Here is a 72,089-nt window from a genome sequence, read left to right as displayed (position 1 = left end):
ACCATATTCTGTAACACTGTCACTGGGAATGGTGTAACACATTCTGTAACACTGTCATTGGGAGTGTTGTAATACATTCTGTAGCAATGTCACTGGGAGTGGTGTGATACATTCCGTAGCAATGTCACTGGGAGTGGTGTAATACATTCTGTATCACAGTCACTGGGTTTGGTGCAATACATTCTGTAACACTGTCACTGGGAATGGTGTCACACATTCTGTAACACTGTCACTGGGTGTGGTGTAACACATTCTGTAACACTGTCACTGGCAGTGGTGTAATACAATCTGTATCACACTCAATGTGAGTGGTGTAACACATTCTGTAACACCATCACTGGGAGTCATGTTACTCATTCTGTAACACTGTTACAGGGAGTGGTTTAATACATTCTGTAACACTGTCACTGGGAGTGATGTAATACATTCTGTAACACTGTCACTGGGCGTGGTGCAACACATTCTGTAACACTGTCACTGGGAGTGGTGTAGCACATTCCATATCACTGTCACTTGGAATGGTGTAACAAATTATGTAACACTGTCACTGGGAGTGATGTAATACATTCTGTAACACTGTCACTGGGAGTGATGTAATACATTTGGCAACACTGTGTAACAATGTCATTGGGCTTTGTGTAATACATTCTGTAACACTGTCACTGTGAGTGATGTAATACATTTTGCAATACAGTCACTGGGATTGGTGTAATACATTCTGTAACACCGTCCCTGGGAGTGGTGAAACACAATCTGTAGCACTGTCACTGGGATTGGTGTAATACTTTCTGTAACACTGTCACTGGGAGTGGTGTAACACATTCTGTAACACTGTTACTGGGAGTGGTGTAACACATTCTGTAACATGTCACTCGGAATGGTGTAACACATTCTGTACCACTGTCACTGGGAGAGTTGTAAAACATTCTGTACCACTGTCACTGGGATCATTGTAACACATTGTGTAAAACTGTCACTTGGATTGGTGTAATACATTCTGTAACTCTGTCACTTGGAATGGTGTAACACATTCTGTAAAACTGTCAATGGGAGTGGTGTAATACATTCTATAACACTGTCACTGGGAAAGTTGTAACACATTCTGTAAACTGTCATTTGGATTGTTGTAATACATTCTGTAACACTGTCACTTGGAATGGTGTAACACATTCTGTAACACTGTCAGTGGGAGTGGTGTAATACATTCTGTAACACTGTCACTGGGAGAGTAGTAACACATTCTGTAACACTGTGACTGGAAGTTGTGTACCAGATTCTGTAACACTGTCACTGGGAATGGTGTAACACATTCTGTAACACTGTCATTGGGAGTGTTGTAATACATTCTGTAGCAATGTCACTGGGAGTGGTGTGATACATTCTGTAGCAATGTCACTTGGAGTGGTGTAATACATTATGCATCACAGTCACTGGGTCTGGTGCAATACATTCTGTAACACTGTCACTGGGAATGGTGTCACACATTCTGTAACACTGTCACTGGGTGTGGTGTAACACATTCTGCAACACTGTCACTGGCAGTGGTGTAATACAATCTGTATCACTCTCAATGTGAGTGGTGTAACACATTCTGGAACACCATCACTGGGAGTCATGTTACACATTCTGTAACACTGTCACTGGGAGTGATGTAATATATTCTGTAACACTGAATCTGGGTGTGGTGTAACACCTTCTGTAACGCTGTCACTTGGAATGGTGTAACACATTCTGTAACACTGTCACTGTGAGTGATGTAATACATTCTGTAACACTGTCACTGGGAGTGATGTAATACATTCTGTAACACTGTCACTGGGAGTGGTGTAACACATTCTGTAACACTGTGACTTGGATTGGTGTAACACATTCTGTAACACTGTCACTGTGAGTGATGTAATACATTCTGTAACACTCTCACTGGGAGTGATGTAATACAGTCTGTATCACTGCCAATGGGAGTGATGTAATACATTCTGTAACACTCACTGGGAGAGGTGTAACACATTCTGTAACTCTGTCACTGGGAGTGGAGTAATATATTCTGTATCACTGTCACTGGTAGTGGTGTAATACATTCTGTAACATTGTCACTGGGAGTGGTGTAACACAATCTGTAACACTGTCACTTGGAATGGTGTAACACATTCTGTAACACTGTCACTGGGAGTGGTGTGACACATTCTATAACACTGTCACTTGGAATGGTGTAACACATTCTGTAACACTGTCACTGGAAGTGATGTAATACATTCTGTAACACTTTCACTGGGAGTGGTGTAACACATTCTGTAACAATGTCACTGGGGGTTTTGAAACACATTCTGTAACACTGTCACTGGGGGTGATGTAATACATTTTGTAAAATAGCCACTGGGAATGGTGTAATATATTCTGTAACACTTTCCCTGGGAGTGGTGAAACACAATCTGTAACACTTTCACTGACTGTGATGTAATTCATTCTGTAACACTGTCACTGGGAGTGATGTAATACATTCTGTAACACTGCCACTGGGAGTGATGTAATACATTCTGTAACACAGTCACTGGGAATAATGTAATACATTCTGTAACACTGTCACTGGGATTGATGTAACACATTCTGTAACACTGTCACTGGGATTGGTGTAACACATTCTGTAGCAATGTCACGGGGAGTGGTGTAATACATTCTGTATGACTGTCACTGGGTGTTGTGTAACATATTCTGTAACACTGTCACTGGGAGTGTTGTAATACTTTCTGTTACACTGTCACTGGGAGTGATGTAACACATTCTATAACACTATCACCGGGAGTGAAGTAATACCTTCTCGAACACTGTCACTGGGATTAATGTAACGCATTCTGTAACACTGTCACTGGGAGTGGTGTAATACATTCTGTAACACTGTCACTGGGAGTGATGTAACACATTCTGTAACACTATCACTGGGAGTGGTGTAATATATTCTGTAACTCTGTCACTGGGAGTGGTGTTATATATTCTGTATCACTGTCACTGGAATGGTGTAACACATTCTGTAACACTGTCACTCGGAGTGCTGTAACACATTCTGTAACACTGTCACTGGGAGTGCTGTAACACATTCTGTAACACTGTCACTGGGAGTGATGTAATACATTTTGTAATACAATCACTGGGAATGGTGTAACACATTCTGTAACACATTCACTGGGAATGGTGTAACACATTCTGTAACACATTCACTGGGAATGGTGTAATATATTCTGTTACACTGTCACTGGGAGTAATGTAATACATTCTGTAACACTGTCACTGGTAATGGTGTAATACATTCTGTAACAATGTCACTGGGATTGGTGTAATATATTCTGTAACACTGTCACTGGGAGTGGTGTAACATATTCTGTAACACGGTCACTTGGAATGGTGTAACACATTCTGTAACACTGTCACTGGGACTGGTGTAATACATTCTGTATAAATGTCACTGGGAGTGATGTAACACATTGTGTAACACTGTTATTGGGACTAGTGAGACACATTCTGTAACAGTGTCACTGGGAGTGGTGTGACACATTCTGCAACACTGTCTCTGGGAGTGCTGTATTACATTCTGTATCAATGTAACTGGAGTGGTGTAATACATTTTGTAACACTGTCACTGGGAGTGGTGTTAAACATTCTGTAACACTGTCACTGTGAGTGCTGTAACGCATTTTGTAACACTGTCACTGGGAGTGGTGTAACACATTTTGCAAAACTGCCTCTGGGAATGGTATAACACATTCTGTAACACTCTCACTGGGAGTGGTGTAATACATTCTGTAACACTGTTACTGGGAATGGTGTAACACATTCTGTAACACTGTCTCTGGGATCGGTGTAGTACATTTTGTAACAATGTCACTGCGAATGATGTAACACATTCCCTAACACTGTCACTGGGAGTGGTGCAATACATTATTTAACACTGTCCCTGGGAGTGGTGCAACACATTATGTAACAATATCTCTGGGAGTGGTGTAACATTCTGTAACACTGTCACTGGGAGTGGTGCAATACATTCTGTAACACTGTCACAGGGAATGGTGTAACACGTTCTGTAACACTGTCACTGGAAGTGGTGTAATGCATTCTTTAACACTGTCCCTGGGAGTGGTGCAACATATTCTGTAAAAATGTCTCTGGGAGTGGTGTAACATTCTGTAACACTGTCACTGGGAGTTGTGTATTACATTCTGTCACACTGCCACTGGGAGTGGTGTAACATTCTGTACCACAGTCACTGGGAGTGGTGTAACATAGTCTGCAACACTGCCACTGGGATGGATGTAACACATTCTGTTCCACTGTCACTGGGAGTGTTGTAACACATTCTGTAACACTGTCAATGAGAGTGGTGTAATACATTCTGCAACACTGTCACTTGGAATGGTGTACCACATTCTGTAACACTGTCACTGGGAGTGGTGTGACACATTCTGTAACACTGCCACTGGGACTGATGCAATACATTCTGTAACACTGTCACTGGGAGTGGAGTAATATATTCTGTAGCAATGTCACTGGAAGTGGTGTAACACAATCTGTATCACTGTCACTGGGAGTAATGTAACACATTCTGTAACAATGTCACTGGGAGTTGTGTAACACATTCTGTAACACTGTCACTGGGAGTGATGTAATACATTTTGTAATACAGTCACTGGGTTTGGTGTAACACATTCTGTAACACTTTCCCTGAGGTGGTGAAACTCAACCTATAACACTGTCACTGGGAGTGGTGTAACACATTCTGTAACACTGTCACTGGGAATGGTGTAACACATTCTGTACCACTGTTACTGGGAGTGTTGTAACATATTCTATAACACTGTTACTGGGAGTGTTGTAATACATTCAGTAACACTGTCACTGGGAATGGTGTAACACCTTCTGTACCACTGTCATTGGGAGTGTTGTAACACATTCTGTAACACTGTCACTTGGAATGGTATAACACATTCTGTAACAAAGTCACTGGGAGTGGTGTAATACATTCTGTAACACTGTCACTGTGAGTGTTGTAACACATTCTGTAACACTGTGACTGGAAGTTGTGTACCACATTCTGTAAAACTTCTCACTGGGAATGGTGTAACACTTTCTGTAACACTGTCATTGGGAGTTGTGTTAACATTCTGTCACAATATCACTGGGATTTGTCTAATACATTCTGCAGCAATTTCACTGGTAGTGGTGTAATACATTCTCTATCACCGTCACTGTGTTTGTTGCAATACATTCTGTAATACAGTCAGTGGGAATTGTGTCACACATTCTGTAACACTGTCACTGGGTGTGGTGTAACACAGTCTGTAACACGATCACTGGGAGTGATGTAATACATTCTGTAACACTGTCACTGGGAGTGGTGTAACACATTCTGCAACACTGTCACTTGGAATGGTGTAACACATTCTGTAACACTTTCACTGACTGTGATGTAATACATTCTGTAACACTGTCACTGGGAGTGAGGTAATACATTCTGTAACACTGTCACTGGGAGTGATGTAATATATTCTGTAACACAGTCACTGGGAGTGATGTAATACATTCTGTAACACTGTCACCGGGAGTGGTGTAACACATTCTATAACACTGTCACTTGGAATGGTGTAACACATTCTGTAAGACTGTCAATGGAAGTGATGAAATACATTCTGTAACACTGGCACTGGGATTGATGTAACACATTCTGTAACACTGTCACTTGGAATGGTGTAACACATTCTGTAACACTGTCACTGGGAGTGGTGTAATACATTCTGTAACACTGTCACTGGAAGTGGTGTATCACATTCTCTAACACATTCACTGGGAGTCGTGTAACACATTCTGCAACACTGTCACTGGGAGTGATGTAATACATTCTGTAACACTGTTACTGGGAATGGTGTAACACATTCTGTAACACTGTCTCTGGGATTGGTGTAGTACATTTTGTAACAATGTCACTGCGAATGCTGTAACACATTCCCTAACACTGTCACTGGGAGTGGTATAATACATTATTTAAAACTGTCCCTGGGAGTGGTGCAACATATTCTGTAACAATATCTCTGGGAGTGGTGTACCATTCTGTAAAACCGTCACTGGGAGTGGTGCAATACATTCTGTAACACTGTCACGGGGAATGGTGGAACACGTTCTGTAACACTGTCACTGGAAGTGGTGTAATGCATTCTTTAACACTGTCCCTGGGAGTGGTGCAACATATTCTGTAACAATATCTCTGGGAGTGGTGCAACATTCTGTAACACTGTCACTGGGAGTGGTGTATTACATTCTGTCACACTGTCACTGGGAGTGGTGTAACATTCTGTAACACAGTCACTGGGAGTGGTGTAACACATTCTGCAACACTGTCACTGGGATGGATGTAACACATTCTGTTCCACTGTCACTGGGAGTGTTGTAACACATTCTGTAACACTGTCACTGGGAGTGGTGTAATACATTCTGTAACACTGTCACTGGGAGTGGTGTGACACATTCTGTAACACTGTCACTGGGAGTGGTGCAACACATTCTGTAACACTGTCACTGGGAGTGGTGTAACAGATTCTGTAATACTGTCACTTGGAATGGTGTAACACATTCTGTAACACTGTCACTGGGAGTGAAGGAATACATTCTGTAGCACTGTCACTGGGAGTGATGTAATATATTCTGTAACACTGTCACTGGGAGTGGTGTAACACATTCTGTAACACTGTCACTTGGATTGGTATAACACATTCTGTAACAAAGTCACTGTGAGTGATGTAATACATTCTGTAACATTCTCACTGGGAGTGATGTAATACATTCTGTATCACTGTCAATGGGAGTGATGTAATACAATCTGTAACACTCACTGGGAGTGGTGTAACACATTCTGTAACTCTGTCACTGGGAGTGGAGTAATATATTCTGTAGCAATGTCACTGGAAGTGGTGTAATACATTCTGTATCACTGTCACTGGGAGTGGTGTAACACAATCTGTTGCACTGTCACTGGGATTAATGTAACACATTGTGTAACAATATCACTGGGAGTTGTGGAACACATTCTGTAGCACTGTCACTGGGAGTAATGTAATACATTTTGTAATACAGTCACTGGGATTGGTGTAACACATTCTGTAACACTTTCCCTGAGGTGGTGAAACACAATCTATAACACTGTCACTGGGACTGGTGTAATACTTTCTGTAACACTGTCTCTGGGAGTGGTGTAGTACTTTCTGTAACACTGTCCCTGGGATTGATGTAACACATTCTGTAACACTGTTACTGGGAGTGGTGTAACACATTCTGTAACACTGTCACTGGGAATGGTGTAACACATTCTGTACCACTGTTACTGGGAGTGTTGTAACATATTCTATAACACTGTTATTGGGAGTGTTTTAATACATTCAGTAACACTGTCACTGGGAATGGTGTAACACCTTCTGTACCACTGTCATTGGAATGTTGTAACACATTCTGTAACACTGTCACTTGGAATGGTGTAACACATTCTGTAACAAAGTCACTGGTAGTGGTGTAATACATTCTGTATCACCGTCACTGGGTTTATTGTAATACGTTCTGTAACACAGTCAGTGGGAATGGTGTCACACATTCTGTAACGCTGTCACTGGGAGTGGAGTAATATATTCTGTAGCAATGTCACTGGAAGTGGTATAACACATTCTGTAACAATGTCACTGGGAGTTGTGTAACACATTCTGTAACACTATCACTGGGAGTGATGTAATACATTTTGTAATACAGTCACTGGGTTTGGTGTAACACATTCTGTAACACTTTCCCTGAGGTGGTGAAACTCAACCTATAACACTGTCACTGGGAGTGTTGTAATACATTCAGTAACACTGTCACTGGGAATGGTGTAACACATTCTGTACCACTGTCATTGGGAGTGTTGTAACACATTCTGTAACACTGTCACTTGGAATGGTATAACACATTCTGTAACAAAGTCACTGGGAGTGGTGTAACACATTCTGTAACACTGTGACTGGGAATGGTGTAACACATTCTGTAAAACTGTCACTGGGAATGGTGTAACACTTTCTGTAACACTGTCATTGGGAGTTGTGTTAACATTCTGTCACAATATCACTGGGATTTGTCTAATACATTCTGCAGCAATTTCACTGGTAGTGGTGTAATACATTCTCTATCACCGTCACTGTGTTTGTTGCAATACATTCTGTAATACAGTCAGTGGGAATTGTGTCACACATTCTGTAACACTGTCACTGGGTGTGGTGTAACACAGTCTGTAACACGATCACTGGGAGTCGTGTCACACATTCTGTAACACTGTTACTGGGAGCGATGTAATACATTCTGTAACAATGTCGGGAGTGGGGTAACACATTCTGTAACACTGTCACTGGGAGTGATGTAATACATTATTTAAAACTGTCCCTGGGAGTGGTGCAACATATTCTGTAACAATATCTCTGGGAGTGATGTAACATTCTGTAAAACCGTCACTGGGAGTGGTGCAATACATTCTGTAACACTGTCACGGGGAATGGTGGAACACGTTCTGTAACACTGTCACTGGAAGTGGTGTAATGCATTCTTTAACACTGTCCCTGGGAGTGGTGCAACATATTCTGTAACAATATCTCTGGGAGTGGTGCAACATTCTGTAACACTGTCACTGGGAGTGGTGTATTACATTCTGTCACACTGTCACTGGGAGTGGTGTAACACATTCTGCAACACTGTCACTGGGATGGATGTAACACATTCTGTTCCACTGTCACTGGGAGTGTTGTAACACATTCTGTAACACTGTCACTTGGAATGGTGTACCACATTCTGTAACACTGTCACTGGGAGTGGTGTGACACATTCTGTAACACTGTCACTGGGAGTGGTGCAACACATTCTGTAACACTGTCACTGGGAGTGGTGTAACAGATTCTGTAATACTGTCACTTGGAATGGTGTAACACATTCTGTAACACTGTCACTGGGAGTGAAGGAATACATTCTGTAGCACTGTCACTGGGAGTGATGTAATATATTCTGTAACACTGTCACTGGGAGTGGTGTAACACATTCTGTAACACTGTCACTTGGATTGGTATAACACATTCTGTAACACTGTCACTGGGAGTGGTGTAACAGATTCTGTAATACTGTCACTTGGAATGGTGTAACACATTCTGTAACATTCTCACTGGGAGTGATGTAATACATTCTGTATCACTGTCAATGGGAGTGATGTAATACAATCTGTAACACTCACTGGGAGTGGTGTAACACATTCTGTAACTCTGTCACTGGGAGTGGAGTAATATATTCTGTAGCAATGTCACTGGAAGCGGTGTAATACATTCTGTATCACTGTCACTGGGAGTGGTGTAACACAATCTGTTGCACTGTCACTGGGATTAATGTAACACATTGTGTAACAATATCACTGGGAGTTGTGGAACACATTCTGTAGCACTGTCACTGGGAGTAATGTAATACATTTTGTAATACAGTCACTGGGATTGGTGTAACACATTCTGTAACACTTTCCCTGAGGTGGTGAAACACAATCTATAACACTGTCACTGGGACTGGTGTAATACTTTCTGTAACACTGTCTCTGGGAGTGGTGTAATACTTTCTGTAACACTGTCCCTGGGATTGATGTAACACATTCTGTAACACTGTTACTGGGAGTGGTGTAACACATTCTGTAACACTGTCACTGGGAATGGTGTAACACATTCTGTACCACTGTTACTGGGAGTGTTGTAACATATTCTATAACACTGTTACTGGGAGTGTTGTAATACATTCAGTAACACTGTCACTGGGAATGGTGTAACACCTTCTGTACCACTGTCATTGGAATGGTGTAACACTTTCTGTAACACTGTCATTGGGAGTTGTGTTAACATTCTGTCACAATATCACTGGGATTTGTCTAATACATTCTGCAGCAATTTCACTGGTAGTGGTGTAATACATTCTCTATCACCGTCACTGTGTTTGTTGCAATACATTCTGTAATACAGTCAGTGGGAATTGTGTCACACATTCTGTAACACTGTCACTGGGTGTGGTGTAACACAGTCTGTAACACGATCACTGGGAGTCGTGTCACACATTCTGTAACACTGTTACTGGGAGCGATGTAATACATTCTGTAACAATGTCGGGAGTGGGGTAACACATTCTGTAACACTGTCACTGGGAGTGATGTAATACATTATTTAAAACTGTCCCTGGGAGTGGTGCAACATATTCTGTAACAATATCTCTGGGAGTGATGTAACATTCTGTAAAACCGTCACTGGGAGTGGTGCAATACATTCTGTAACACTGTCACGGGGAATGGTGGAACACGTTCTGTAACACTGTCACTGGAAGTGGTGTAATGCATTCTTTAACACTGTCCCTGGGAGTGGTGCAACATATTCTGTAACAATATCTCTGGGAGTGGTGCAACATTCTGTAACACTGTCACTGGGAGTGGTGTATTACATTCTGTCACACTGTCACTGGGAGTGGTGTAACACATTCTGCAACACTGTCACTGGGATGGATGTAACACATTCTGTTCCACTGTCACTGGGAGTGTTGTAACACATTCTGTAACACTGTCACTTGGAATGGTGTACCACATTCTGTAACACTGTCACTGGGAGTGGTGTGACACATTCTGTAACACTGTCACTGGGAGTGGTGCAACACATTCTGTAACACTGTCACTGGGAGTGGTGTAACAGATTCTGTAATACTGTCACTTGGAATGGTGTAACACATTCTGTAACACTGTCACTGGGAGTGAAGGAATACATTCTGTAGCACTGTCACTGGGAGTGATGTAATATATTCTGTAACACTGTCACTGGGAGTGGTGTAACACATTCTGTAACACTGTCACTTGGATTGGTATAACACATTCTGTAACACTGTCACTGGGAGTGGTGTAACAGATTCTGTAATACTGTCACTTGGAATGGTGTAACACATTCTGTAACATTCTCACTGGGAGTGATGTAATACATTCTGTATCACTGTCAATGGGAGTGATGTAATACAATCTGTAACACTCACTGGGAGTGGTGTAACACATTCTGTAACTCTGTCACTGGGAGTGGAGTAATATATTCTGTAGCAATGTCACTGGAAGCGGTGTAATACATTCTGTATCACTGTCACTGGGAGTGGTGTAACACAATCTGTTGCACTGTCACTGGGATTAATGTAACACATTGTGTAACAATATCACTGGGAGTTGTGGAACACATTCTGTAGCACTGTCACTGGGAGTAATGTAATACATTTTGTAATACAGTCACTGGGATTGGTGTAACACATTCTGTAACACTTTCCCTGAGGTGGTGAAACACAATCTATAACACTGTCACTGGGACTGGTGTAATACTTTCTGTAACACTGTCTCTGGGAGTGGTGTAATACTTTCTGTAACACTGTCCCTGGGATTGATGTAACACATTCTGTAACACTGTTACTGGGAGTGGTGTAACACATTCTGTAACACTGTCACTGGGAATGGTGTAACACATTCTGTACCACTGTTACTGGGAGTGTTGTAACATATTCTATAACACTGTTACTGGGAGTGTTGTAATACATTCAGTAACACTGTCACTGGGAATGGTGTAACACCTTCTGTACCACTGTCATTGGAATGTTGTAACACATTCTGTAACACTGTCACTTGGAATGGTGTAACACATTCTGTAACAAAGTCACTGGTAGTGGTGTAATACATTCTGTATCACCGTCACTGGGTTTATTGTAATACATTCTGTAACACAGTCAGTGGGAATGGTGTCACACATTCTGTAACGCTGTCACTGGGTGTGGTGTAACACAGTCTGTAACACGATCACTGGGAGTCATGTCACACATTCTGTAACACTGTTACTGGGAGTGGTGTAACACATTCTGTAACACTGTCACTTGGAATGGTGTAACACAATCTGTAACTCTTTCACTGACTGTGATGTAATACATTCTGTAACACTGTCACTGGGAGTGATGTAATACATTCTGTAACACTCTCACTGGGAGTGATGTAATATATTCTGTAACACAGTCACTGGGAGTGTTGTAATACATTCTGTAACACTGTCACCGGGAGTGGTGTAACACATTCTGTAACACTGTCACTTGGAATGGTGTAACACATTCTGTAACACTGTCACTGGGAGTGATGAAATACATTCTGTAACACTGTCACTGGGATTGATGTAACACATTCTGTAACAATGTCACTGGGTGTTGTGTAACATATTCTGCAACACTGTCACTGGGAGTGATGTAATACATTTTGTAATACTGTCACTGGGAGTGGTGTAATACATTCTGTAACACTTTCCCTGGGAGTGGTGAAACACAATCTGTAACATTTTCACTGGGAGTGGTGTAATACTTTCTGTAACACTGTCACTGGGAGTGGTGCAACATATTCTGCAACAATGTCTCTGGGAGTGGTGCAACATTCTGTAACACTGTCACTGGGAGTGATGTAATACTTTCTGTAACACTGTCACTGGGAGTGATGTAATACATTCTGTAACACTATCATCAGGAGTGAAGTAATACATTCTCTAACACTGTCACTGGGATTAATGTAATGCATTCTGTAACACTGTCACTGTGATTGGTGTAATACATTCTGTAACACTGTCACTGGGAGTGGCGCAACACATTCTGATACGTCAACACTAGGATTGGTGTAATACATTTTGTAATACTGTCACTGGTAGTGGTGTAATACATTCTGTAACACTTTCACTGGGAGTGGTGAAACACAGTCTGTAACACTCTCACTGTGTGTGGTGTAACACATTCTGTAACACTGTCACTAGGATTGGTGTAATACATTCTGTAACTCCATCACTGGGATTGGTGTAATACATTCTGTATCACTGTCACTGGGAATGGTGCAACACATTCTGTAACACTGTCACTGTGTGTGGTGTAACACATTCTGTAACACTGTCACTGGCAGTGGTGTAACACATTCTGTAGCACTCTCACTGAGATTGTTATAATACATTCTGTAACACTGTCACTGGGAATGGTGTAACACATTCTGTAATACATTCACTGGGAGAGGTGTAATACATTCTGTAACACTGTCACTGGAAGTGTTGTGACACATTCTGTAACACTGTCACTGGGAATTGTGTAACACCGTCAGTAACACTGTCACTTGGATTGATGTAATACATTCAGTAGCACTCTCACTGGGAGTGGTTAACACATTCTGTAACGCTGTCACTGGGAGTGTTGTAATACATTCTGTAACACTGTCACTGAGAGTGGTGTAACACATTCTGTAACACTGTCACTGGGAGTGGTGTAATACATTCTACAGCAGCAGATACAATTGATTTCATGCTGTAACACTATAAGCATAGAACCATATAATCATAGGAGCTATTGGGAGCAGCAGCGGTAGCAGAACAACCTGTGAGGGAACCAGCGAAAGCAGAGTGATGAAATAAAGCCCGAGGCTCGAGACACAGACTGAGCTATTGAGAACAGCAGCGGGAGTGGACTGACCTGTGAGGGAAATGACGATTTAAAAAAGAACACAAAGCAAGGAGTGATGTCACAGGAAAGCAGGGGAATGATTGTTTGGCCAGTATATCTCTCTTTTTCTTGGGCATTGTTTTAAATTAAGAACCGGGATTAAAATGTCATGGGGCCGAGCATTCACGGGGCCGTTTTGCTAGGGTTTCGGTAGTGGACCCAAGCGCAGGAAACCTATCCAAGGACTCGAGACTGGGTAGAACTCGAAAGATGCTTCCTTGAGACTCGAGAACATAGAAACAGGGTAACATTCGAAAGGAGATTCAGTTGAGACTCGAAAACACAGAGACATGGTAACACTCGAAAGGCGATTCAGTTGAGACTCAAAAACACAGAGCAACTCGAGAGAGCTGCTACCTGCAGGCAGGCGAACCCAGGACTGAGCAAAGAGGACAGGAAACAGGAAGCTTAAGTACAGGCAGCTTAAGTACAGGCCAGAGTGGTCACGTGACATAATTATTCAAATGAGACAGGAGACAAATACTTCTTTCGTGACCGGTGGGCGCCGCGGGGACTGGAGTGCATTGTTAATCGGGACAACCAAATTTTAATTTGATTGGGGGAGGGCCATTTAAAAGGGTAATTGGGTTTTTGTCACCTTATTTGTGAAATTGTTTCTTTTTTTGGGTCGAATTAAAAGAGAGGAGACAAATACTTTAACAACACACAGGTGAGGCCAGAGGCACAGAGGCAAAACAGGGACAACTTTATTAACTAGCCTGATTACTCTGATGAGATCAATTACTCGAGAAACAGGTGAGGAGAGGTGCCCAGAAGGCATGGCAGCAGTGCACCGAAGCCTGACCTCATTCTGTTCCAGCTCTGAGAGGAGCAGGTTGTGCTTTTGAGCTGCTCCTGCTGCTGCTGAGAGAGTGTGTTGCCTTGGCCTGGGTGTGGAAGGAGGGAGTGACCCCAGGCCACCACCACTACAACCAACATCATCTACAGAGGTGCCTGGAGAGGGAGGAGGAGAGGGCAGAGGAGGAGGCCAGCTTCCAGTTTTCACAGAGGCCTTTACATCACTGCCTCCAGCTTGGCCCCCAGCCTCGGAGAGGGAGAGAGGATACAACTAAACAGCTCCACTTGGAAGGAGGGGAGGAGCTGCAACTTGACTAACTGCAGGTGGGTGTCTCTGTGTACTCCTCGAAAGACTTTACATTCTAGGCGGGGGGGGCTTTTTCCAGCCTACCCAGGTGAAGACATCTTCTCCCCCTGCCCGAAGAACATCTTAAGACTTTATTACACCATCAGGGGGAGTGCACCCTGCCGACACCCACCCACCGAACAACACCCTGAGTGGGGACCCTGCCTTTTCGGCTCCCCCCTCCTTCCCGTCCCCCTCTTTCTCTCTCCTTGTCCTCTCTGCCTCTGCCTCTCCAAAAGGCATCTCTTTTTAGATTTACTAATTGCCAATTGAGCAGAGGGAGGAAAGGGCCCTCTCCCAATTAACATCATCAGGGGGAGAGGCTGCCCAGTTAATTTACACTCCCTCTGCTCAGGACTCTTTTCCCTGAGGCCTTTAAACACCTTCAGGCCTGTGACTTTTGGGGTGTGTGTAGCTCTTTTTTGAGATCCACCCCACCATGGCATCTACATCTGTGGCGGCGACGGGGCCGGCGAGAACTTATGCGGCAGTGGCGGCCAAAGCTGCGGCCGCTCCCACTTCCGCTGCTGCCCCGTCGCCGTTCCGCCTAATGACCACAAAACTCGGGGTGAAGAGCTACACCCACCCCAACATGACTATTGAGGCGTGCGTGAAGGCTATGGCCGGGGTTGTCGGCCCTCCGGCCATAGTGGCCGCCTCAAAAATGTACGGGAAGGCTGTCTTCTTCCTGGAGTCCGAGCGGGCGGTGGCCTTGGCCATCGCTCAGGGGCTCACCGTGGGCGGGACTTTCCTGCCGGTGGACCCGCTGGAGGCCACCGCGCAGAGGGTGGTTTTATCAAACGTCCCGCCCTTTATCACCTGTGAGCTCCTCCTCCCCCACCTACACCAACTCGGGGAGGTGAGGTCGGGGATTTCCCCGATCCCGCTCGGACTCCGGGAGAGCAGCCTTCGCCATGTCTTCTCCTTCCGGTGCCAGGCCTTTATCCAGCTGGCGCGGGAGGGGGAGACGGACGGGGCTTTCACGGTCCTCCACGGGGGGACCTCGTACCGCGTCTTCTGGACGACGGACGGCGTGCGGTGCCACGCCTGTAGGGAGGTGGGGCACGTGCGCAAAAACTGCCCCGCCTCCAAGGCCGCCAAGTCATCTGGCGTGGCCAAGGCAGGCGCCGTCGCCGCTCCTCCTTCCAGGTCTAGCCGCGCCCCCGCTCAATCGAACGCTACCGGGGCGCGGTCGTCGTCGGAGGCCAACGACATCCAGGCCTCCGGCGGGGGGGAGGAGGGAGGTCCGGTCAGAAAGAAGGCGCGGGAGAAGACGCGAAACCGTAGGGTGGGTCCCCCCGCGGAGGGCGTCCCCCATGACATGGAGCCCCTGACGCCAGAGAGCGTCGCCGCGATAATCGCGGAGTGCGGAGGGGGGGGGACCTCGTGCCCGAGCCTGTGGCCGTGACCGCCGAGGCGGTAATGCCAGAACCTGCGGCCGGGCTCGGGCCCGGGGGACCCAAAGAACTCGCTCCACCAGAGGGAGCAGGGGAGGCCCCTGAGGAAATGGAGGCCTCCCTTTACCCCTCCGCGCTCAAAAGAAGGCGCGACTCCCTGGACGAGGAGGAGGACCGGGAGGTGGAAGGTCCCTCCGGTCGGGGGGAGTCGTCGCCCGCCGCGGGTGCTGCGCCCCACCCCACCGCTAACACCATCGGCGAACGGCGGGGCTCGCCTGTCCCTGGGGAGGCTGAGGCAGAAGCGTCTGCCCAGCTCGTGCCTCCCGGGGAGGGGGACGAGACCCTACCCGTGGGGGGGGTCGCGGAACAACCCGCGGCGGTTGTAGAGCCATTGTTGGTGGCATTGCCCCTCGACGGGTCGGGCGGCCAGGGGACCGGGTCGGGCGAGTCGTCTGAGGACGAGCTCGCCCAGAACGACCCGGATTTTTCTCAGGTGCTGCTTGACCTAGTCGAGGTATGTATAAGTTTCACCCCGTCTGCTGGGTCGGAGGCCGGTGGTGTCGCAGAGGAGGGCCCTCGGTCTGTGTCTCCGGCGCCGGGCGACTTGGAGGAGGCCCGGTTTTCGTATTCTCCGGTCTCTCCGGCCTCTCCGGTCGTTCCAGCGCCTGGGGCGGAGGGGGTCTCCGAACCGCCGCCGTCTTCTGGCCCGGCCCCCCTAGAGGAGCCCAGGGAGAAATCCTCCGCTACCGATCCTGGGGGTGGGATCCGGGCGGAGGCGGGGCCGGCCGTCACGGCCGAGCCGCCCGATGCGCACTGCGTGGCGGAAGGTTTGGCCGACGGTGGCGACCCCCCGGAGGAGGACGGGGACTCGGTGGTAGGGGCGGAGGAGGATCTAGATGCCGTCGCCGAGGAGGCGATGGATGACCTCGCGCCCCTCGCCGGGACCCCCCTCGATCTCATTCCCGTCAGGGACCTCCGGGACTTTGTGGCCACGTGCCAGGGTCGCCGCACCACCCGGCGGGCCCTCGATAGATGGTCGGAGCTGGCGCTGCTCATCGGGTTGGCCCGCGTCACCTACAGGACTATGGGCGAGGACGCGGGCGCGGACCCGCTCGAGCTGCGTCGGTTCCGGCTGTTTCTCACTGGGCTGCTGAGGAAGTGGCGGTCGACTAGCGGCCGCCCTTCCTTACCCCGTTAGTCATAAGTAGGGGTTGGTTGTGCTTCTGAAATGAAGATAACCATAGCCAGCCTCAACGTCAACGGCAGCAGGGAAGCTAGCCGCAGGTTTAATAACTTTTCGGTCCTTCGGGACGGGAAGTATGCGGTGTGCTTCCTGCAAGAAACCCACATCGTTCCGGGAGACGAGGCCACGTGGCTCCTGGAGTGGCAAGGAGGGGTCAACATGAGTCACCTCTCCAGTGTTTCCAGTGGGGTGGCTATCTTGTTGGCCCCGCATTTTCAGCCGGAGATCTTGGGGGTCAAGGAGCTCGTGCCGGGCCGCTTGCTCCAGGTCACTGTTCGCCTGGGGGGCGTGCCGTTCCATCTAGTGAACGTGTACGCCCCTCAGGCTGGTGCGCAGCAAGCGCGCTTCTTTGAAGAAGTGTCCACTCTTTTGGGCTCCATCGACGCGGGCGAGTGCGTCATCCTCGGGGGGGATTTTAATTGTACCCTCGAGGCGAGGGACCGCACGGGTACCCAGCCGTGCCCGGCGGCGATGGGGAAGCTGAGGGACCTGGTCGGGTCCCTCGACTTGGTGGACGTCTGGCGTAATCTCCATCCCGACTCCAGCGCCTTCACTTTTGTGAGGTCTGGGGGAGGAGCGTCCAGGATCGACCGCCTCTACATTTCCCGGGCATACGTCTCCTTCGTTCCGACGGCTTCCGTGCGGCCGGTGCCGTGCACGGACCACCACCTGGTGTGGGCGGAGCTCGTGCCGCTGCGCGCCGGGGGGGGTCCGCGTACTGGCACTTTAACAACCTGCTGCTGGAGGACGCGCGGTTCCGGGATTCGTTCGGTCGGTTCTGGGCCGGCTGGAGAAGGAAGCAGGGGGGCTTCCCCTCCTTGAGGCTATGGTGGGATGTGGGCAAGGCTCACATCCATCTCTTCTGTCAGGAGTACGCGAAGGGGTCGACCAAGAGGCGGGAGGCCCGGGTCGGGCAGTTGGAGAAGGAGGTGCTCGACCTGGAGTCCCGTCTCGGTCAAGTCGCCGAGGACCCGGCCCTGCGGCTGGCGTACGAAGAGAAGAAGGGCGCGCTGAAGGACCTGCGGCTCGTCGGGTCCCGAGGCGCGTACGTGAGGTCGCGGATCCAGTTCCTGCGGGACCTGGACCGCGGCTCCCCCTTCTTCTACTCGCTGGAAAAAAGACGGGGGGTCCGTAAGCAGCTTTTGGAGCTGCTGGCCGACGACGGATCTCCGGTCTCGGATCCGGAGGGAATCCGCGCGGAGACCCGCGCCTATTACGGGGCTCTGTTCTCTCCGGATCCGTCCAGCGAGGAAGCGCGCAGAGTTTTGTGGGAGGACCTGCCGAAGGTCGGCCTGGAGGGCGCCAAAAAATTGGACGCTCCTCTGAGTTTGGAGGAGCTGTCCGGCGCCCTCCGCCAGCTCTCTAGGGGGAAGTCCCCGGGGCTGGACGGGCTGACCGTGGAGTTCCACAGGGCGTTCTGGGGCATCCTGGGGGGCGACTACGTGTGGGTCCTGGGGGAATGTTTGGCGACCGGGGAGATGCCCCTCTCGTGGCGCAGGGCGGTGATCGTCCTGCTGCCTAAGAGGGGTGATCTCCGCCTCCTTAAGAACTGGCGCCCGGTCTCCCTCCTCAGCACGGATTACAAAATCTTTGCCAGGGCCATGTCCGTTCGCCTTGGCACCGTGCTGGCCCACATGATCCATCCCGACCAGTCCTACACGGTCCCGGGCCGGACCATTCACGATAACATCCATCTGGTCCGGGACTTGGTCCACCATTCCCAGAGGGCTGGTCTGTCGGTCGCCTTCCTTTCCCTGGATCAGGAGAAGGCGTTCGACAGGGTGGATCACGAGTATCTTTTCGGGACTCTGCGCGCTTTCGGGTTCGGGACGCATTTTGTCGCCCGGATCCGACTTCTGTACGCTGCTGCAGAGTGTCTGATTAAAGTTAACGGGTCCTTGACGGCGCCCCTTCGCTTCGGGAGTGGGGTGCGTCAGGGATGCCCCATGTCCGGCCAGTTATACGCCATTTGCGTGGAGCCTTTCCTGCGCCTCTTGCGGAAGAGGTTGGCGGGATTGGCTCTGCAAGGGCCGGGCGTGGAGGTGGTCCTCTCGGCTTACGCCGATGACGTGCTCCTCGTGGTCACGGATCCCGTTGACTTGCGGAGGATGCGGGAATGCCAGCAGATTTACTCGGACGCATCCTCCGCCAGGATCAACTGGGGGAAATGTTCTGGACTCCTGGTGGGTCAGTGGCAGGTGGACTCTCTGCCGGAGGAGTTCAGGCCCTTCGCCTGGAGTACGACGCACCTCCTCTACTTGGGAGTCTACCTCAGCCCGGCCGAGGACGCCTGGCCGGCGAACTGGCACGAGCTGGAGGCCAAAGTCACCGCTCGCTTAGGACGCTGGACAGGATTGCTCCGAGTGTTGTCCTACAGGGGTCGGGCGTTGGTCATAAACCAACTGGTGGCCGCCATGTTGTGGTACCGGTTGGTTACTCTGATCCCCCCCCCTGCGTTTGTCGCCAGGATACAGAAGAAGCTCGTCGACTTCTTCTGGAACAACAGGAAGCACTGGGTCGCTGCCGCGGTTCTGAGTCTCCCGCTTAGGGAGGGCGGTCAGGCGTTGGTGTGCCTCCGCACCCAGGCTGCGACTTTCCGTCTTCGGACGCTGCAGAGATTCCTGCTCGTCGAGAATCCTCCAAGATGGTGTGCGCTGGCGACGTATTTTTTCCGCCAGCTGCACGGCCTCAATTACGACACGCAGCTCCTGTTTTTGGAGGTGAGCGGCAGGCGTGAGAGCCTGCGGGAGCTGCCTGTCTTTTACCAGGAACTACTATGGGTTTGGAATCACGTCGCCTCCAGGCGGAGCTCTCCCCCGTCAGGAGCGGCGGCTGTCCTCCGGGAGCCGCTGTTCAGGAATCCGCACCTCCACGTCCGCGAGTTCGGGTGGCTGGCGGAACGCAGGGCTGTGCCTGGCAGGGTGACTAGAGTCGGGGACCTACTCGATGGCGGAGGAGCGGGCTGGATGGCGCCAGAGGAGCTGGTGCGGCGCATGTCGTGGGACGACGTCCGGCTCGCGGTCGATGCCATCGGGGCGGTGAAAGCGATGCTGCCCCCCAGCGCCACAAGGTGCGTCGAGGCGGCTCGGGCACGTGGGGAGATCCCGTCCGAGCTTACTCCCGTTCGGATGGAATTCCTTATCGGCGCCTTGCCCCGAGACTCCCCTCGGGGATCGGCGCCTCACAACTTGAGCCGTCTCGAGGAAATACCCTCCGTGCTTTTTCACTCTGCGCGGAGGGGTTTCCTGTACGGGCTGCTCTTGCACACCTTCCACTTTGCCATCTTCGCCTGCCGTCCGGACACGCCGTGGCGTGCCGTTTTACCTCCGGACGGAGGCGGAGGTCCCCAATGGGGGGCTCTCTATGCGGGAGTCCTCCCTTGTTCTATCGGGGATTTGGCCTGGAGGGTGTTGCACAGAGCAGTTCCGTGCAATAGATTTTTAAGTAGGTTTACGGACTCCCAGACCGCCTGTTTGTTTTGCGGTCTGGAGGAGTCCGTCTTTCACGTTTACACGGGGTGTGAGAGGTTGCAGCCCCTCTTCCATTTTTTGAGGGGGCTGCTCCTCAAATTTTGGTTGCACTTCAGTCCCACGCTCCTGATCTACGGTCACCCCGTGCGGAGGGGAGCGGGCGGGTCGGAGGACCTCCTCGTGGGCCTGCTCCTGGGCCTGGCCAAGAAAGCCATCAATTGGTCCTGGCAGCGGGCGAGCGAGGGGGTCGTCCGACCGGATTGCCTCCCCCTCTTCCGTGGCCATGTTCGCGCCCGGGTGGCCCTAGAGATGGAGCACGCGGTGTCCGCCGGCACGCTCGAGCTTTTTCGTGACCGGTGGGCGCCGCGGGGACTGGAGTGCATAATTAATCTGGACGACCAAATTTTAATTTGATTGGTGGAGGGCTGGTTAAAAAGGTTATTGGGTATTTGTGAACTTGTTTTTTGTTTTCGGTCGAATGAAAAGAGAGGAGACAAATACTTTAACAACACACAGGTGAGGCCAGAGGCACAGAGGCAAAACAGGGACAACTTTATTAACTAGCCTGATTACTCTGATGAGATCAATTACTCGAGAAACAGGTGAGGAGAGGTGCCCAGAAGGCACGGCAGCAGTGCACCGAAGCCTGACCTCATTCTGTTCCAGCTCTGAGAGGAGCAGGTTGTGCTTTTGAGCTGCTCCTGCTGCTGCTGAGAGAGTGTGTTGCCTTGGCCTGGGTGTGGAAGGAGGGAGTGACCCCAGGCCACCACCACTACAACCAACATCATCTACAGAGGTGCCTGGAGAGGGAGGAGGAGAGGGCAGAAGAGGAGGCCAGCTCCCAGTTTTCACAGAGGCCTTTACATCACTGCCTCCAACTTGGCCCCCAGCCTGGGAGAGGGAGAGAGGATACAACTAAACAGCTCCACTTGGAAGGAGGGGAGGAGCTGCAACTTGACTAACTGCAGGTGGGTGTCTCTGTGTACTCCTCCAAAGACTTTACATTTTAGGCGGGGGGGGGAAAGAAGACGGGCCGAAAGCCTGGCCTGGGTTGGCTGGAGCCTGCCCAGGTGAAGCTTGTTCCCCTGCATTAAGAAGACCTGGTGTGGGCTGAGCCTGGGCTTTTTCCAGCCTGCCCAGGTGAAGACATCTTCTCCCCCTGCCCGAAGAACATCTAAAGACTTTGTTACACCATCGGGGGAGTACACCCTGCCGACACCCACCCACCGAACAACACCCTGAGTGGGGACCCTGCCTTTTCGGCTCCCCCCTCCTTCCCGTCCCCCTCTTTCTCTCTCCTTGTCCTCTCTGCCTCTGCCTCTCCAAAAGGCATCTCTTTTTAGATTTACTAATTGCCAATTGAGCAGAGGGAGGAAAGGGCCCTCTCCCAATTAACATCATCAGGGGGAGAGGCTGCCCAGTTAATTTACACTCCCTCTGCTCAGGACTCTTTTCCCTGAGGCCTTTAAACACCTTCAGGCCTGTGACTTTTGGGGTGTGTGTAGCTCTTTTAAATCCACCCCACCATGGCATCTACATCTGCGGCGGCGGCGGGGCCGGCGAGGACATACGCGGCGGTGGCGACGAAAGCCGCGGCCGCTCCCGCTTCCGCTGCTGCCCCGTCGCCGTTCCGCCTAATGACCACAAAACTCGGGGTGAAGAGCTACACCCACCCCAACATGACTATTGAGGCGTGCGTGAAGGCTATGGCCGGGGTTGTCGGCCCTCCGGCCATAGTGGCCGCCTCAAAAATGTACGGGAAGGCTGTCTTCTTCCTGGAGTCCGAGCGGGCGGTGGCCCTGGCCATCGCTCAGGGGCTCACCGTGGGCGGGACTTTCCTGCCGGTGGACCCGCTGGAGGCCACCGCGCAGAGGGTGGTTTTATCAAACGTCCCGCCCTTTATCACCTGTGAGCTCCTCCTCCCCCACCTACACCAACTCGGGGAGGTGAGGTCGGGGATTTCCCCGATCCCGCTCGGACTCCGGGAGAGCAGCCTTCGCCATGTCTTCTCCTTCCGGCGCCAGGCCTTTATCCAGCTGGCGCGGGAGGGGGAGACGGACGGGGCTTTCACGGTCCTCCACGGGGGGACCTCGTACCGCGTCTTCTGGACGACGGACGGCGTGCGGTGCCACGCCTGTAGGGAGGTGGGGCACGTGCGCAAAAACTGCCCCGCCTCCAAGGCCGCCAAGTCATCTGGCGTGGCCAAGGCTGGCGCCGCCGCCGCTCCTCCTTCCGGGTCTAGCCGCGCCCCCGCTCAATCCAATGCTACCGGGGCGCGGTCGTCGTCGGAGGTCGATGCCATCCTGGCCTCCGGCGGGGGGGAGGAGGGAGGTCCGGTCAGAAAGAAGGCGCGGGACAAGACGCGAAACCGTAGGGTGGGTCCCCCCGCGGAGGGCGTCCCCCATGACATGGAGCCCCTGACGCCAGAGAGCGTCGCCGCGATAATCGCGGAGTGCGGAGGTGGGGGGGGACCTCGTGCCCGAGCCTGTGGCCGCGACCGCCGAGGCGGTAATGCCAGAACCTGCGGCTGGGCTCGGGCCCGGGGGACCCAAAGAACTCGCTCCACCAGAGGGAGCAGGGGAGGCCCCTGAGGAAATGGAGGCCTCCCTTTACCCCTCCGCGCTCAAAAGAAGGCGCGACTCCCTGGACGAGGAGGAGGACCGGGAGGTGGAAGGTCCCTCCGGTCGGGGGGAGTCGTCGCCCGCCGCGGGCGCTGCGCCCCACCCCACCGCTAACACCATCGGCGAATGGCAGGGGTCGCCTGTCCCTGGGGAGGCTGAGGCAGAAGCGTCTGCCCATGTCGTGCCTCCCGGGGGGGGAGGGGGACGAGACACTGCCCGTGGGGGGGGTCGCGGAACAACCCGCGGCGGTTGTAGAGCCATTGTTGGTGGCATTGCCCCTCGACGGGTCGGGCGGCCAGGGGACCGGACTGGGTCGGGCGAGTCGTCTGAGGACGAGCTCGCCCAGAACGACCCGGATTTTTCTCAGGTGCTGCTCGACCTAGTCGAGGTATGTAAAAATTTCACCCCGTCTGCTGGGTCGGAGGCCGGTGGTGTCGCAGAGGAGGGCCCTCGGTCTGTGTCTCCGGCGCCGGGCGACTTGGAGGAGGCCCGGTTTTCGTACTCTCCGGTCGTTCCGGCGCCTGGGGCGGAGGGGGTCTCCGAACCGCCGCCGTCTTCTGGCCCGGCCCCCCTAGAGGAGCCCAGGGAGAAATCCTCCGCTACCGATCCTGGGGGTGGGATCCGGGCGGAGGCGGGGCCGGCCGTCACGGCTGAGCCGCCCGATGCGCACTGCGTGGCGGACGGTTTGGCCGACGGTGGCGACCCCCCGGAGGAGGACGGGGACTCGGTGGTAGGGGCGGAGGAGGATCTAGATGCCGTCGCCGAGGAGGCGATGGATGACCTCGCGCCCCTCGCCGGGACCCCCCTCGATCTCATTCCCGTCAGGGACCTCCGGGACTTTGTGGCCACGTGCCAGGGTCGCCGCACCACCTGGCGGGCCCTCGATAGATGGTCGGAGCTGGCGCTGCTCATCGGGTCGGCCCGCGTCGCCTACAGGACTATGGGCGAGGACGCGGGCGCGGACCCGCTCGAGCTGCGTCGGTTCCGGCTGTTTCTCACTGGGCTGCTGAGGAAGTGGCGGTCGACTAGCGGCCGCCCTTCCTTACCCCGTTAGTCATAAGTAGGGGTTGGTTGTGCTTCTGAAATGAAGATAACCATAGCCAGCCTCAACGTCAACGGCAGCAGGGAAGCTAGCCGCAGGTTTAATAACTTTTCGGTCCTTCGGGACGGGAAGTATGCGATGTGCTTCCTGCAAGAAACCCACACCGTTCCGGGAGACGAGGCCACGTGGCTCCTGGAGTGGCAAGGAGGGGTCAACATGAGTCACCTCTCCAGTGTTTCCAGTGGGGTGGCTATCTTGTTGGCCCCGCATTTTCAGCCGGAGATCTTGGGGGTCAAGGAGCTCGTGCCGGGCCGCTTGCTCCAGGTCACTGTTCGCCTGGGGGGCGTGCCGTTCCATCTAGTGAACGTGTATGCCCCTCAGGCCGGTGCGCAGCAAGTGCGCTTCTTTGAAGAAGTGTCCACTCTTTTGGGCTCCATCGACGCGGGCGAGTGCGTCATCCTCGGGGGGGATTTTAATTGTACCCTCGAGGCAAGGGACCGCACGGGTGCCCGGCGGCGATGGGGAAGTTGAGGGACCTGGTCGGGTCCCTCGACTTGGTGGACGTCTGGCGTAATCTCCATCCCGACTCCAGCGCCTTCACTTTTGTGAGGTCTGGGGGAGGAGCGTCCAGGATCGACCGCCTCTACATTTCCCGGGCATACGTCTCCTGCGTTCTGACGGCTTCCGTGCGGCTGGTGCCGTGCACGGACCACCACCTGGTGTGGGCGGAGCTCGTGCCGCTGCGCGCCGGTGGGGGGTCCGCGTACTGGCACTTTAACAACCTGCTGCTGGAGGACGCGCGGTTCCGGGATTCGTTCGGTCGGTTCTGGGCCGGCTGGAGAAAGAAGCAGGGGGGCTTCCCCTCCTTGAGGCTATGGTGGGATGTGGGCAAGGCTCACATCCGTCTCTTCTGTCAGGAGTATGCGAAGGGGTCGACCAAGAGGCGGGAGGCCCGGGTCGGGCAGTTGGAGAAGGAGGTGCTCGACCTGGAGTCCCGTCTCGGTCAAGTCGCCGAGGACCCGGCCCTGCGGCTGGCGTACGAAGAGAAGAAGGGTGCGCTGAAGGACCTGCGGCTCATCGGGTCCCGAGGCGCGTACGTGAGGTCGCGGATCCAGTTCCTGCGGGACCTGGACCGCGGCTCCCCCTTCTTCTACTCGCTGGAAAAAAGACGGGGGGTCCGTAAGCAGCTTTTGGAGCTGCTGGCCGACGACGGATCTCCGGTCTCGGATCCGGAGGGAATCCGCGCGGAGACCCCCGCCTATTACGGGGCTCTGTTCTCTCCGGATCTGTCCAGCGAGGAAGCGCGCAGAGTTTTGTGGGAGGACCTGCCGAAGGTCGGCCTGGAGGGCGCCGAAAAATTGGACGCTCATCTGAGTTTGGAGGAGCTGTCCGGCGCCCTCTGCCAGCTCTCTAGGGGGAAGTCCCCGGGGCTGGACGGGCTGACCGTGGAGTTCCACAGGGCGTTCTGGGGCGTCCTGGGGGGCGACTACGTGCGGGTCCTGGGGGAATGTTTGGCGACCGGGGAGATGCCCCTCTCGTGGCGCAGGGCGGTGATCGTCCTGCTGCCTAAGAGGGGTGATCTCCGCCTCCTTTAGAACTGGCGCCCGGTCTCCCTCCTCAGCACGGATTACAAAATCTTTGCCAATGGCCATGTCCGTTCGCCTTGGCACCGTGCTGGCCCACATGATCCATCCCGACCAGTCCTACACGGTCCCGGGCCGGACCATTCACGATAACATCCATCTGGTCCGGGACCTGGTCCACCATTCCCAGAGGGCTGGTCTGTCGGTCGCCTTCCTTTCCCTGGATCAGGAGAAGGTGTTCGACAGGGTGGATCACGAGTATCTTTTCGGGACTCTGCGCGCATTCGGGTTCGGGACGCATTTCGTCGCCCGGATCCGACTTCTGTACGCTGCCGCGGAGTGTCTGATTAAAGTTAACGGGTCCTTGACGGCGCCCCTTCGCTTCGGGAGGGGGGTGCATCAGGGATGCCCCATGTCCGGCCAGTTATATGCCATTTGCGTGGAGCCTTTCCTGCGCCTCTTGCGGAAGAGGTTGGCAGGATTGGCTCTGCAAGGGCCGGGCGTGGAGGTGGTCCTCTCGGCTTACGCCGATGACGTGCTCCTCATGGTCACGGATCCCGTTGACTTGCGGAGGATGCGGGAATGCCAGCAGATTTACCCGGACGCATCCTCCGCCAGGATCAACTGGGGGAAATGTTCTGGACTCCTGGTGGGTCAGTGGCAGGTGGACTCTCTGCCGGAGGAGTTCAGGCCCTTCGCCTGGAGTACGACGCACCTCCTCTACTTGGGAGTCTACCTCAGCCCGGCCGAGGACGCCTGGCCGGCGAACTGGCACGAGCTGGAGGCCAAAGTCACCGCTCGCTTAGGACGCTGGACAGGATTGCTCCGAGTGTTGTCCTACAGGGGTCGGGCGTTGGTCATAAACCAACTGGTGGCCGCCATGTTGTGGTACCGGTTGGTTACTCTGATCCCCCCTCTGCGTTTGTCGCCAAGATACAGAAGAAGCTCGTCGACTTCTTCTGGAACAACAGGATACACTGGGTCGCTGCTGCGGTTCTGAGTCTCCCGCATAGGGAGGGCGGTCAGGCGCTGGTGTGCCTTCGCACCCAGGCTGCGACTTTTCATCTTCAGACGCTGCAGAGATACCTGTACGTCGAGAATCCTCCCAGATGGTGTGCGCTGGCGACGTATTTCTTCCGCCAGCTGCACGGCCTCAATTACGACATGCAGCTCCTGTTTCTGGAAGTAACTCTGTCACTTGGAATGGTGTAACACATTCTGTAAAACTGTCAATGGGAGTGGTGTAATACATTCTATAACACTGTCACTGGGAAAGTTGTAACACATTCTGTAAACTGTCATTTGGATTGTTGTAATACATTCTGTAACACTGTCACTTGGAATGGTGTAACACATTCTGTAACACTGTCAGTGGGAGTGGTGTAATACATTCTGTAACACTGTCACTGGGAGAGTTGTAACACATTCTGTAACACTGTGACTGGAAGTTGTGTACCAGATTCTGTAACACTGTCACTGGGAATGGTGTAACACATTCTGTAACACTGTCATTGGGAGTGTTGTAATACATTCTGTAGCAATGTCACTTGGAGTGGTGTAATACATTATGCATCACAGTCACTGGGTCTGGTGCAATACATTCTGTAACACTGTCACTGGGAATGGTGTCACACATTCTGTAACACTGTCACTGGGTGTGGTGTAACACATTCTGCAACACTGTCACTGGCAGTGGTGTAATACAATCTGTATCACTCTCAATGTGAGTGGTGTAACATATTCTGGAACACCATCACTGGGAGTCATGTTACACATTCTGTAACACTGTCACTGGGAGTGATGTAATATATTCTGTAACACTGAATCTGGGTGTGGTGTAACACCTTCTGTAACGCTGTCACTTGGAATGGTGTAACACATTCTGTAACACTGTCACTGGGAGTGATGTAATACATTCTGTAACACTGTCACTGGGAGTGGTGTAACACATTCTGTAACACTCTCACTGGGAGTGATGTAATACAGTCTGTATCACTGCCAATGGGAGTGATGTAATACATTCTGTAACACTCACTGGGAGAGGTGTAACACATTCTGTAACACTCTCACTGGGAGTGGAGTAATATATTCTGTATCACTGTCACTGGTAGTGGTGTAATACATTCTGTAACATTGTCACTGGGAGTGGTGTAACACAATCTGTAACACTGTCACTTGGAATGGTGTAACACATTCTGTAACACTGTCACTGGGAGTGGTGTGACACATTCTATAACACTGTCACTTGGAATGGTGTAACACATTCTGTAACACTGTCACTGGAAGTGATGTAATACATTCTGTAACACTTTCACTGGGAGTGGTGTAACACATTCTGTAACAATGTCACTGGGGGTTTTGAAACACATTCTGTAACACTGTCACTGGGGGTGATGTAATACATTTTGTAAAATAGCCACTGGGAATGGTGTAATATATTCTGTAACACTTTCCCTGGGAGTGGTGAAACACAATCTGTAACACTTTCACTGACTGTGATGTAATTCATTCTGTAACACTGTCACTGGGAGTGATGTAATACATTCTGTAACACTGTCACTGGGAGTGATGTAATACATTCTGTAACACTGTCACTGGGATTGATGTAACACATTCTGTAACACTGTCACTGGGATTGGTGTAACACATTCTGTAGCAATGTCACTGGGAGTGGTGTAATACATTCTGTATGACTGTCACTGGGTGTTGTGTAACATATTCTGTAACACTGTCACTGGGAGTGTTGTAATACTTTCTGTTACACTGTCACTGGGAGTGATGTATCACATTCTATAACACTATCACCGGGAGTGAAGTAATACCTTCTCGAACACTGTCACTGGGATTAATGTAACGCATTCTGTAACACTGTCACTGGGAGTGGTGTAATACATTCTGTAACACTGTCACTGGGAGTGATGTAACACATTCTGTAACACTATCACTGGGAGTGGTGTAATACATTCTGTAACTCTGTCACTGGGAGTGGTGTTATATATTCTGTAACACTGTCACTGGGAGTGATGTAATACATTTTGTAATACAATCACTGGGAATGGTGTAACACATTCTGTAACACATTCACTGGGAATGGTGTAACACATTCTGTAACACATTCACTGGGAATGGTGTAATATATTCTGTTACACTGTCACTGGGAGTAATGTAATACATTCTGTAACACGGTCACTTGGAATGGTGTAACACATTCTGTATAAATGTCACTGGGAGTGATGTAACACATTGTGTAACACTGTTATTGGGACTAGTGAGACACATTCTGTAACAGTGTCACTGGGAGTGGTGTGACACATTCTGCAACACTGTCTCTGGGAGTGCTGTATTACATTCTGTATCAATGTTACTGGAGTGGTGTAATACATTTTGTAACACTGTCACTGGGAGTGGTGTTAAACATTCTGTAACACTGTCACTGTGAGTGCTGTAACGCATTTTGTAACACTGTCACTGGGAGTGGTGTAACACATTTTGCAAAACTGCCTCTGGGAATGGTATAACACATTCTGTAACACTCTCACTGGGAGTGGTGTAATACATTCTGTAACACTGTTACTGGGAATGGTGTAACACATTCTGTAACACTGTCTCTGGGATCGGTGTAGTACATTTTGTAACAATGTCACTGCGAATGATGTAACACATTCCCTAACACTGTCACTGGGAGTGGTGTTAAACATTCTGTAACACTGTCACTGTGAGTGCTGTAACGCATTTTGTAACACTGTCACTGGGAGTGGTGTAACACATTTTGCAAAACTGCCTCTGGGAATGGTATAACACATTCTGTAACACTCTCACTGGGAGTGGTGTAATACATTCTGTAACAATGTTACTGGGAATGGTGTAACACATTCTGTAACACTGTCTCTGGGATCGGTGTAGTACATTTTGTAACAATGTCACTGCGAATGATGTAACACATTCCCTAACACTGTCACTGGGAGTGGTGTAATACATTATTTAACACTGTCCCTGGGAGTGGTGCAACACATTATGTAACAATATCTCTGGGAGTGGTGTAACATTCTGTAACACTGTCACTGGGAGTGGTGCAATACATTCTGTAACACTGTCACAGGGAATGGTGTAACACGTTCTGTAACACTGTCACTGGAAGTGGTGTAATGCATTCTTTAACACTGTCCCTGGGAGTGGTGCAACATATTCTGTAAAAATGTCTCTGGGAGTGGTGTAACATTCTGTAACACTGTCACTGGGAGTGGTGTAACATTCTGTACCACAGTCACTGGGAGTGGTGTAACATAGTCTGCAACACTGCCACTGGGATGGATGTAACACATTCTGTTCCACTGTCACTGGGAGTGTTGTAACACATTCTGTAACACTGTCAATGAGAGTGGTGTAATACATTCTGCAACACTGTCACTGGGAGTGGAGTAATATATTCTGTAGCAATGTCACTGGAATGGTGTACCACATTCTGTAACACTGTCACTGGGAGTGGTGTGACACATTCTGTAACACTGCCACTGGGACTGATGCAATACATTCTGTAACACTGTCACTGGGAGTGGAGTAATATATTCTGTAGCAATGTCACTGGAAGTGGTGTAATACATTCTGTATCACTGTCACTGGGAGTGGTGTAACACAATCTGTTGCACTGTCACTGGGAGTAATGTAACACATTCTGTAACACTGTCACTGGGATTGGTGTAACACATTCTGTAGCAATGTCACTGGGAGTGGTGTAATACATTCTGTATGACTGTCACTGGGTGTTGTGTAACATTCTGTAACACTGTCACTGGGAGTGTTGTAATACTTTCTGTTACACTGTCACTGGGAGTGATGTAACACATTCTGTAACAATGTCACTGGGAGTTGTGTAACACATTCTGTAATACTGTCACTGGGAGTGATGTAATACATTTTGTAATACAGTCACTGGGTTTGGTGTAACACATTCTGTAACACTTTCCCTGAGGTGGTGAAACTCAACCTATAACACTGTCACTGGGAGTGGTGTAACACATTCTGTACCACTGTTACTGGGAGTGTTGTAACATATTCTATAACACTGTTACTTGGAGTGTTGTAATACATTCAGTAACACTGTCACTGGGAATGGTGTAACACCTTCTGTACCACTGTCACTGGGAGTGGTGTAATACATTCTGTAACACTGTCACTGTGAGTGTTGTAACACATTCTGTAACACTGTGACTGGAAGTTGTGTACCACATTCTGTAAAACTTCTCACTGGGAATGGTGTAACACTTTCTGTAACACTGTCATTGGGAGTTGTGTTAACATTCTGTCACAATATCACTGGGATTTGTCTAATACATTCTGCAGCAATTTCACTGGTAGTGGTGTAATACATTCTCTATCACCGTCACTGTGTTTGTTGCAATACATTCTGTAATACAGTCAGTGGGAATTGTGTCACACATTCTGTAACACTGTCACTGGGTGTGGTGTAACACAGTCTGTAACACGATCACTGGGAGCCGTGTCACACATTCTGTAACACTGTCACTGGGAGTGATGTAATACATTCTGTAACACTGTCACTGGGAGTGGTGTAACACATTCTGTAACACTTTCACTGACTGTGATGTAATACATTCTGTAACACTGTCACTGGGAGTGAGGTAATACATTCTGTAACACTGTCACTGGGAGTGATGTAATATATTCTGTAACACAGTCACTGGGAGTGATGTAATACATTCTGTAACACTGTCACCGGGAGTGGTGTAACACATTCTATAACACTGTCACTTGGAATGGTGTAACACATTCTGTAAGATTGTCAATGGAAGTGATGAAATACATTCTGTAACACTGGCACTGGGATTGATGTAACACATTCTGTAACACTGTCACTTGGAATGGTGTAACACATTCTGTAACACTGTCACTGGGAGTGGTGTAATACATTCTGTAACACTGTCACTGGAAGTGGTGTATCACATTCTCTAACACATTCACTGGGAGTCGTGTAACACATTCTGCAACACTGTCACTGGGAGTGATGTAATACATTCTGTAACACTGTTACTGGGAATGGTGTAACACATTCTGTAACACTGTCTCTGGGATTGGTGTAGTACATTTTGTAACAATGTCACTGCGAATGCTGTAACACATTCCCTAACACTGTCACTGGGAGTGGTATAATACATTATTTAAAACTGTCCCTGGGAGTGGTGCAACATATTCTGTAACAATATCTCTGGGAGTGGTGTAACATTCTGTAAAACCATCACTGGGAGTGGTGCAATACATTCTTGTGGTAAACCACTGTTTGTATTCCTGTTTGTCCTGTTTGTATTCCACTGTGTACATGCCTGGACATGCCTCGGCTGACTCCTCCCACAGGTCCTAGTATAAAGGTGACTGCTCCCCAGCCCTTAGTATCATGGACCGGTCGACCACGCGAGGCAGACCTCCATTCTGTTGTTAATAAAAGCCTTTAGTTACTCTTCTAACTCTCAGTCTTTTATGAGTAATTGATAGCGCATCAATTTTATTAACAACATTTTTATAATGGAGAAGATCCTCACACCAGCATGCCTGGACTTAGATCATCGGGAGGCGGACTCATCCACCAAGTTTACTCACTGGCTTAAGTGTTTCGAAAAATTCCTGACCGCCTCCGAAGCAATCAAATCGGACGAGGACAAACTGGATGTCCTGACCTCCAAAGTGAACCACCGAGTGTACTCGGTCATCCAAGACGCGACCTCGTATGCGGACGCTATCAAGCTCCTCAAGGACCAGTACACGCGCCCAGTGAACGAAGTGTACGCCAGGCACCTCCTGGGGAGTCGTAAACAACAACCTGGGGAATCGACCGTGGAATACCTTCAGGCACTGTCTGTGCTTGGCTGGGCCTGTGGTTGTAAGGATGTAAAGGCCGCCGTGTACACAGAGGAACTTATCCGGGACGCTTTTGTAGCGGGCCACAGATCCAATTACACCCGACAGCGACTGTTGGAGCAGAGTAACCTCGACCTCAACAAGGCCTCTGAACTCGCACTATCGTTGGATGCAGCCTACCAGGGCATGGATGCCTACTCCTCTGCACCGTGGACGCCGCGGGGAATGACAGCCTGGGACACGGTAGGACCGCCTCATAGCGCCGTGCCACCCCAGCCACACCCCAACAACGGCCCAACTACCGCAGCAGTGTCCCAAGGCCAGACAGCAGTGCCCCAAGGCCAGAAATGCTACTTCTGTGGCCAGGCAAAACACCCCAGAGCGCGCTGCCCGGCGAAAAACGCGATCTGCTCGGGCTGCGGGAAGAAGGGACACTACGCTAGTGTCTGCAGGGCCAAAGCCACCCCGAACCCCAGCAGCGCCGTGTGTGGGCCATGCGGGCCGCCATCTTGGACCTCCCCGGCCGTGTGCGAATCACCGGTACAGCAGCCATTTTGGACGCCTCCAGCCACATGGGGATCATGGACGCCGCCATCTTGGACGACAGCCGGGATGCAGCAGGCCCCCGACACCGCCTCATCTGATACCCGCAGCGACACACCGACCCCTACGCTGGCATCCGTTACACTGGACCAAGCGAGACCGCACCAACTGGCCAGTTCCACAATGGACATTAAGGTAAATGGTCACGATACAATCTGCCTTTTTGACTCTGGGAGCACGGAGAGCTTCATCCACCCCGACACGGTACGGCGTTGCTCTCTCCCAGTCCTGCCTGCGCAACAGCGGATTTCTATGGCCTCCGAGTCCCAGTCGGCGGACATCGGCGGCTACTGCGTGGTGACACTCGTAGTAGACGGGACCGTGTACGATCATTTTAAACTTCTGGTCCTGCCTGACCTCTGCGCTGCCGTCCTGCTGGGGTTAGATTTTCAGTGCCACCTTAAAAGTGTTACGATGGCGTACGGTGGACCCCTACCCCCACTCACAGTCCGCAGCCAGCAGCTTCCAAACTGCCCGCCGCGCACCAGGTGCAACCTCTCCACACTCAGAGTCACCCCCCCCCCCAACTGTTTGCTAACCTCACCCCCGACTGTAAGCCCATCGCCACAAAGAGCAGGCGATACAGTGCCGGGGACAGGGTTTTCATTAAAACCGAAGTGGAGCGGCTCCTGAAAGAAGGGATTATTGAGGGCAGCACCAGCCCCTGGCGAGCCCAGGTTGTGGTCGTTAAGACCGGCGAGAAGCAGCGCCTGGTCATCGACTACAGCCAGACAATAAATCGCTACACCCTGCTGGACGCCTACCCACTCCCCCGTATAGCTGATATGGTCAACCAGATCGCGCAGTACCGCGTCTTCTCGACCATTGACCTGAAATCAGCATACCACCAGCTCCCCATCCGCCCTGAGGACCGCCAGTACACTGCCTTTGAGGCAAACGGCGGCCTCTATCACTTCCTTAGGGTTCCCTTTGGCGTCACCAACGGGGTCTCCGTCTTCCAAAGGGAGATGGACCGGATGGTAGATCAAAATGCGTTGCAGGCCACTTTCCCATATCTGGACAATGTGACCATCTGCGGCCGTGACTTGCAGGACCATGACGCAAACCTCGAAAAATTCCTCCGCACCGCCCAACTCCTAAACCTGACATATAACAAGGAGAAGTGCATATTCCGCACAAACCGCCTCGCCATCCTTGGCTGTGTTGTGGAACACGGAGTCATCGGCCCTGACCCCGACCGGATGCATCCCCTTATGGAACTTCCACTGCCCCACTGCCTCAAGGCCCTGAAGAGGTGCCTAGGGTTTTTCTCCTATTACGCCCAGTGGGTCCCCTACTATGCAGACAAGGCCCGTCCGCTGATCAAGTCCACCTCTTTTCCCTTGACGGCAGAGGCCCGCTTAGCCTTCCACCGTATCAAGGAGGACATTGCCAAAGCCACCATGCACGCAGTGGACGAATCCATCCCCTTCCAGGTGGAAAGCGACGCGTCTGACTTTGCCCTGGCCGCTACCCTCAATCAGGCGGGGAGACCCGTGGCCTTCTTTTCACGAACCCTCCAAGGCCCGGAGACCAGACACTCCGCTGTTGAGAAGGAGGCCCAGGCGATTGTGGAGGCTGTGCGTCATTGGAGGCACTACCTGGCCGGAAAACGATTTACCCTGCTCACTGACCAGCATTCAGTTGCTTTTATGTTTAACAACAAGCAGAGGGGCAAAATCAAAAATGACAAGATCTTGAGGTGGAGAATCGAACTTTCCACCTACAACTACGAGATCTTGTACCGGCCCGGGAAGCTAAATGAACCCCCGGATGCGCTATCGCGTGGCACCTGCGCCAGCGCGCAGATCGATAGACTGCGGGCCCTCCACAATGACCTCTGCCACCCGGGGGTCACCAGGTTCTTCCACTTCATCAAGGCCCGCAACCTGCCTTACTCTATTGAGGAGGTCAGGACCATGACCAGGAACTGCCAAGTCTGCGCTGAGTGCAAACCGCACTTTTATAGACCAGACAGGGCCCACCTGATAAAAGCCACTCGCCCCTTCGAGCGCCTGAGCGTCGATTTTAAAGGGCCTCTCCCCTCCTCCGACCGCAATGTGTACTTCCTCAATATTATTGATGAGTACTCCCGTTTCCCGTTCGCCTTCCCCTGCCCGGACATGACCAGTGCCACGGTCATTAAATGTCTGAACAACCTCTTCACCCTGTTCGGCTTCCCCAGCTATATCCATAGCGACCGGGGCTCATCGTTTATGAGCGACGAACTCCGTCAGTACCTGCTAACTAGGGGTATTGCCACAAGCAGGACCACCAGTTACAACCCCCGGGGGAACGGACAGGTGGAAAGAGAAAATGCGACAGTTTGGAAGGCCGTCCTGCTAGCCTTAAAGTCTAGGGGCCTTCCAACCTCCCGCTGGCAGGATGTGCTCCCCGATGCGCTCCACTCTATTCGGTCACTGCTCTGCACTGCCACTAACGCCACCCCTCATGAGAAAATGTTTGTCTTCCCAAGGAAGTCCACATCGGGGACATCGCTACCGCCATGGCTGACGTCCCCAGGGCCGGTCCTACTGAGAAGACACGTGAGGACCCATAAAACGGACCCCCTGGTCGAGAGGGTTGACCTCCTCCACGCCAACCCCCAGTATGCTTACATCGCATACCCGGACGGGCGGGAGGACACAGTCTCCATAAGAGACCTTGCACCCTCGGGGGCCGCAGTAACCCACTACCCACTACCACCCCCCCCCCCACGATCCGATATCCAGCCCCAGCAGACGGCAGGCCTGGGCCCCGCGACCCGCTCGACATCTACGAGGACGACACGCCTGTGCCACAGCCTACGCTGGACTCGACGCCGGAAACTTCACTACCCCTGCCGTCGCCACGCAGATCACAGCGGCAGACAAGACCTCCGGAGAGACTCCAATACACTAACTTTTAATACACTTCACCCCGCCGGACTCAATTTTAAACAAGGGGTGAATGTGGTAAACCACTGTTTGTATTCCTGTTTGTCCTGTTTGTATTCCACTGTGTACATGCCTGGACATGCCTCGGCTGACTCCTCCCACAGGTCCTAGTATAAAGGTGACTGCTCCCCAGCCCTTAGTATCATGGACCGGTCGACCACGCGAGGCAGACCTCCATTCTGTTGTTAATAAAAGCCTTTAGTTACTCTTCTAACTCTCAGTCTTTTATGAGTAATTGATAGCGCATCAATTCTGTAACACTGTCACGGGGAATGGTGGAACACGTTCTGTAACACTGTCACTGGAAGTGGTGTAATGCATTCTTTAACACTGTCCCTGGGAGTGGTGCAACATATTCTGTAACACTGTCACTTGGAATGGTGTAACACATTCTGTAACACTTTCACTGGGTGTGGTGTAACACAGTCTGTAACACGATCACTGGGAGCCGTGTCACACATTCTGTAACACTGTCACTGGGAGTGATGTAATACATTCTGTAACACTGTCACTTGGAATGGTGTAACACATTCTGTAACACTTTCACTGACTGTGATGTAATACATTCTGTAACACTGTCACTGGGAGTGAGGTAATACATTCTGTAACACTGTCACTGGGAGTGATGTAATATATTCTGTAACACAGTCACTGGGAGTGATGTAATACATTCTGTAACACTGTCACCGGGAGTGGTGTAACACATTCTATAACACTGTCACTTGGAATGGTGTAACACATTCTGTAAGATTGTCAATGGAAGTGATGAAATACATTCTGTAACACTGGCACTGGGATTGATGTAACACATTCTGTAACACTGTCACTTGGAATGGTGTAACACATTCTGTAACACTGTCACTGGGAGTGGTGTAATACATTCTGTAACACTGTCACTGGAAGTGGTGTATCACATTCTCTAACACATTCACTGGGAGTCGTGTAACACATTCTGCAACACTGTCACTGGGAGTGATGTAATACATTCTGTAACACTGTTACTGGGAATGGTGTAACACATTCTGTAACACTGTCTCTGGGATTGGTGTAGTACATTTTGTAACAATGTCACTGCGAATGCTGTAACACATTCCCTAACACTGTCACTGGGAGTGGTATAATACATTATTTAAAACTGTCCCTGGGAGTGGTGCAACATATTCTGTAACAATATCTCTGGGAGTGGTGTAACATTCTGTAAAACCATCACTGGGAGTGGTGCAATACATTCTTGTGGTAAACCACTGTTTGTATTCCTGTTTGTCCTGTTTGTATTCCACTGTGTACATGCCTGGACATGCCTCGGCTGACTCCTCCCACAGGTCCTAGTATAAAGGTGACTGCTCCCCAGCCCTTAGTATCATGGACCGGTCGACCACGCGAGGCAGACCTCCATTCTGTTGTTAATAAAAGCCTTTAGTTACTCTTCTAACTCTCAGTCTTTTATGAGTAATTGATAGCGCATCAATTTTATTAACAACATTTTTATAATGGAGAAGATCCTCACACCAGCATGCCTGGACTTAGATCATCGGGAGGCGGACTCATCCACCAAGTTTACTCACTGGCTTAAGTGTTTCGAAAAATTCCTGACCGCCTCCGAAGCAATCAAATCGGACGAGGACAAACTGGATGTCCTGACCTCCAAAGTGAACCACCGAGTGTACTCGGTCATCCAAGACGCGACCTCGTATGCGGACGCTATCAAGCTCCTCAAGGACCAGTACACGCGCGTACGCCAGGCACCTCCTGGGGAGTCGTAAACAACAACCTGGGGAATCGACCGTGGAATACCTTCAGGCACTGTCTGTGCTTGGCTGGGCCTGTGGTTGTAAGGATGTAAAGGCCGCCGTGTACACAGAGGAACTTATCCGGGACGCTTTTGTAGCGGGCCACAGATCCAATTACACCCGACAGCGACTGTTGGAGCAGAGTAACCTCGACCTCAACAAGGCCTCTGAACTCGCACTATCGTTGGATGCAGCCTACCAGGGCATGGATGCCTACTCCTCTGCACCGTGGACGCCGCGGGGAATGACAGCCTGGGACACGGTAGGACCGCCTCATAGCGCCGTGCCACCCCAGCCACACCCCAACAACGGCCCAACTACCGCAGCAGTGTCCCAAGGCCAGACAGCAGTGCCCCAAGGCCAGAAATGCTACTTCTGTGGCCAGGCAAAACACCCCAGAGCGCGCTGCCCGGCGAAAAACGCGATCTGCTCGGGCTGCGGGAAGAAGGGACACTACGCTAGTGTCTGCAGGGCCAAAGCCACCCCGAACCCCAGCAGCGCCGTGTGTGGGCCATGCGGGCCGCCATCTTGGACCTCCCCGGCCGTGTGCGAATCACCGGTACAGCAGCCATTTTGGACGCCTCCAGCCACATGGGGATCATGGACGCCGCCATCTTGGACGACAGCCGGGACGCAGCAGGCCCCCGACACCGCCTCATCTGATACCCGCAGCGACACACCGACCCCTACGCTGGCATCCGTTACACTGGACCAAGCGAGACCGCACCAACTGGCCAGTTCCACAATGGACATTAAGGTAAATGGTCACGATACAATCTGCCTTTTTGACTCTGGGAGCACGGAGAGCTTCATCCACCCCGACACGGTGCGGCGTTGCTCTCTCCCAGTCCTGCCTGCGCAACAGCGGATTTCTATGGCCTCCGAGTCCCAGTCGGCGGACATCGGCGGCTACTGCGTGGTGACACTCGTAGTAGACGGGACCGTGTACGATCATTTTAAACTTCTGGTCCTGCCTGACCTCTGCGCTGCCGTCCTGCTGGGGTTAGATTTTCAGTGCCACCTTAAAAGTGTTACGATGGCGTACGGTGGACCCCTACCCCCACTCACAGTCCGCAGCCAGCAGCTTCCAAACTGCCCGCCGTGCACCAGGTGCAACCTCTCCACACTCAGAGTCACCCCCCCCCCCAACTGTTTGCTAACCTCACCCCCGACTGTAAGCCCATCGCCACAAAGAGCAGGCGATACAGTGCCGGGGACAGGGTTTTCATTAAAACCGAAGTGGAGCGGCTCCTGAAAGAAGGGATTATTGAGGGCAGCACCAGCCCCTGGCGAGCCCAGGTTGTGGTCGTTAAGACCGGCGAGAAGCAGCGCCTGGTCATCGACTACAGCCAGACAATAAATCGCTACACCCTGCTGGACGCCTACCCACTCCCCCGTATAGCTGATATGGTCAACCAGATCGCGCAGTACCGCGTCTTCTCGACCATTGACCTGAAATCAGCATACCACCAGCTCCCCATCCGCCCTGAGGACCGCCAGTACACTGCCTTTGAGGCAAACGGCGGCCTCTATCACTTCCTTAGGGTTCCCTTTGGCGTCACCAACGGGGTCTCCGTCTTCCAAAGGGAGATGGACCGGATGGTAGATCAAAATGCGTTGCAGGCCACTTTCCCATATCTGGACAATGTGACCATCTGCGGCCGTGACTTGCAGGACCATGACGCAAACCTCGAAAAATTCCTCCGCACCGCCCAACTCCTAAACCTGACATATAACAAGGAGAAGTGCATATTCCGCACAAACCGCCTCGCCATCCTTGGCTGTGTTGTGGAACACGGAGTCATCGGCCCCGACCCCGACCGGATGCATCCCCTTATGGAACTTCCACTGCCCCACTGCCTCAAGGCCCTGAAGAGGTGCCTAGGGTTTTTCTCCTATTACGCCCAGTGGGTCCCCTACTATGCAGACAAGGCCCGTCCGCTGATCAAGTCCACCTCTTTTCCCTTGACGGCAGAGGCCCGCTTAGCCTTCCACCGTATCAAGGAGGACATTGCCAAAGCCACCATGCACGCAGTGGACGAATCCATCCCCTTCCAGGTGGAAAGCGACGCGTCTGACTTTGCCCTGGCCGCTACCCTCAATCAGGCGGGGAGACCCGTGGCCTTCTTTTCACGAACCCTCCAAGGCCCGGAGACCAGACACTCCGCTGTTGAGAAGGAGGCCCAGGCGATTGTGGAGGCTGTGCGTCATTGGAGGCACTACCTGGCCGGAAAACGATTTACCCTGCTCACTGACCAGCGTTCAGTTGCTTTTATGTTTAACAACAAGCAGAGGGGCAAAATCAAAAATGACAAGATCTTGAGGTGGAGAATCGAACTTTCCACCTACAACTACGAGATCTTGTACCGGCCCGGGAAGCTAAATGAACCCCCGGATGCGCTATCGCGTGGCACCTGCGCCAGCGCGCAGATCGATAGACTGCGGGCCCTCCACAATGACCTCTGCCACCCGGGGGTCACCAGGTTCTTCCACTTCATCAAGGCCCGCAACCTGCCTTACTCTATTGAGGAGGTCAGGACCATGACCAGGAACTGCCAAGTCTGCGCTGAGTGCAAACCGCACTTTTATAGACCAGACAGGGCCCACCTGATAAAAGCCACTCGCCCCTTCGAGCGCCTGAGCGTCGATTTTAAAGGGCCTCTCCCCTCCTCCGACCGCAATGTGTACTTCCTCAATATTATTGATGAGTACTCCCGTTTCCCGTTCGCCTTCCCCTGCCCGGACATGACCAGTGCCACGGTCATTAAATGTCTGAACAACCTCTTCACCCTGTTCGGCTTCCCCAGCTATATCCATAGCGACCGGGGCTCATCGTTTATGAGCGACGAACTCCGTCAGTACCTGCTAACTAGGGGTATTGCCACAAGCAGGACCACCAGTTACAACCCCCGGGGGAACGGACAGGTGGAAAGAGAAAATGCGACAGTTTGGAAGGCCGTCCTGCTAGCCTTAAAGTCTAGGGGCCTTCCAACCTCCCGCTGGCAGGATGTGCTCCCCGATGCGCTCCACTCTATTCGGTCACTGCTCTGCACTGCCACTAACGCCACCCCTCATGAGAAAATGTTTGTCTTCCCAAGGAAGTCCACATCGGGGACATCGCTACCGCCATGGCTGACGTCCCCAGGGCCGGTCCTACTGAGAAGACACGTGAGGACCCATAAAACGGACCCCCTGGTCGAGAGGGTTGACCTCCTCCACGCCAACCCCCAGTATGCTTACATCGCATACCCGGACGGGCGGGAGGACACAGTCTCCATAAGAGACCTTGCACCCTCGGGGGCCGCAGTAACCCACTACCCACTACCACCCCCCCCCCCCACGATCCGATATCCAGCCCCAGCAGACGGCAGGCCTGGGCCCCGCGACCCGCTCGACATCTACGAGGACGACACGCCTGTGCCACAGCCTACGCTGGACTCGACGCCGGAAACTTCACTACCCCTGCCGTCGCCACGCAGATCACAGCGGCAGACAAGACCTCCGGAGAGACTCCAATACACTAACTTTTAATACACTTCACCCCGCCGGACTCAATTTTAAACAAGGGGTGAATGTGGTAAACCACTGTTTGTATTCCTGTTTGTCCTGTTTGTATTCCACTGTGTACATGCCTGGACATGCCTCGGCTGACTCCTCCCACAGGTCCTAGTATAAAGGTGACTGCTCCCCAGCCCTTAGTATCATGGACCGGTCGACCACGCGAGGCAGACCTCCATTCTGTTGTTAATAAAAGCCTTTAGTTACTCTTCTAACTCTCAGTCTTTTATGAGTAATTGATAGCGCATCAATTCTGTAACACTGTCACGGGGAATGGTGGAACACGTTCTGTAACACTGTCACTGGAAGTGGTGTAATGCATTCTTTAACACTGTCCCTGGGAGTGGTGCAACATATTCTGTAACAATATCTCTGGGAGTGGTGCAACATTCTGTAACACTGTCACTGGGAGTGGTGTATTACATTCTGTCACACTGTCACTGGGAGTGGTGTAACATTCTGTAACACAGTCACTGGGAGTGGTGTAACACATTCTGCAACACTGTCACTGGGATGGATGTAACACATTCTGTTCCACTGTCACTGGGAGTGTTGTAACACATTCTGTAACACTGTCACTTGGAATGGTGTACCACATTCTGTAACACTGTCACTGGGAGTGGTGCAACACATTCTGTAACACTGTCACTGGGAGTGGTGTAACAGATTCTGTAATACTGTCACTTGGAATGGTGTAACACATTCTGTAACACTGTCACTGGGAGTGAAGGAATACATTCTGTAGCACTGTCACTGGGAGTGATGTAATATATTCTGTAACACTGTCACTGGGAGTGGTGTAACACATTCTGTAACACTGTCACTTGGATTGGTATAACACATTCTGTAACAAAGTCACTGTGAGTGATGTAATACATTCTGTAACATTCTCACTGGGAGTGATGTAATACATTCTGTATCACTGTCAATGGGAGTGATGTAATACAATCTGTAACACTCACTGGGAGTGGTGTAACTCATTCTGTAACTCTGTCACTGGGAGTGGAGTAATATATTCTGTAGCAATGTCACTGGAAGTGGTGTAATACATTCTGTATCACTGTCACTGGGAGTGGTGTAACACAATCTGTTGCACTGTCACTGGGATTAATGTAACACATTGTGTAACAATATCACTGGGAGTTGTGGAACACATTCTGTAGCACTGTCACTGGGAGTAATGTAATACATTTTGTAATACAGTCACTGGGATTGGTGTAACACATTCTGTAACACTGTCTCTGGGAGTGGTGTAATACTTTCTGTAACACTGTCTCTGGGAGTGGTGTAATACTTTCTGTAACACTGTCCCTGGGATTGATGTAACACATTCTGTAACACTGTTACTGGGAGTGGTGTAACACATTCTGTAACACTGTCACTGGGAATGGTGTAACACATTCTGTACCACTGTTACTGGGAGTGTTGCAACATATTCTATAACACTGTTATTGGGAGTGTTTTAATACATTCAGTAACACTGTCACTGGGAATGGTGTAACACCTTCTGTACCACTGTCATTGGAATGTTGTAACACATTCTGTAACACTGTCACTTGGAATGGTGTAACACATTCTGTAACAAAGTCACTGGTAGTGGTGTAATACATTCTGTATCACCGTCACTGGGTTTATTGTAATACGTTCTGTAACACAGTCAGTGGGAATGGTGTCACACATTCTGTAATGCTGTCACTGGGAGTGGAGTAATATATTCTGTAGCAATGTCACTGGAAGTGGTGTAATACATTCTGTATCACTGTCACTGGGAGTGGTGTAACACAATCTGTTGCACTGTCACTGGGAGTAATGTAACACATTCTGTAACAATGTCACTGGGAGTTGTGTAACACATTCTGTAACACTGTCACTGGGAGTGATGTAATACATTTTGTAATAAAGTCACTGGGTTTGGTGTAACACATTTTGTAACACTTTCCCTGAGGTGGTGAAACTCAACCTATAACACTGTCACTGGGAGTGTTGTAATACATTCAGTAACACTGTCACTGGGAATGGTGTAACACATTCTGTACCACTGTCATTGGGAGTGTTGTAACACATTCTGTAACACTGTCACTTGGAATGGTATAACACATTCTGTAAAACTGTCACTGGGAATGGTGTAACACTTTCTGTAACACTGTCATTGGGAGTTGTGTTAACATTCTGTCACAATATCACTGGGATTTGTCTAATACATTCTGCAGCAATTTCACTGGTAGTGGTGTAATACATTCTCTATCACCGTCACTGTGTTTGTTGCAATACATTCTGTAATACAGTCAGTGGGAATTGTGTCACACATTCTGTAACACTGTCACTTGGAATGGTATAACACATTCTGTAACAAAGTCACTGGGAGTGGTGTGACACATTCTGTAACACTGTCACTGGGAGTGGTGTGACACATTCTGTAACACTGTCACTGGGAGTGGTGCAACACATTCTGTAACACTGTCACTGGGAGTGGTGTAACAGATTCTGTAATACTGTCACTTGGAATGGTGTAACAGATTCTGTAACACTGTCACTGGGAGTGAAGGAATACATTCTGTAGCACTGTCACTGGGAGTGATGTAATATATTCTGTAACACTGTCACTGGGAGTGGTGTAACACATTCTGTAACACTGTCACTTGGATTGGTATAACACATTCTGTAACACTGTCACTGGGAGTGGTGTAACAGATTCTGTAATACTGTCACTTGGAATGGTGTAACACATTCTGTAACATTCTCACTGGGAGTGATGTAATACATTCTGTATCACTGTCAATGGGAGTGATGTAATACAATCTGTAACACTCACTGGGAGTGGTGTAACACATTCTGTAACTCTGTCACTGGGAGTGGAGTAATATATTCTGTAGCAATGTCACTGGAAGTGGTGTAATACATTCTGTATCACTGTCACTGGGAGTTGTGGAACACATTCTGTAGCACTGTCACTGGGAGTAATGTAATACATTTTGTAATACAGTCACTGGGATTGGTGTAACACATTTTGTAACACTTTCCCTGAGGTGGTGAAACACAATCTATAACACTGTCACTGGGACTGGTGTAATACTTTCTGTAACACTGTCTCTGGGAGTGGTGTAATACGTTCTGTAACACTGTCCCTGGGATTGATGTCACACATTCTGTAACACTGTTACTGGGAGTGTTGTAATACATTCAGTAACACTGTCACTGGGAATGGTGTAACACCTTCTGTACCACTGTCATTGGAATGTTGTAACACATTCTGTAACACTGTCACTTGGAATGGTGTAACACATTCTGTAACAAAGTCACTGGTAGTGGTGTAATACATTCTGTATCACCGTCACTGGGTTTATTGTAATACATTCTGTAACACAGTCAGTGGGAATGGTGTCACACATTCTGTAATGCTGTCACTGGGTGTGGTGTAACACAGTCTGTAACACGATCACTGGGAGTCGTGTCACACATTCTGTAACACTGTTACTGGGAGTGATGTAATACATTCTGTAACACTCTCACTGGGAGTGATGTAATATATTCTGTAACACAGTCACTGGGAGTGTTGTAATACATTCTGTAACACTGTCACCGGGAGTGGTGTAACACATTCTGTAACACTGTCACTTGGAATGGTGTAACACATTCTGTAACACTGTCACTGGGAGTGATGAAATACATTCTGTAACACTGTCACTGGGATTGATGTAACACATTCTGTAACAATGTCACTGGGTGTTGTGTAACATATTCTGCAACACTGTCACTGGGAGTGATGTAATACATTTTGTAATACTGTCACTGGGAGTGGTGTAATACATTCTGTAACACTTTCACTGGGAGTGGTGAAACACAGCCTGTAACACTCTCACTGTGTGTGGTGTAACACATTCTGTAACACTGTCACTAGGATTGGTGTAATACATTCTGTAACTCCATCACTGGGATTGGTGTAATACATTCTGTATCACTGTCACTGGGAATGGTGCAACACATTCTGTATCACTGTCACTGTGTGTGGTGTAACACATTCTGTAACACTGTCACTGGCAGTGGTGTAACACATTCTGTAGCACTCTCACTGAGATTGTTATAATACATTCTGTAACACTGTCACTGGGAATGGTGTAACACATTCTGTAATACATTCACTGGGAGAGGTGTAATACATTCTGTAACACTGTCACTGGAAGTGTTGTGACACATTCTGTAACACTGTCACTGGGAATTGTGTAACACCGTCAGTAACACTGTCACTTGGATTGATGTAATACATTCAGTAGCACTCTCACTGGGAGTGGTTAACACATTCTGTAACGCTGTCACTGGGAGTGTTGTAATACATTCTGTAACACTGTCACTGAGAGTGGTGTAACACATTCTGTAACACTGTCACTGGGAGTGGTGTAATACATTCTACAGCAGCAGATACAATTGATTTCATGCTGTAACACTATAAGCATAGAACCATATAATCATAGGAGCTATTGGGAGCAGCAGCGGTAGCAGAACAACCTGTGAGGGAACCAGCGAAAGCAGAGTGATGAAATAAAGCCCGAGGCTCGAGACACAGACTGAGCTATTGAGAACAGCAGCGGGAGTGGACTGACCTGTGAGGGAAATGACGATTTAAAAAAGAACACAAAGCAAGGAGTGATGTCACAGGAAAGCAGGGGAATGATTGTTTGGCCAGTATATCTCTCTTTTTCTTGGGCATTGTTTTAAATTAAGAACCGGGATTAAAATGTCATGGGGCCGAGCATTCACGGGGCCGTTTTGCTAGGGTTTCGGTAGTGGACCCAAGCGCAGGAAACCTATCCAAGGACTCGAGACTGGGTAGAACTCGAAAGATGCTTCCTTGAGACTCGAGAACATAGAAACAGGGTAACACTCGAAAGGAGATTCAGTTGAGACTCGAAAACACAGAGACATGGTAACACTCGAAAGGCGATTCAGTTGAGACTCAAAAACACAGAGCAACTCGAGAGAGCTGCTACCTGCAGGCAGGCGAACCCAGGACTGAGCAAAGAGGACAGGAAACAGGAAGCTTAAGTACAGGCAGCTTAAGTACAGGCCAGAGTGGTCACGTGACATAATTATTCAAATGAGACAGGAGACAAATACTTCTTTCGTGACCGGTGGGCGCCGCGGGGACTGGAGTGCATTGTTAATCGGGACAACCAAATTTTAATTTGATTGGGGGAGGGCCATTTAAAAGGGTAATTGGGTTTTTGTCACCTTATTTGTGAAATTGTTTCTTTTTTTGGGTCGAATTAAAAGAGAGGAGACAAATACTTTAACAACACACAGGTGAGGCCAGAGGCACAGAGGCAAAACAGGGACAACTTTATTAACTAGCCTGATTACTCTGATGAGATCAATTACTCGAGAAACAGGTGAGGAGAGGTGCCCAGAAGGCATGGCAGCAGTGCACCGAAGCCTGACCTCATTCTGTTCCAGCTCTGAGAGGAGCAGGTTGTGCTTTTGAGCTGCTCCTGCTGCTGCTGAGAGAGTGTGTTGCCTTGGCCTGGGTGTGGAAGGAGGGAGTGACCCCAGGCCACCACCACTACAACCAACATCATCTACAGAGGTGCCTGGAGAGGGAGGAGGAGAGGGCAGAGGAGGAGGCCAGCTTCCAGTTTTCACAGAGGCCTTTACATCACTGCCTCCAGCTTGGCCCCCAGCCTCGGAGAGGGAGAGAGGATACAACTAAACAGCTCCACTTGGAAGGAGGGGAGGAGCTGCAACTTGACTAACTGCAGGTGGGTGTCTCTGTGTACTCCTCGAAAGACTTTACATTCTAGGCGGGGGGGGCTTTTTCCAGCCTACCCAGGTGAAGACATCTTCTCCCCCTGCCCGAAGAACATCTTAAGACTTTATTACACCATCAGGGGGAGTGCACCCTGCCGACACCCACCCACCGAACAACACCCTGAGTGGGGACCCTGCCTTTTCGGCTCCCCCCTCCTTCCCGTCCCCCTCTTTCTCTCTCCTTGTCCTCTCTGCCTCTGCCTCTCCAAAAGGCATCTCTTTTTAGATTTACTAATTGCCAATTGAGCAGAGGGAGGAAAGGGCCCTCTCCCAATTAACATCATCAGGGGGAGAGGCTGCCCAGTTAATTTACACTCCCTCTGCTCAGGACTCTTTTCCCTGAGGCCTTTAAACACCTTCAGGCCTGTGACTTTTGGGGTGTGTGTAGCTCTTTTTTGAGATCCACCCCACCATGGCATCTACATCTGCGGCGGCGACGGGGCCGGCGAGAACTTATGCGGCAGTGGCGGCCAAAGCTGCGGCCGCTCCCGCTTCCGCTGCTGCCCCGTCGCCGTTCCGCCTAATGACCACAAAACTCGGGGTGAAGAGCTACACCCACCCCAACATGACTATTGAGGCGTGCGTGAAGGCTATGGCCGGGGTTGTCGGCCCTCCGGCCATAGTGGCCGCCTCAAAAATGTACGGGAAGGCTGTCTTCTTCCTGGAGTCCGAGCGGGCGGTGGCCCTGGCCATCGCTCAGGGGCTCACCGTGGGCGGGACTTTCCTGCCGGTGGACCCGCTGGAGGCCACCGCGCAGAGGGTGGTTTTATCAAATGTCCCGCCCTTTATCACCTGTGAGCTCCTCCTCCCCCACCTACACCAACTCGGGGAGGTGAGGTCGGGGATTTCCCCGATCCCGCTCGGACTCCGGGAGGGCAGCCTTCGCCATGTCTTCTCCTTCCGGCGCCAGGCCTTTATCCAGCTGGCGCGGGAGGGGGAGACGGACGGGGCTTTCACGGTCCTCCACGGGGGGACCTCGTACCGCGTCTTCTGGACGATGGACGGCGTGCGGTGCCACGCCTGTAGGGAGGTGGGGCACGTGTGCAAAAACTGCCCCGACTCCAAAGCCGCCAAGTCATCTGGCGTGGCCAAGGCAGGCGCCGTCGCCGCTCCTCCTTCCAGGTCTAGCCGCGACCCCGCTCAATCGAACGCTACCGGGGCGCGGTCGTCGTCGGAGGCCAACGACATCCAGGCCTCCGGCGGGGGGGAGGAGGGAGGTCCGGTCAGAAAGAAGGCGCGGGAGAAGACGCGAAACCGTAGGGTGGGTCCCCCCGCGGAGGGCGTCCCCCATGACATGGAGCCCCTGATGCCAGAGAGCGTCGCCGCGATAATCGCGGAGTGCGGAGGGGGGGGGGACCTCATGCCCGAGCCTGTGGCCGTGACCGCCGAGGCGGTAATGCCAGAACCTGCGGCCGGGCTCGGGCCCGGGGGACCCAAAGAACTCGCTCCACCAGAGGGAGCAGGGGAGGCCCCTGAGGAAATGGAGGCCTCCCTTTACCCCTCCGCGCTCAAAAGAAGGCGCGACTCCCTGGACGAGGAGGAGGACCGGGAGGTGGAAGGTCCCTCCGGTCGGGGGGAGTCATCGCCCGCCGCGGGCGCTGCGCCCCACCCCACCGCTAACACCATCGGCGAACGGCGGGGCTCGCCTGTCCCTGGGGAGGCTGAGGCAGAAGCGTCTGCCCAGCTCGTGCCTCCCGGGGAGGGGGACGAGACCCTGCCCATGGGGGGGGTCGCGGAACAACCCGCGGCGGTTGTAGAGCCACTGTTGGTGGCATTGCCCCTCGACGGGTCAGGCGGCCAGGGGACCGGGTCGGGCGAGTCGTCTGAGGACGAGCTCGCCCAGAACGACCCGGATTTTTCTCAGGTGCTGCTTGACCTAGTCGAGGTATGTAAAAGTTTCACCCCGTCTGCTGGGTCGGAGGCCGGTGGTGTCGCAGAGGAGGGCCCTCGGTCTGTGTCTCCGGCGCCGGGCGACTTGGAGGAGGCCCGGTTTTCGTATTCTCCGGTCTCTCCGGCCTCTCAGGTCGTTCCGGCGCCTGGGGCGGAGGGGGTCTCCGAACCGCCGCCGTCTTCTGGCCCGGCCCCCCTAGAGGAGCCCAGGGAGAAATCCTCCGCTACCGATCCTGGGGGTGGGATCCGGGCGGAGGCGGGGCCGGCCGTCACGGCCGAGCCGCCCGATGCGCACTGCGTGGCGGAAGGTTTGGCCGACGGTGGCGACCCCCCGGAGGAGGACGGGGACTCGGTGGTAGGGGCGGAGGAGGATCTAGATGCCGTCGCCGAGGAGGCGATGGATGACCTCGCGCCCCTCGCCGGGACCCCCCTCGATCTCATTCCCGTCAGGGACCTCCGGGACTTTGTGGCCACGTGCCAGGGTCGCCGCACCACCCGGCGGGCCCTCGATAGATGGTCGGAGCTGGCGCTGCTCATCGGGTCAGCCCGCATCGACTATGGGCGAGGACGCGGGCGCGGACCCGCTCGAGCTGCGTCGGTTCCGGCTGTTTCTCACTGGGCTGCTGAGGAAGTGGCGGTCGACTAGCGGCCGCCCTTCCTTACCCCGTTAGTCATAAGTAGGGGTTGGTTGTGCTTCTGAAATGAAGATAACCATAGCCAGCCTCAACGTCAACGGCAGCAGGGAAGCTAGCCGCAGGTTTAATAACTTTTCGGTCCTTCGGGACGGGAAGTATGCGGTGTGCTTCCTGCAAGAAACCCACACCGTTCCGGGAGACGAGGCCACGTGGCTCCTGGAGTGGCAAGGAGGGGTCAACATGAGTCACCTCTCCAGTGTTTCCAGTGGGGTGGCTATCTTGTTGGCCCCGCATTTTCAGCCGGAGATCTTGGGGGTCAAGGAGCTCGTGCCGGGCCGCTTGCTCCAGGTCACTGTTCGCCTGGCGGGCGTGCCGTTCCATCTAGTGAACGTGTACGCCCCTCAGGCTGGTGCGCAGCAAGCGCGCTTCTTTGAAGAAGTGTCCACTCTTTTGGGCTCCATCGACGCGGGCGAGTGCGTCATCCTCGGGGGCGATTTTAATTGTACCCTCGAGGCGAGGGACCGCACGGGTACCCAGCCGTGCCCGGCGGCGATGGGGAAGCTGAGGGACCTGGTCGGGTCCCTCGACTTGGTGGACGTCTGGCGTAATCTCCATCCCGACTCCAGCGCCTTCACTTTTGTGAGGTCTGGGGGAGGAGCGTCCAGGATCGACCGCCTCTACATTTCCCGGGCGTACGTCTCCTGCGTTCCGGCGGCTTCCGTGCGGCCGGTGCCGTGCACGGACCACCACCTGGTGTGGGCGGAGCTCGTGCCGCCGCGCGCCGGAGGGGGGTCCGCGTACTGGCACTTTAACAACCTGCTGCTGGAGGACGCGTGGTTCCGGGATTCGTTCGGTCGGTTCTGGGCCGGCTGGAGAAGGAAGCAGGGGGGCTCCCCTCCTTGAGGCTATGGTGGGATGTGGGCAAGGCTCACATCCGTCTCTTCTGTCAGGAGTACGCGAAGGGGTCGACCAAGAGGCGGGAGGCCCGGGTCGGACAGTTGGAGAAGGAGGTGCTCGACCTGGAGTCCCGTCTCGGTCAAGTCGCCGAGGACCCGGCCCTGCGGCTGGCGTACGAAGAGAAGAAGGGCGCGCTGAAGGACCTGCGGCTCGTCGGGTCCCGAGGCGCGTACGTGAGGTCGCGGATCCAGTTCCTGCGGGACCTGGACCGCGGCTCCCCCTTCTTCTACTCGCTGGAAAAAAGACGGGGGGTCCGTAAGCAGCTTTTGGAGCTGCTGGCCAACGACGGATCTCCGGTCTCGGATCCGGAGGGAATCCGCGCGGAGACCCGCGCCTATTACGGGGCTCTGTTCTCTCCGGATCCGTCCAGCGAGGAAGCGCGCAGAGTTTTGTGGGAGGACCTGCCGAAGGTCGGCCTGGAGGGCGCCGAAAAATTGGACGCTCCTCTGAGTTTGGAGGAGCTGTCCGGCGCCCTCCGCCAGCTCTCTAGGGGGAAGTCCCCGGGGTGGACGGGCTGACCGTGGAGTTCCACAGGGCGTTCTGGGGCGTCCTGGGGGGCGACTACGTGCGGGTCCTGGGGGAATGTTTGGCGACCGGGGAGATGCCCCTCTCGTGGCGCAGGGCGGTGATCGTCCTGCTGCCTAAGAGGGGTGATCTCCGCCTCCTTAAGAACTGGCGCCCGGTCTCCCTCCTCAGCACGGATTACAAAATCTTTGCCAGGGCCATGTCCGTTCGCCTTGGCACCGTGCTGGCCCACATGATCCATCCCGACCAGTCCTACACGGTCCCGGGCCGGACCATTCACGATAACATCCATCTGGTCCGGGACCTGGTCCACCATTCCCAGAGGGCTGGTCTGTCGGTCGCCTTCCTTTCCCTGGATCAGGAGAAGGCGTTCGACAGGGTGGATCACGAGTATCTTTTCGGGACTCTGCGCGCATTCGGGTTCGGGACGCATTTCGTCGCCCGGATCCGACTTCTGTACGCTGCCGCGGAGTGTCTGATTAAAGTTAACGGGTCCTTGACGGCGCCCCTTCGCTTCGGGAGGGGGGTGCGTCAGGGATGCCCCATGTCCGGCCAGTTATATGCCATTTGCGTGGAGCCTTTCCTGCGCCTCTTGCGGAAGAGGTTGGCGGGATTGGCTCTGCAAGGGCCGGGCGTGGAGGTGGTCCTCTCGGCTTACGCCGATGACGTGCTCCTCATGGTCACGGATCCCGTTGACTTGCGGAGGATGCGGGAATGCCAGCAGATTTACTCGGACGCATCCTCCGCCAGGATCTACTGGGGGAAATGTTCTGGACTCCTGGTGGGTCAGTGGCAGGTGGACTCTCTGCCGGAGGAGTTCAGGCCCTTCGCCTGGAGTACGACGCACCTCCTCTACTTGGGAGTCTACCTCAGCCCGGCCGAGGACGCCTGGCCGGCGAACTGGCACGAGCTGGAGGCCAAAGTCACCGCTCACTTAGGACGCTGGACAGGATTGCTCCGAGTGTTGTCCTACAGGGGTCGGGCGTTGGTCATAAACCAACTGGTGGCCGCCATGTTGTGGTACCGGTTGGTTACTCTGATCCCCCCCCCTGCGTTTGTCGCCAAGATACAGAAGAAGCTCGTCGACTTCTTCTGGAACAATAGGATACACTGGGTCGCTGCCGCGGTTCTGAGTCTCCCGCTTAGGGAGGGCGGTCAGGCGCTGGTGTGCCTTCGCACCCAGGCTGCGACTTTCCGTCTTCAGACGCTGCAGAGATACCTGTACGTCGAGAATCCTCCCAGATGGTGTGCGCTGGCGACGTATTTCTTCCGCCAGCTGCACGGCCTCAATTACGACATGCAGCTCCTGTTTCTGGAAGTGGGCAGCAGGCGTGCCAGCCTGCAGGAGCTGCCTGTCTTTTACCAGGAACTGCTATGGGTTTGGAACTCCGTCGCCTCCAGGCGGAGCTCTCCCCCGTCAGGAATGGCGGCTGTCCTTCGAGAGCCGCTGTTCAGGAATCCGCACCTCCGCGTCCGTGAGTTCGGGCGGCTGGCGGAGCGGAGGGCTGTGCCTGGCAGGGTGACTAGAGTCGGGGACCTACTCGATGGCGGAGGAGCGGGCTGGATGGCGCCGGAGGAGTTGGCGCGGCGTATGTCGTGGGGCAACGTCCGGCTCGCGGTCGATGCCATCGAGGCGGTGAACGCGAGGTTGCGCCCCGGCGCCACGAGGTGTATCGAGGCGGCTCAAGCGCGTGGGGTGATCCCGCCCGGGCTTACTCCCGTTCGGACGGAATTCCATATCGGCGCCCTGCCCCAAAGCTCCCCTAGGGGTTTGGTGCCTCACAACTTGAGCCGTCTCGAGGAGATGCCCTCCATGCCTTTCCATTCTGCGCGGAGGGGTTTCCTGTACGGGCTGCTCTTGCACACCTTCCACTTTGCCATCTTCGCCTGCCGTCCGGACACGCCGTGGCGTGCCGTTTTACCTTCCGGCGGAGGCGGAGGTCCCCAATGGGGGGCTCTCTATGCGGGAGTCTTCCCTTGTTCTATTGGGGACTTGGCCTGGAGGGTGTTGCACAGAGCAGTCCCGTGCAATAGGTTTTTAAGTAGGTTCACGGACTCCCGGGCCGCCTGTTTGTTCTGCGGTCTGGAGGAGTCCGTGTTCCATGTGTATGTCGAGTGTGGGAGGTTGCAGCCCCTCTTTCACTATTTGAAGGGGCTGCTCCTCAAATTTTGGTTGCACTTCAGTCCCACGCTCTTGATCTACGGTCACCCGGTGCGGAGGGGAGCGGGCAGGTCGGAGGACCTCCTCGTGGGCCTGCTCCTGGGCCTGGCCAAGAAAGCCATTAATTGGTCCAGGCAGCGGGCGGCCGAGGGGGTCGTCCGGCCGGATTGCCTCCCTCTCTTCCGCGGCCATGTTCGCGGCCGGGTGGCCCTGGAGATGGAGCACGCGGTGTCCGCCGGCGAGCTCGAGCTCTTTCGTGACCGGTGGGCGCCGCGGGGACTGGAGTGCGTAATCGATTTAAGAGGCCAAATTTTAATTTGATTAATCGGGTCATTTAAAGGGTTTATTTGTTTAAGGGTTTATTTTTTGGGTTTATAAAAAAGAGGACAACTTTATTAACTAGCCTGATTACTCTGATGAGATCAATTACTTGAGAAACAGGTGAGGAGAGGTGCCCAGAAGGCATGGCAGCAGTGCACCGAAGCCTGACCTCATTCTGTTCCAGCTCTGAGAGGAGCAGGTTGTGCTTTTGAGCTGCTCCTGCTGCTGCTGAGAGAGTGTGGTTGCCTTGGCCTGGGTGTGGAAGGAGGGAGTGACCCCAGGCCACCACCACTACAACCAACATCATCTACAGAGGTGCCTGGAGAGGGAGGAGGAGAGGGCAGAGGAGGAGGCCAGCTTCCAGTTTTCACAGAGGCCTTTACATCACTGCCTCCAGCTTGGCCCCCAGCCTCGGAGAGGGAGAGAGGATACAACTAAACAGCTCCACTTGGAAGGAGGGGAGGAGCTGCAACTTGACTAACTGCAGGTGGGTGTCTCTGTGTACTCCTCGAAAGACTTTACATTCTAGGCGGGGGGGGGCTTTTTCCAGCCTACCCAGGTGAAGACATCTTCTCCCCCTGCCCGAAGAACATCTTAAGACTTTATTACACCATCAGGGGGAGTGCACCCTGCCGACACCCACCCACCGAACAACACCCTGAGTGGGGACCCTGCCTTTTCGGCTCCCCCCTCCTTCCCGTCCCCCTCTTTCTCTCTCCTTGTCCTCTCTGCCTCTGCCTCTCCAAAAGGCATCTCTTTTTAGATTTACTAATTGCCAATTGAGCAGAGGGAGGAAAGGGCCCTCTCCCAATTAACATCATCAGGGGGAGAGGCTGCCCAGTTAATTTACACTCCCTCTGCTCAGGACTCTTTTCCCTGAGGCCTTTAAACACCTTCAGGCCTGTGACTTTTGGGGTGTGTGTAGCTCTTTTTTGAGATCCACCCCACTATGGCATCTACATCTGCGGCGGCGACGGGGCCGGCGAGAACTTATGCGGCAGTGGCGGCCAAAGCTGCGGCCGCTCCCGCTTCCGCTGCTGCCCCGTCGCCGTTCCGCCTAATGACCACAAAACTCGGGGTGAAGAGCTACACCCACCCCAACATGACTATTGAGGCGTGCGTGAAGGCTATGGCCGGGGTTGTCGGCCCTCCGGCCATAGTGGCCACCTCAAAAATGTACGGGAAGGCTGTCTTCTTCCTGGAGTCCGAGCGGGCGGTGGCCCTGGCCATCGCTCAGGGGCTCACCGTGGGCGGGACTTTCCTGCCGGTGGACCCGCTGGAGGCCACCGCGCAGAGGGTGGTTTTATCAAACGTCCCGCCCTTTATCACCTGTGAGCTCCTCCTCCCCCACCTACACCAACTCGGGGAGGTGAGGTCGGGGATTTCCCCGATCCCGCTCGGACTCCGGGAGAGCAGCCTTCGCCATGTCTTCTCCTTCCGGCACCAGGCCTTTATCCAGCTGGCGCGGGAGGGGGAGACGGACGGGGCTTTCACGGTCCTCCATGGGGGGACCTCGTACCGCGTCTTCTGGACGACGGACGGCGTGCGTTGCCACGCCTGTAGGGAGGTGGGGCACGTGTGCAAAAACTGCCCCGCCTCCAACGCCTCCAAGGCCGCCAAGTGATCTGGCGTGGCCAAGGCTGGCGCCGCCGCCGCTCCTCCTTCCGGGTCTAGCCGCGCCCCCGCTCAATCCAATGCTACCGGGGCGCGGTCGTCGTCGGAGGTCGATGCCATCCTGGCCTCCGGCGGGGGGGAGGAGGGAGGTCCGGTCAGAAAGAAGGCGCGGGACAAGACGCGAAACCGTAGGGTGGGTCCCCCCGCGGAGGGCGTCCCCCATGACATGGAGCCCCTGACGCCAGAGAGCGTCGCCGCGATAATCGCGGAGTGCGGATGGGGGGGGGCCCTCGTGGCCGAGCCTGTGGCCGCGACCGCCGAGGCGGTAATGCCAGAACCTGCGGCCGGGCTCGGGCCCGGGGGACCCAAAGAACTCGCTCCACCAGAAGGAGCAGGGGAGGCCCCTGAGGAAATGGAGGCCTCCCTTTACCCCTCCACGCTCAAAAGAAGGCGCGACTCCCTGGACGAGGAGGAGGACCGGGAGGTGGAAGGTCCCTCCGGTCGGGGGGAGTCGTCGCCCGCCGCGGGCGCTGCGCCCCACCCCACCGCTAACACCATCGGCGAACGGCAGGGGTCGCCTGTCCCTGGGGAGGCTGAGGCAGAAGCGTCTGCCCAGCTCGTGCCTCCCGGGGATGGGGACGAGACCCTGCCCGTGGGGGGGGTCGCGGAACAACCCGCGGCGGTTGTAGATCCACTGCTGGTGGCATTGCCCCTCGACGGGTCGGGCGGCCAGGGGACCGGGTCGGGCGAGTCGTCTGAGGACGAGCTCGCCCAGAACGACCCGGATTTTTCCCAGGTGCTGCTCAACCTCGTCGAGGTATGTAAAAATTTCACCCCGTCTGCTGGGTCGGAGGCCGGTGGCGTAGCAGGGGAGGGCCCTCGGTCTGTGTCTCCGGCGCCGGGCGACTTGGAGGAGGCCCGGTTTTCGTATTCTCCGGCCTCTCCGGTCGTTCCGGCGCCTGGGGCGGAGGGGGTCTCCGAACCGCCGCCGTCTTCTGGCCCGGCCCCCCTGGAGGAGCCCAGGGAGAAATCCTCCGCTACCGATCCTGGGGGTGGGATCCGGGCGGAGGCGGGGCCGGCCGTCACGGCCGAGCCGCCCGATGCGCACTGCGTGGCGGACGGTTTGGCCGACGGTGGCGACCCCCCGGAGGAGGACGGGGACTCGGTGGTAGGGGCGGAGGAGGATCTAGATGCCATCGCCGAGGAGGCGATGGATGACCTCGCGCCCCTCGCCGGGACCCCCCTCGATCTCATTCCCGTCAGGGACCTCCGGGATTTTGTGGCCACATGCCAGGGTCGCTGCACCACCCGGCGGGCCCTCGACAGATGGTCGGAGCTGGCGCTGCTCATCGGGTCAGCCCGCGTCGCCTACAGGACTATGGGCGAGGACGCGGGCGCGGACCCGCTCGAGCTGCGTCGGTTCCGGCTGTTTCTCACTGGGCTGCTGAGGAAGTGGCGGTCGACTAGCGGCCGCCCTTCCTTACCCCGTTAGTCATAAGTAGGGGTTGGTTGTGCTTCTGAAATGAAGATAACCATAGCCAGCCTCAACGTCAACGGCAGCAGGGAAGCTAGCCGCAGGTTTAATAACTTTTCGGTCCTTCGGGACGGGAAGTATGCGGTGTGCTTCCTGCAAGAAACCCACACCGTTCCGGGAGACGAGGCCACGTGGCTCCTGGAGTGGCAAGGAGGGGTCAACATGAGTCACCTCTCCAGTGCTTCCAGTGGGGTGGCTATCTTGTTGGCCCCGCATTTTCAGCCGGAGATCTTGGGGGTCAAGGAGCTCGTGCCGGGCCGCTTGCTCCAGGTCACTGTTCGCCTGGGGGGCGTGCCGTTCCATCTAGTGAACGTGTACGCCCCTCAGGCTGGTGCGCAGCAAGCGCGCTTCTTTGAAGAAGTGTCCACTCTTTTGGGCTCCATCGACGCGGGCGAGTGCGTCATCCTCGGGGGGGATTTTAATTGTACCCTCGAGGCGAGGGACCGCACGGGTGCCCAGCCGTGCCCGGCGGCGATGGGGAAGTTGAGGGACCTGGTCGGGTCCCTCGACTTGGTGGACGTCTGGCGTAATCTCCATCCCGACTCCAGCGCCTTCACTTTTGTGAGGTCTGGGGGAGGAGCGTCCAGGATCGACCGCCTCTACATTTCCCGGGCATACGTCTCCTTCGTTCCGACGGCTTCCGTGCGGCCGGTGCCGTGCACGGACCACCACCTGGTGTGGGCGGAGCTCGTGCCGCTGCGCGCCGGGGGGGGTCCGCGTACTGGCACTTTAACAACCTGCTGCTGGAGGACGCACGGTTCCGGGATTCGTTCGGTCGGTTCTGGGCCGGCTGGAGAAGGAAGCAGGGGGGCTTCCCCTCCTTGAGGCTATGGTGGGATCTGGGCAAGGCTCACATCCGTCTCTTCTGTCAGGAGTACGCGAAGGGGTCGACCAAGAGGCGGGAGGCCCGGGTCGGGCAGTTGGAGAAGGAGGTGCTCGACCTGGAGTCCCGTCTCGGTCAAGTCGCCGAGGACCCGGCCCTGCGGCTGGCGTACGAAGAGGAGAAGGGCGCGCTGAAGGACCTGCAGCTCGTCGGGTCCCGAGGCGCGTACGTGAGGTCGCGGATCCAGTTCCTGCGGGACCTGGACCGCAGCTCCCCCTTCTTCTACTCGCTGGAAAAAAGACGGGGGGTCCGTAAGCAGCTTTTGGAGCTGCTGGCCGACGACAGATCTCCAGTCTCGGATCCGGAGGGAATCCGCGCGGAGACCCGCGCCTATTACGGGGCTCTGTTCTCTCCGGATCCGTCCAGCGAGGAAGCGCGCAGAGTTTTGTGGGAGGACCTGCCGAAGGTCGGCCTGGAGGGCGCCGAAAAATTGGACGCTCCTCTGAGATTGGAGGAGCTGTCCGGCGCCCTCCGCCAGCTCTCTAGGGGGAAGTCCCCGGGGCTGGACAGGCTGACCGTGGAGTTCCACAGGGCGTTCTGGGGCGTCCTGGGGGGCGACTACGTGCGGGTCCTGGGGGAATGTTTGGCGACCGGGGAGATGCCCCTCTCGTGGCGCAGGGCGGTGATCGTCCTGCTGCCTAAGAGGGGTGATCTCCGCCTCCTTAAGAACTGGCGCCCGGTCTCCCTCCTCAGCACGGATTACAAAATCTTTGCCAGGGCCATGTCCGTTCGCCTTGGCACCGTGCTGGCCCACATGATCCATCCCGACCAGTCCTACACGGTCCCGGGCCGGACCATTCACGATAACATCCATCTGGTCCGGGACCTGGTCCACCATTCCCAGAGGGCTGGTCTGTCGGTCGCCTTCCTTTCCCTGGATCAGGAGAAGGCGTTCGACAGGGTGGATCACGAGTATCTTTTCGGGACTCTGCGCGCTTTCGGGTTCGGGACGCATTTTGTCGCCCGGATCCGACTTCTGTACGCTGCTGCGGAATGTCTGATTAAAGTTAACGGGTCCTTGACGGCGCCCCTTCGCTTCAGGAGTGGGGTGCGTCAGGGATGCCCCATGTCCGGCCAGTTATACGCCATTTGCGTGGAGCCTTTCCTGCGCCTCTTGCGGAAGAGGTTGGCGGGATTGGCTCTGCAAGGGCCGGGCGTGGAGGTGGTCCTCTCGGCTTACGCCGATGACGTGCTCCTCGTGGTCACGGATCCCGTTGACTTGCGGAGGATGCGGGAATGCCAGCAGATTTACTCGGACGCATCCTCCGCCAGGATCAACTGGGGGAAATGTTCTGGACTCCTGGTGGGTCAGTGGCAGGTGGACTCTCTGCCGGAGGAGTTCAGGCCCTTCGCCTGGAGTACTACGCACCTCCTCTACTTGGGAGTCTACCTCAGCCCGGCCGAGGACGCCTGGCCGGCGAACTGGCACGAGCTGGAGGCCAAAGTCACCGCTCGCTTAGGACGCTGGACAGGATTGCTCCGAGTGTTGTCCTACAGGGGTCGGGCGTTGGTCATAAACCAACTGGTGGCCGCCATGTTGTGGTACCGGTTGGTTACTCTGATCCCCCCCCCTGCGTTTGTCGCCAGGATACAGAAGAAGCTCGTCGACTTCTTCTGGAACAACAGGAAGCACTGGGTCGCTGCCGCGGTTCTGAGTCTCCCGCTTAGGGAGGGCGGTCAGGCGTTGGTGTGCCTCCGCACCCAGGCTGCGACTTTCCGTCTTCGGACGCTGCAGAGATACCTGCTCGTCGAGACTCCTCCAAGATGGTGTGCGCTGGCGACGTATTTTTTCCGCCAGCTGCACGGCCTCAATTACGACACGCAGCTCCTGTTTTTGGAGGTGAGCGGCAGGCGTGAGAGCCTGCGGGAGCTGCCTGTCTTTTACCAGGAACTACTATGGGTTTGGAATCACGTCGCCTCCAGGCGGAGCTCTCCCCCGTCAGGAGCGGCGGCTGTCCTCCGGGAGCCGCTGTTCAGGAATCCGCACCTCCACGTCCGCGAGTTCGGGTGGCTGGCGGAACGCAGGGCTGTGCCTGGCAGGGTGACTAGAGTCGGGGACCTACTCGATGGCGGAGGAGCGGGCTGGATGGCGCCAGAGGAGCTGGCCCGGCGCATGTCGTGGGACGACGTCCGGCTCGCGGTCGATGCCATCGGGGCGGTGAAAGCGATGCTGCCCCCCAGCGCCACAAGGTGCGTCGAGGCGGCTCGGGCACGTGGGGAGATCCCGTCCGAGCTTACTCCCGTTCGGATGGAATTCCTTATCGGCGCCTTGCCCCGAGACTCCCCTCGGGGATCGGCGCCTCACAACTTGAGCCATCTCGAGGAAATACCCTCCGTGCTTTTTCACTCTGCGCGGAGGGGTTTCCTGTACGGGCTGCTCTTGCACACCTTCCACTTTGCCATCTTCGCCTGCCGTCCGGACACGCCGTGGCGTGCCGTTTTACCTCCGGACGGAGGCGGAGGTCCCCAATGGGGGGCTCTCTATGCGGGAGTCCTCCCTTGTTCTATCGGGGATTTGGCCTGGAGGGTGTTGCACAGAGCAGTTCCGTGCAATAGATTTTTAAGTAGGTTTACGGACTCCCAGACCGCCTGTTTGTTTTGCGGTCTGGAGGAGTCCGTCTTTCACGTTTACACGGGGTGTGAGAGGTTGCAGCCCCTCTTCCATTTTTTGAGGGGGCTGCTCCTCAAATTTTGGTTGCACTTCAGTCCCACGCTCCTGATCTACGGTCACCCCGTGCGGAGGGGAGCGGGCGGGTCGGAGGACCTCCTCGTGGGCCTGCTCCTGGGCCTGACCAAGAAAGCCATCAATTGGTCCTGGCAGCGGGCGAGCGAGGGGGTCGTCCGACCGGATTGCCTCCCCCTCTTCCGTGGCCATGTTCGTGCCCGGGTGGCCCTAGAGATGGAGCACGCGGTGTCCGCCGGCACGCTCGAGCTTTTTCGTGACCGGTGGGCGCCGCGGGGACTGGAGTGCATAATTAATCTGGACGACCAAATTTTAATTTGATTGGTGGAGGGCTGGTTAAAAAGGTTATTGGGTATTTGTGAACTTGTTTTTTGTTTTCGGTCGAATGAAAAGAGAGGAGACAAATACTTTAACAACACACAGGTGAGGCCAGAGGCACAGAGGCAAAACAGGGACAACTTTATTAACTAGCCTGATTACTCTGATGAGATCAATTACTCGAGAAACAGGTGAGGAGAGGTGCCCAGAAGGCACGGCAGCAGTGCACCGAAGCCTGACCTCATTCTGTTCCAGCTCTGAGAGGAGCAGGTTGTGCTTTTGAGCTGCTCCTGCTGCTGCTGAGAGAGTGTGTTGCCTTGGCCTGGGTGTGGAAGGAGGGAGTGACCCCAGGCCACCACCACTACAACCAACATCATCTACAGAGGTGCCTGGAGAGGGAGGAGGAGAGGGCAGAAGAGGAGGCCAGCTCCCAGTTTTCACAGAGGCCTTTACATCACTGCCTCCAACTTGGCCCCCAGCCTGGGAGAGGGAGAGAGGATACAACTAAACAGCTCCACTTGGAAGGAGGGGAGGAGCTGCAACTTGACTAACTGCAGGTGGGTGTCTCTGTGTACTCCTCCAAAGACTTTACATTTTAGGCGGGGGGGGGAAAGAAGACGGGCCGAAAGCCTGGCCTGGGTTGGCTGGAGCCTGCCCAGGTGAAGCTTGTTACCCTGCATTAAGAAGACCTGGTGTGGGCTGAGCCTGGGCTTTTTCCAGCCTGCCCAGGTGAAGACATCTTCTCCCCCTGCCCGAAGAACATCTAAAGACTTTGTTACACCATCGGGGGAGTACACCCTGCCGACACCCACCCACCGAACAACACCCTGAGTGGGGGCCCTGCCTTTTCGGCTACCCCCTCCTTCCCGTCCCCCTCTTTCTCTCTCCTTGTCCTCTCTGCCTCTGCCTCTCCAAAAGGCATCTCTTTTTAGATTTACTAATTGCCAATTGAGCAGAGGGAGGAAAGGGCCCTCTCCCAATTAACATCATCAGGGGGAGAGGCTGCCCAGTTAATTTACACTCCCTCTGCTCAGGACTCTTTTCCCTGAGGCCTTTAAACACCTTCAGGCCTGTGACTTTTGGGGTGTGTGTAGCTCTTTTAAATCCACCCCACCATGGCATCTACATCTGCGGCGGCGGCGGGGCCGGCGAGGACATACGCGGCGGTGGCGATGAAAGCCGCGGCCGCTCCCGCTTCCGCTGCTGCCCCGTCGCCGTTCCGCCTAATGACCACAAAACTCGGGGTGAAGAGCTACACCCACCCCAACATGACTATTGAGGCATGCGTGAAGGCTATGGCCGGGGTTGTCGGCCCTCCGGCCATAGTGGCCGCCTCAAAAATGTACGGGAAGGCTGTCTTCTTCCTGGAGTCCGAGCGGGCGGTGGCCCTGGCCATCGCTCAGGGGCTCACCGTGGGCGGGACTTTCCTGCCGGTGGACCCGCTGGAGGCCACCGCGCAGAGGGTGGTTTTATCAAACGTCCCGCCCTTTATCACCTGTGAGCTCCTCCTCCCCCACCTACACCAACTCGGGGAGGTGAGGTCGGGGATTTCCCCGATCCCGCTCGGACTCCGGGAGTGCAGCCTTCGCCATGTCTTCTCCTTCCGGCGCCAGGCCTTTATCCAGCTGGCGCGGGAGGGGGAGACGGACGGGGCTTTCACGGTCCTCCACGGGGGGACCTCGTACCGCGTCTTCTGGACGACGGACGGCGTGCGGTGCCACGCCTGTAGGGAGGTGGGGCACGTGCGCAAAAACTGCCCCGCCTCCAAGGCCGCCAAGTCATCTAGCGTGGCCAAGGCTGGCGCCGCCGCCGCTCCTCCTTCCGGGTCTAGCCGCGCCCCCGCTCAATCCAATGCTACCGGGGCGCGGTCGTCGTCGGAGGTCGATGCCATCCTGGCCTCCGGCGGGGGGGAGGAGGGAGGTCCGGTCAGAAAGAAGGCGCGGGACAAGACGCGAAACCGTAGGGTGGGTCCCCCCGCGGAGGGCGTCCCCCATGACATGGAGCCCCTGACGCCAGAGAGCGTCGCCGCGATAATCGCGGAGTGCGGAGTGGGGGGGGGACCTCGTGCCCGAGCCTGTGGCCGTGACCGCCGAGGCGGTAATGCCAGAACCTGCGGCCGGGCTCGGGCCCGGGGGACCCAAAGAACTCGCTCCACCAGAGGGAGCAGGGGAGGCCCCTGAGGAAATGGAGGCCTCCCTTTACCCCTCCGCGCTCAAAAGAAGGCGCGACTCCCTGGACGAGGAGGAGGACCGGGAGGTGGAAGGTCCCTCCGGTCGGGGGGAGTCGTCGCCCGCCGCGGGCGCTGCGCCCCACCCCACCGCTAACACCATCGGCGAACGGCAGCGGTCGCCTGTCCCTGGGGAGGCTGAGGCAGAAGCGTCTGCCCAGTTCGTGCCTCCCGGGGGGGGAGGGGGACGAGACCCTGCCCGTGGGGGGGGTCGCGGAACAACCCGCGGCGGTTGTAGAGCCATTGTTGGTGGCATTGCCCCTCGACGGGTCGGGCGGCCAGGGGACCGGACCGGGTCGGGCGAGTCGTCTGAGGACGAGCTCGCCCAGAACGACCCGGATTTTTCTCAGGTGCTGCTCGACCTAGTCGAGGTATGTAAAAATTTCACCCCGTCTGCTGGGTCGGAGGCCGGTGGTGTCGCAGAGGAGGGCCCTCGGTCTGTGTCTCTGGCGCCGGGCGACTTGGAGGAGGCCCGGTTTTCGTACTCTCCGGTCGTTCCGGCGCCTGGGGCGGAGGGGGTCTCCGAACCGCCGCCGTCTTCTGGCCCGGCCCCCCTAGAGGAGCCCAGGGAGAAATCCTCCGCTACCGATCCTGGGGGTGGGATCCGGGCGGAGGCGGGGCCGGCCGTCACGGCTGAGCCGCCCGATGCGCACTGCGTGGCGGACGGTTTGGCCGACGGTGGCGACCCCCCGGAGGAGGACGGGGACTCGGTGGTAGGGGCGGAGGATGATCTAGATGCCGTCGCCGAGGAGGCGATGGATGACCTCGCGCCCCTCGCCGGGACCCCCCTCGATCTCATTCCCGTCAGGGACCTCCGGGACTTTGTGGCCACGTGCCAGGGTCGCCGCACCACCCGGCGGGCCCTCGATAGATGGTCGGTGCTGGCGCTGCTCATCGGGTCGGCCCGCGTCGCCTACAGGACTATGGGCGAGGACGCGGGCGCGGACCCGCTCGAGCTGCCTCGGTTCCGGCTGTTTCTCACTGGGCTGCTGAGGAAGTGGCGGTCGACTAGCGGCCGCCCTTCCTTACCCCGTTAGTCATAAGTAGGGGTTGGTTGTGCTTCTGAAATGAAGATAACCATAGCCAGCCTCAACGTCAACGGCAGCAGGGAAGCTAGCCGCAGGTTTAATAACTTTTCGGTCCTTCGGGACGGGAAGTATGCGATGTGCTTCCTGCAAGAAACCCACACCGTTCCGGGAGACGAGGCCACGTGGCTCCTGGAGTGGCAAGGAGGGGTCAACATGAGTCACCTCTCCAGTGTTTCCAGTGGGGTGGCTATCTTGTTGGCCCCGCATTTTCAGCCGGAGATCTTGGGGGTCAAGGAGCTGGTGCCGGGCCGCTTGCTCCAGGTCACTGTTCGCCTGGGGGGCGTGCCGTTCCATCTAGTGAACGTGTACGCCCCTCAGGCCGGTGCGCAGCAAGCGCGCTTCTTTGAAGAAGTGTCCACTCTTTTGGGCTCCATCGACGCGGGCGAGTGCGTCATCCTCGGGGGGGATTTTAATTGTACCCTCGAGGCGAGGGACCGCACGGGTGCCCAGCCATGCCCGGCGGCGATGGGGAAGTTGAGGGACCTGGTCGGGTCCCTCGACTTGGTGGACGTCTGGCGTAATCTCCATCCCGACTCCAGCGCCTTCACTTTTGTGAGGTCTGGGGGAGGAGCGTCCAGGATCGACCGCCTCTACATTTCCCGGGCATACGTCTCCTGCGTTCTGACGGCTTCCGTGCGGCCGGTGCCGTGCACGGACCACCACCTGGTGTGGGCGGAGCTCATGCCGCTGCGCGCCGGGGGGGGGGTCCGCGTACTGGCACTTTAACAACCTGCTGCTGGAGGACGCGCGGTTCCGGGATTCGTTCGGTCGGTTCTGGGCCGGCTGGAGAAGGAAGTAGGGGGGCTTCCCCTCCTTGAGGCTATGGTGGGATGTGGGCAAGGCTCACATCCGTCTCTTCTGTCAGGAGTACGCGAAGGGGTCGACCAAGAGGCGGGAGGCCCGGGTCGGGCAGTTGGAGAAGGAGGTGCTCGACCTGGAGTCCCGTCTCGGTCAAGTCGCCGAGGACCCGGCCCTGCGGCTGGCGTACGAAGAGAAGAAGGGCGCGCTGAAGGACCTGCAGCTCGTCGGGTCCCGAGGTGCGTACGTGAGGTCGCGGATCCAGTTCCTGCGGGACCTGGACCGCGGCTCCCCCTTCTTCTACTCGCTGGAAAAAAGACGGGGGGTCCGTAAGCAGCTTTTGGAGCTGCTGGCCGACGACGGATCTCCGGTCTCGGATCCGGAGGGAATCCGCGCGGAGACCCGCGCCTATTACGGGGCTCTGTTCTCTCCGGAACCGTCCAGCGAGGATGCGCGCAGAGTTTTGTGGGAGGACCTGCCGAAGGTCGGCCTGGAGGGCGCCGAAAAATTGGACGCTCCTCTGAGTTTGGAGGAGCTGTCCGGCGCCCTCCGCCAGCTCTCTAGGGGGAAGTCCCCGGGGCTGGACGGGCTGACCGTGGAGTTCCACAGGGCATTCTGGGGCATCCTGGGGGGCGACTACGTGCGGGTCCTGGGGGAATGTTTGGCGACCGGGGAGATGCCCCTCTCGTGGCGCAGGGCGGTGATCGTCCTGCTGCCTAAGAGGGGTGATCTCCGCCTCCTTATGAACTGGCGCCCGGTCTCCCTCCTCAGCACGGATTACAAAATCTTTGCCAGGGCCATGTCCGTTCGCCTTGGCACCGTGCTGGCCCACATGATCCATCCCGACCAGTCCTACACGGTCCCGGGCCGGACCATTCACGATAACATCCATCTGGTCCGGGACCTGGTCCACCATTCCCAGAGGGCTGGTCTGTCGGTCACCTTCCTTTCCCTGGATCAGGAGAAGGCGTTCGACAGGGTGGATCACGAGTATCTTTTCGGGACTCTGCGCGCATTCGGGTTCGGGACGCATTTCGTCGCCCGGATCCGACTTCTGTACGCTGCCGCGGAGTGTCTGATTAAAGTTAACGGGTCCTTGACGGCGCCCCTTCGCTTCGGGAGGGGGGTGCGTCAGGGATGCCCCATGTCCGGCCAGTTATATGCCATTTGCGTGGAGCCTTTCCTGCGCCTCTTGCGGAAGAGGTTGGCGGGATTGGCTCTGCAAGGGCCGGGCGTGGAGGTGGTCCTCTCGGCTTACGCCGATGACGTGCTCCTCATAGTCATGGATCCCGTTGACTTGCGGAGGATGCGGGAATGCCAGCAGATTTACTCGGACGCATCCTCCGCCAGGATCAACTGGGGGAAATGTTCTGGACTCCTGGTGGGTCAGTGGCAGGTGGACTCTCTGCCGGAGGAGTTCAGGCCCTTCGCCTGGAGTACGACGCACCTCCTCTACTTGGGAGTCTACCTCAGCCCGGCCGAGGACGCCTGGCCGGCGAACTGGCACGAGCTGGAGGCCAAAGTCACCGCTCGCTTAGGACGCTGGACAGGATTGCTCCGAGTGTTGTCCTACAGGGGTCGGGCGTTGGTCATAAACCAACTGGTGGCCGCCATGTTGTGGTACCGGTTGGTTACTCTGATCCCCCCCCCCTGCGTTTGTCACCAAGATACAGAAGAAGCTCGTCGACTTCTTCTGGAACAACAGGATACACTGGGTCGCTGCCGCGGTTCTGAGTCTCCCGCTTAGGGAGGGCGGTCAGGCGCTGGTGTGCCTTCGCACCCAGGCTGCGACTTTCCGTCTTCAGACGCTGCAGAGATACCTGTACGTCGAGAATCCTCCCAGATGGTGTGCGCTGGCGACGTATTTCTTCCGCCAGCTGCACGGCCTCAATTACGACATGCAGCTCCTGTTTCTGGAAGTGGGCAGCAGGCGTGCCAGCCTGCAGGAGCTGCCTGTCTTTTACCAGGAACTGCTATGGGTTTGGAACTCCGTCGCCTCCAGGCGGAGCTCTCCCCCGTCAGGAATGGCGGCTGTCCTTCGAGAGCCGCTGTTCAGGAATCCGCACCTCCGCGTCCGTGAGTTCGGGCGGCTGGCGGAGCGGAGGGCTGTGCCTGGCAGGGTGACTAGAGTCGGGGACCTACTCGATGGCGGAGGAGCGGGCTGGATGGCGCCGGAGGAGTTGGCGCGGCGTATGTCGTGGGGCAACGTCCGGCTCGCGGTCGATGCCATCGAGGCGGTGAAGGCGAGGTTGCGCCCCGGCGCCACGAGGTGTATCGAGGCGGCTCAAGCGCGTGGGGCGATCCCGCCCGGGCTTACTCCCGTTCGGACGGAATTCCATATCGGCGCCCTGCCCCAAAGCTCCCCTAGGGGTTTGGTGCCTCACAACTTGAGCCGTCTCGAGGAGATGCCCTCCGTGCCTTTCCATTCTGCGCGGAGGGGTTTCCTGTACGGGCTGCTCTTGCACACCTTCCACTTTGCCATCTTCGCCTGCCGTCCGGACACGCCGTGGCGTGCCGTTTTTTCCGGCGGAGGCGGAGGTCCCCAATGGGGGGCTCTCTATGCGGGAGTCTTCCCTTGTTCTATTGGGGACTTGGCCTGGAGGGTGTTGCACAGAGCAGTCCCGTATATTCTGTGACACTGGGAACAATGCTTTATATTCTGTGACACTGGGAACAATGCTTTATATTCTGTGACACTGGGAGCAATGCTTTATATTCTGTGACACTGGGAACAATGCTTTATATTCTGTGACACTGGGAACAATGCTTTATATTCTGTGACACTGGGAGCAATGCTTTATATTCTGTGACACTGGGAACAATGCTTTATATTCTGTGACACTGGGAACAATGCTTTATATTCTGTGACACTGGGAACAATGCTTTATATTCTGTGACACTGGGAGCAATGCTTTATATTCTGTGATACTGGGAACAATGCTTTATATTCTGTGATACTGGGAACAATGCTTTATATTCTGTGACACTGGGAGCAATGCTTTATATTCTGTGACACTGGGAGCAATGCTTTATATTCTGTGACACTGGGAACAATGCTTTATATTCTGTGACACTGGGAACAATGCTTTATATTCTGTGATACTGGGAACAATGCTTTATATTCTGTGATACTGGGAGCAATGCTTTATATTCTGTGACACTGGGAACAATGCTTTATATTCTGTGACACTGGGAACAATGCTTTATATTCTGTGACACTGGGAACAATGCTTTATATTCTGTGACACTGGGAACAATGCTTTATATTCTGTGACACTGGGAACAATGCTTTATATTCTGTGACACTGGGAACAATGCTTTATATTCTGTGACACTGGGAACAATGCTTTATATTCTGTGACACTGGGAGCAATGCTTTATATTCTGTGACACTGGGAGCAATGCTTTATATTCTGTGACACTGGGAACAATGCTTTATATTCTGTGACACTGGGAACAATGCTTTATATTCTGTGATACTGGGAGCAATGCTTTATATTCTGTGACACTGGGAGCAATGCTTTATATTCTGTGACACTGGGAACAATGCTTTATATTCTGTGATACTGGGAGCAATGCTTTATATTCTGTGATACTGGGAACAATGCTTTATATTCTGTGACACTGGGAACAATGCTTTATATTCTGTGACACTGGGAACAATGCTTTATATTCTGTGATACTGGGAGCAATGCTTTATATTCTGTGACACTGGGAACAATGCTTTATATTCTGTGACACTGGGAACAATGCTTTATATTCTGTGACACTGGGAGCAATGCTTTATATTCTGTGATACTGGGAACAATGCTTTATATTCTGTGACACTGGGAACAATGCTTTATATTCTGTGATACTGGGAACAATGCTTTATATTCTGTGATACTGGGAGCAATGCTTTATATTCTGTGACACTGGGAACAATGCTTTATATTCTGTGACACTGGGAACAATGCTTTATATTCTGTGACACTGGGAACAATGCTTTATATTCTGTGATACTGGGAACAATGCTTTATATTCTGTGACACTGGGAACAATGCTTTATATTCTGTGATACTGGGAACAATGCTTTATATTCTGTGACACTGGGAACAATGCTTTATATTCTGTGACACTGGGAGCAATGCTTTATATTCTGTGACACTGGGAACAATGCTTTATATTCTGTGACACTGGAAACAATGCTTTATATTCTGTGACACTGGGAACAATGCTTTATATTCTGTGACACTGGGAACAATGCTTTATATTCTGTGACACTGGGAACAATGCTTTATATTCTGTGACACTGGGAACAATGCTTTATATTCTGTGACACTGGGAACAATGCTTTATATTCTGTGACACTGGGAGCAATGCTTTATATTCTGTGACACTGGGAACAATGCTTTATATTCTGTGACACTGGGAGCAATGCTTTATATTCTGTGACACTGGGAACAATGCTTTATATTCTGTGACGCTGGGAACAATGCTTTATATTCTGTGACACTGGGAGCAATGCTTTATATTCTGTGACACTGGGAACAATGCTTTATATTCTGTGACACTGGGAACAATGCTTTATATTCTGTGACACTGGGAACAATGCTTTATATTCTGTGACACTGGGAACAATGCTTTATATTCTGTGACACTGGAAACAATGCTTTATATTCTGTGACACTGGGAACAATGCTTTATATTCTGTGACACTGGGAACAATGCTTTATATTCTGTGACACTGGGAACAATGCTTTATATTCTGTGACACTGGGAACAATGCTTTATATTCTGTGACACTGGGAGCAATGCTTTATATTCTGTGACACTGGGAGCAATGCTTCATATTCTGTGACACTGGGAGCAATGCTTTATATTCTGTGACACTGGGAACAATGCTTTATATTCTGTGACACTGGGAACAATGCTTTATATTCTGTGACACTGGGAACAATGCTTTATATTCTGTGACACTGGGAGCAATGCTTTATATTCTATGACACTGCCACTGGGAGAAGTGACGTTACATTCTGAGACACCATCACTGAGTATTTCTGTAATATTTGGAGTGATGCATTCAGTAAGATTAAGGGCGGTGCAGTTCTACCTGTAACGCTACCTTTGGGAGTGATAGATTACATTCTGTAGCACTGCCACTGCCCAGCACCAGGAGTAATGCATTGCATTCGGTAACACTTAGATCGATGCATTACACCCTGGGAGTGGCACATCACATTTTGTAGCAGTACCACTGCCCGTCACTAGGGGTGATGCATTACATTCTGCAATACTCCACTACCCAGACTGCCCCAACGATTTATCCTTGGCTCTTCCTCTTCCTCATCTACATGCTGCCCCATGGCAACATCACCTGAAGGCATGGGATCAGCTTTCACATACATGCTGACGACACCCCCACCATCTCTCTCCACCCCTCCGGTGCCGAGGAGTAATCAGACTGCTCATCTGAACTCCAGTCTTGGTTGAGCTACAATTTCCTCCAGCTAAACATTGGGAAAACCAAAGCCATTGTCTTCGGCCCCCACCACAAACTCCATTCCCTCGCCACCAATTGCATCCCCCACCCTGGCCACTGTCTCGGGCTGAACCAGACAGTTCGCAACCTTGACATCCTATTCACCCCTGAGCTAAGTTTCCAACCCCATATCCTCTTCATGAAGAGAGCCTACTTCCACCACTATAACGTCACCAGTCTCTGTCCCTTGCCTCAACCTAGATTGCTGCTGAAGTCCTCATCCAGGACTTTGTCACCTGCTGATCATTCCAATGTTCTCCTGGCTGGCCTCCCCTCTCTCCTCTGGAAACTTCAGCTCAGTCAAAACTGTACTGCCAGTATCCTATCCCGCACCAAGTCCCGCTCGCACATCAACCTTGCCCTTGTGAACCTCCACTGGCTCCCAGTCCTTTAATGCTTCCAATTTAAAATTCTCATCCTCGTGTTTAAATCTCTTCATGGCCATACTCTTCCCTTTCTCTGTAACCTCTTACAACCACCGTTCCCTCTTCTTCCAACCAGCTCTCTGCTGCTCCCATGCAGCCTGGGACTGGCTTTTCTGATGTTAAGTTTCACGCATGCGCGAAACTGTGAATGGGCCGCGCATCCCCTTAAAGACGCCATGCACCCAAAAAAATTAGGAGGCACATTGCTTACAACCCTACAGTCCTCCTCTGAGCTCTCCACTCCTCAGACTCTGGCCTCTTGTGCATCCCCTCCTCCCTTCGCCTCACCATTGGCAGCCAAGTCTTCAGCCGTCCAAGCCCCATGCTCTGGAATTGCCACCCTAAACCACTCCACCTCTCTACCTCCTTCCTTCTTTAAGATGATCTTAAAACTCTACCTCTTTGGTCAAGCTTTGGGTCACCTGTCCGAATGTCTCCTTCTTTGGCTCGGTGTCAATTTCTAGCTGGCTACGCTCCTGTGAAGCATCTTGGGACATTTTACAATGTTAAAGGTGTTATATAAATGCAAGTTCTTGCTGTTGTGTGCCATGTAGCGCAGTATGAGTCTTACAGATTAGGAAGGTCTCAGGTTTGATGTGCGCTGATTTAGGTGATCTCAGTGATAGTGGGGATGGCACAACTGGCCTCAGCTTCTCTGTGTTAAGAAATGGGAACATTTACAGCATTCCTGCATCTGATTGCTTGCCCTCTCCATTGCACGTGTATGTCTTTTGTGGAGTGAGAACCAAAACTGAGAATTGTGCTCCAAGTACGCTGACTGCTTTCCAGTGCATACGTGGATACTGGATGAAGACATAATGGGTGATAGCCGTGATGGTTCCCATCATTTAATACAC

This window comes from Somniosus microcephalus, chromosome 3 (genome assembly GCF_052327205.1).
Source record: "Somniosus microcephalus isolate GS21.2 chromosome 3, FLI_Smic_1.0, whole genome shotgun sequence".
In the NCBI taxonomy this organism is placed as follows: Eukaryota; Metazoa; Chordata; class Chondrichthyes; order Squaliformes; family Somniosidae; genus Somniosus; species Somniosus microcephalus.
The sequence above is the reverse complement of the archived record's forward strand: the minus strand, read 5'-3'. Positions refer to the sequence as shown.